The sequence below is a fragment of the Xenia sp. Carnegie-2017 genome, unplaced genomic scaffold (genome assembly GCF_021976095.1).
Source record: "Xenia sp. Carnegie-2017 unplaced genomic scaffold, XeniaSp_v1 HiC_scaffold_16, whole genome shotgun sequence".
Lineage (NCBI taxonomy): Eukaryota > Metazoa > Cnidaria > Anthozoa > Malacalcyonacea > Xeniidae > Xenia > Xenia sp. Carnegie-2017.
Genome location: NW_025813469.1, coordinates 10,112,226 through 10,183,692, shown reverse-complemented (window position 1 = coordinate 10,183,692; position 71,467 = coordinate 10,112,226). Strand labels below are relative to the sequence as shown.

The 71,467-nt window shown below is 34.5% G+C and overlaps 5 protein-coding genes and 2 long non-coding RNA genes across 9 annotated transcripts; 5 read left to right on the top strand and 2 right to left on the bottom strand.

Moving 5' to 3' along the window:
• Positions 1–1,501: 1,501 nt before the first annotated feature.
• LOC124436677 lies at positions 1,502–2,209 on the top strand. The gene is made up of 2 exons (XR_006945427.1): positions 1,502–1,701; positions 1,875–2,209. It is a non-coding gene; the product is annotated as an uncharacterized LOC124436677 (long non-coding RNA).
• Positions 2,210–11,669: 9,460 nt separating this feature from the next.
• Positions 11,670–22,751, top strand: LOC124436809 (NACHT, LRR and PYD domains-containing protein 3-like). Its single transcript, XM_046986782.1, has 6 exons — positions 11,670–11,898; positions 14,506–14,667; positions 18,444–18,504; positions 18,745–18,819; positions 18,951–20,512; positions 21,226–22,751. Exons 5-6 carry the CDS (start codon positions 19,155–19,157, stop codon positions 21,545–21,547), a joined length of 1,680 nt encoding a protein of 559 aa, XP_046842738.1. The 5' UTR covers positions 11,670–11,898; positions 14,506–14,667; positions 18,444–18,504; positions 18,745–18,819; positions 18,951–19,154; the 3' UTR covers positions 21,548–22,751.
• An 8,005-nt stretch (positions 22,752–30,756) lies between these two features.
• Positions 30,757–31,788, top strand: LOC124436692. Its single transcript, XR_006945435.1, has 3 exons — positions 30,757–30,871; positions 31,234–31,581; positions 31,666–31,788. It is a non-coding gene; the product is annotated as an uncharacterized LOC124436692 (long non-coding RNA).
• A 5,427-nt stretch (positions 31,789–37,215) lies between these two features.
• Positions 37,216–38,319, top strand: LOC124436029 (beta-scruin-like). Its single transcript, XM_046985954.1, has one exon. It carries the CDS (start codon positions 37,216–37,218, stop codon positions 38,317–38,319), a length of 1,104 nt encoding a protein of 367 aa, XP_046841910.1.
• A 4,509-nt stretch (positions 38,320–42,828) lies between these two features.
• LOC124436028 (deoxynucleoside triphosphate triphosphohydrolase SAMHD1-like) lies at positions 42,829–43,476 on the bottom strand. Its single transcript, XM_046985953.1, has one exon. The coding sequence runs from the start codon at positions 43,474–43,476 to the stop codon at positions 42,829–42,831; it is 648 nt and encodes a 215-aa protein (XP_046841909.1).
• Positions 43,477–46,050: 2,574 nt separating this feature from the next.
• On the bottom strand, positions 46,051–51,411 carry LOC124436415 (deoxynucleoside triphosphate triphosphohydrolase SAMHD1-like). The gene is made up of 5 exons (XM_046986339.1): positions 51,119–51,411; positions 50,037–50,065; positions 49,567–49,846; positions 48,507–48,838; positions 46,051–47,706 (listed from the first exon to the last, which is right to left on the bottom strand). The coding sequence occupies exons 3-5, from the start codon at positions 49,815–49,817 to the stop codon at positions 46,706–46,708; spliced, it is 1,584 nt and encodes a 527-aa protein (XP_046842295.1). The 5' UTR covers positions 49,818–49,846; positions 50,037–50,065; positions 51,119–51,411; the 3' UTR covers positions 46,051–46,705.
• LOC124436414 (DNA topoisomerase I, mitochondrial-like) lies at positions 50,211–65,125 on the top strand. Of its 3 annotated transcripts, XM_046986335.1 has the most exons (31): positions 50,211–50,378; positions 50,458–50,521; positions 50,668–50,712; positions 52,611–52,666; positions 52,764–52,786; positions 52,873–52,939; positions 53,236–53,295; positions 53,809–53,828; positions 54,344–55,007; positions 55,381–55,388; positions 55,462–55,555; positions 55,635–55,751; positions 55,818–55,855; positions 56,211–56,326; positions 56,445–56,479; positions 57,015–57,182; positions 57,647–57,876; positions 60,270–60,333; positions 60,512–60,592; positions 60,668–60,712; positions 60,951–61,021; positions 61,307–61,334; positions 61,413–61,494; positions 62,104–62,204; positions 62,529–62,597; positions 62,724–62,912; positions 63,083–63,133; positions 63,235–63,329; positions 63,557–63,635; positions 64,558–64,628; positions 64,735–65,125. In XM_046986335.1, exons 3-31 carry the CDS (start codon positions 50,673–50,675, stop codon positions 64,835–64,837), a joined length of 2,865 nt encoding a protein of 954 aa, XP_046842291.1. In that variant the 5' UTR covers positions 50,211–50,378; positions 50,458–50,521; positions 50,668–50,672; the 3' UTR covers positions 64,838–65,125. The 3 variants fall into 3 exon arrangements, with proteins under 3 accessions (XP_046842291.1, XP_046842292.1, XP_046842294.1); XM_046986336.1 differs by lacking the exon at positions 52,611–52,666 and having other exon boundaries at positions 50,214–50,378; XM_046986338.1 differs by lacking the exons at positions 52,611–52,666; positions 52,764–52,786 and having other exon boundaries at positions 50,230–50,378.
• Positions 65,126–71,467: the final 6,342 nt, after the last annotated feature.

The window sequence follows — 71,467 nt, the reverse complement described above, 5'->3', positions numbered from 1 at the left end:
AATATAGGTTAATGTGGAGTAAGACGTGAGCATTCCCGAGAAGGAAGATCGACGGTGCAAAATGTGAAATGATAAGAGAATAGTGGAAGACAAATAATTTTGTGCGACTGTTGTTAAGCTCATTAGGTCTCATCCATATGTTGTGATAACAAAAATTATCGTCGTTTTAACCCATATACTTTATATAAGTTACTTAATTGATATACTGGGTTTCTCAAAATGATCGACGTCTTACAAAGAACGTTGACGTTCTAATATTTCGTCAACAACTATCTTAAGAAGATACTTGTAAACAAAGGCATCAGAATCTTAGCTATGATTCATGTCGCACATGGGAGAAACTTTAAAGAAGAATTTTATTGGTTCTCAGTCTTAGCGTTGGCAAAACACGTGATCTCTGTTATGCCTAAAAGGAAGTGCAAGCATAATTATTCATTTATATTTTGCTTCGCTGCAAAGCGAAGAGTACAGAAAGCTTGTGTACATAATATCTAGTCTTAAGCGTTCGTCATCTTCAAACGAAAACGAAAATGCATTTGTCAAAGGTAAGTAGAATTACTTCTTATTCTTTATATAATGTTTGTGTCTTTATGAAAAAGCTGCATATCAGAATATGACCTCAAAAACCTTCCTTCAAGTATTCCCTAAATTCATAGTTAAAATATTTCTGCATATTTGTTAAGGTTCTTTACATTCAGATGGCTCTATCGAGGTACTAAAATAGTTAACTTTTATGGTAACAAATTTCGACTTTTTCTCAAAAGAAATGAAATTTTTTTGCGAAAAAGAGATGACGTATTTTACAGACAAGCAATAGCCATATGTCTATACACATAACTTTTAATAAAAAAATGCTACAGCACCATTAATATAGATATTCGTATGATGCAACAGATTAATTTTGCGCAAATTTCATTTTTGTGGTGACGCACAAACGCTTGGAAAGCAACTAATTCCAATTTTGATAATATTTCTTAACCAAAGACTTTGCTTTACTGCTTTATAATACAGTAGACGTTACGCAAAAAAGGAGGTTAGTGTTTGATCTGTAGTTTGATCTGATACTTTTGCATGTTTGGTTTTTTTAGCTCTGTCTCATTAGTCATTTTTCTAACAGATTAGAAAGTATCGTTGTGTGGCATAACGTCTGCAAACATTCACGTCAAAAACAGACTTTTTCATTTTTTTATTTTTCATACATTGTTCTGTCGTTCTTAAAGTGCTACTGAAGTGAAATTTTGGGTATCGATTTTTTTCTATAATCAAATAGTTCAATTATTCCTGCTCACTTTGGTATAACTTTTATAAAAATTAAAGGAGGAGATCATTAATAAATTCTTGCTCAAAGTTTGTGTTATAATTGCCAATTTTTACACCTGCAATATTTTACGGATGTGACGTTTAAAAGGACGGAAGTCGAATTATTAGCAGTGATTGATTAACTAGTATTTCGTTAGATGTATACACGTATTCACAATAAAATTTGAGTTTTTCAAGCAGTAAATGGGAACGCGGTTCGAATACTGAAAACTTTGATACAATGAATAAAAATTTACTTTCGAATTCCGGCGATAAGGATACAATAGTGGCTAACTCAATTGTTACTTCGTACGAAAATGAGCCTTTAGAGATTTTGGGTCGAAGAAGACGCAGATGGCTTAGAACCTCAAACATTTGAAGCGAAGTTTAATTAGATACTTGGTTAGTTGAAAAATGTTATTAGAACTCTAGTAGAAACTAAAATTGTTATTTTGTCCGTATGTCGTGGTGTGTAAATACAATAACAAACATGCAGTATATTTCATAAGTGTGCATGTAGCTTGTTTGTGTCTTACTCAACTGGTGACTGAAGCTATTGAGTTCCGTTGTTGTAGAGAGGCTGGGACTACTTTACATAAAGTGGTATTCGTTGGGAGCATTGAAAAAATTAGCTATGTTACTCTTCACGAAGAGTGCACCGTTATGACATTGACACATGCTGCTGTCTTGAAGAATGTTGGCCAACCTCAGCGAGATCAAGACGGAAGCGTCGTAGAATACAAGAAAATGAGCTAGTACATTTTATTTTCTAATTTTATTTTGTAAGGAAAGATCAAAATCTTGCCATGAATCCGCATCTTTATCTTGTGTTGTCTATTGTGATCCTTTACAATTTGGTTGTATTAAATCAAAATAAATAATTAACAAATATACATTTACAGCTTTGAAATTCTCATACGTAGATACTTGAAACATATTACACATCGCTGGGTCATTCGATGGCTGTGTAGATGTCTTGGTTGGGAAAACTCTAAACATTATAATCATTATAAAGTTTAGTTGATTACCAAACTACTCCTTTCGAGGGAAGTAAGTTTTCACCGTCACAACTATTAATAAATCGACGATTAAAGTCTGTTAAACACGTAAAGAAGTCGCTGTTGATGAACGAGAATGCTGATGAAGTTATAAAGGTGTTAGATAAAAGAAAGCTTATTCCGTAAGCCAGTTAGGCTAAAAGAAGTGGTGCTCAACTACCACTATTGGATATTGGGCAAAGAGTTCGTATTCAAAAGGGAAGAAAACTGGCTACCATCAACGGTGATTAGAAAACAAAATTTCGAGGTCTTATGTTTTTGAAGACGAAAATGGATCAGAGTACAGGAGAAATTGCAGTCATTTAAGAGTAAATAAAGCTCGATCTGACGCTTAACGACAAGAAAAATTGAATAATTTAAGTCAGGAATCAAATTCTAGAAATATGGAAAGGTTGAGCATAAAAAGCTTCAAATCTTCAGTAGCAGACAATGCTCAGAAAAATAAATCTGGAAGATTAATTATACCGCCAAAACGCTATGAAGCAAATGACTTTCGAAAGTAACGATTTAAATTCGTTTAGTCATGAATCAATTAAGTCGATTGTAGGACATATTATTTATTACTAACAATTTTTTAAAGATTGGATGATGTAATGTATGTTAATAAGTTATGTAAATGAGTATTCAAAATATATAAATATTCACTTGCTGAGAGTCAAGTCATCTTCTTTCTTACAATACCAATATGATGTTTTGACGTTACAATATCGTTCAGTTTTATAAATCATTTTGTGAAATAGGTGAATTTTTATTCAATCAGACATAGCATAAAGCCTTATACCTAATCATGATACTAAATCACTAAAAACATTGAGTCAGAATACTTTTGCAATATATAGCTACGAGATCACGAAAAGCATTCTCAAGCCATTCTTTGAGCACTATTTGTTGAAGAACTTCATATAAGTCTTGCTATAATGATCAACTATGTCATGTGATGATGATATATTCTGTTCTGTTCGTACTGCCTTTTTGCGCACACGCTGTTGTTGTTAACTACAATAAATATATCCAAATCAATCAATGGATGTTTTCATTCTTTACCTAAATATTCTTAACAGGTTATGGGCCCAGAACGCCTAAGTACGATTAGGTAAACCGAATGAATGTGTATGAAATATATTTAATGAAATTTTTGTGTTAAACATGGCTGATGTAAACACGTTGAAATTCGCGAAACTGAATGGGTCGAATTACCGCTCTTGGTCCTTCAACATGCGCTTATATTTGGAGAGTCATGATTTGTTTGAGCATACAGATGGAACGGCTGAAACTCCAACGGAAGATGCTGATGCAGAAGTGCGACGAAAATTCGTTTCAAGTGCGAAGAAAGCCTGGACATATATATGTTTAGCTATAGAACCCGAATACCAGATTCATGTTAGAGATACAAACACAGCCAAGGAAGCTTGGAATGCCCTGAAAAGGCTGTTTGCTCGTGAATCATTGCTGCAAAAAGTACGCTTAAGACAACAATACTACTCGCTTCGTTTTCATCCAGGTAATGATATGATGGAACATGTAAGTCAGTTAAAATCTTTGCACGATCAACTGAAAGAAATGAATGTGTCGATCGATGATAAGGAACTGGCCATGACATTGCTTGCCAGCTTGGCGGAAGAGTTTAAACCCCTGATTACGGCACTAGATGCAGTGGGTGATGAGAATCTATCATATGATAAGGTGAAAAATATGTTATTGAACGATGTTGAAAGGAGTGTGAATACAAAAGCTAAAGAGAATGCATATACAGTACGAGGAAAATATATGAAAGGCAAAAGCAACAATAATGAGAAAAATGATATGGTATTTCGTGGAAAATGTCATAATTGCAAAGAAGTTGGGCACTTCGCCCGTGATTGTCCAAAGCGGAATATGAAAAGTGGTGGGAACACCTTCCATCAAAAGGAAAAGAAGAATTCAGCTTGGTATGCACAGAAAGAAGATGCTTTGACTAATGAAGAGAAAGCATTGGTAGCTACTGATCTACTGAATAAATCAGTATGGATTATTGACTCGGGAGCAACACAACACATGACCAGTGAGAAGGATCGCTTAACAGAATACATAGCATTTGACAAACCAAGTATTGTTCATCTAGGAGATAATCGGTCAATATTGGCATTTGGTCAAGGTACTTATCATATTGTGTGTGATCTGGGAAATCGTAATCAAGCAATAGCTCTACATGATGTTCTATATCTACCTGATCTTGATAAAAACTTACTCTCTGTTCGAGCAATGATCAAATTAGGTGCAACAGTGGAATTCAAAGGCAAGAGATGTGAAATTGCTAGAAATGGGAAGTTGCTAGCTGTTGGAAATCTTCTAAGTAAACTTTATTTGCTACAAACAAAAGAAGAAGATCATCATGTATACATTTCACAAAAACATTCTATCCTTGAACTATGGCATTATCGATATGGTCATTTGGGTAATGACAATATAAAAGAATTGATGAAAGAGGAAATGGTTTATGGAATAAGTAATGAAGACAAAAGTAAGGAACGCTCAATTTGTGAAAGTTGCATTATGGGAAAGCAATATAGAACTGAATATCGTAAAGGAGGTGGAAAGCGTGCAACTAATCTCATGGAATTGGTACATAGTGATGTCTGTGGACCAATATTGGTTAACTCATTTGGTGACTCACGGTATTTCGTAACTTTCATTGATGACTTTTCTCGTTACACGTACGTCTATTTTATCAAGAGAAAAAGTGAAGTCTTAGAAAAATTCCAAGAGTTCGTTAATCATGTCACCAACCTCACTGGCAAACCAATTAAAGTGCTTCGTACCGACAATGGTGGTGAATATTGTTCAAAGGAATTCGAATCATATTTGAAACAAAAAGGAATTAGTCATCAGTTGACAGCTCCTTATAGTCCTGCACAAAACGGTGTCTCAGAAAGGATGAATAGGACACTTGTGGAATCTGCCACGTGTATGATGCATCATGCAAGTCTACCAAGAGAATTTTGGGCTGAATCTGTCAGCACTGCCGCCTATCTTCGAAACCGAAGTCCCAATAGCTCACTCAAAGGAATCACGCCTTATGAAGTCCTTTTAATCAGAAGCCTAATGTGTCGCACTTGAAAGTATTTGGCTGCTTAGCATTTCTCCATATTCCAACCGAGAATCGTAGAAAATTTGAAGAAAAGAGCCGACGAGTTATTTTTGTTGGTTATCCTGCTGGAACCAAAGGTTATAAACTCTATGATCCATTATCAAAAAGATTTATCCGTGGAAGAGATGTTATGTTCGCTGAAAAGAAATTTTACGAATTTAGTAAGGATTCTTCTGCACAACCCAAATCTTTCTACTATCCCGAAGAAGATAAATCAATCGAATTTCAAGAAAAACAACCTGAAAATGATGAAGGTGACCAAATTGTTGATGACATGAATGTCAATGAAATTGCGGTGCCTGGTCAACAAGTGGGAGAAAGTTATGAAGAACGTTTCTTGCGAGAGACTGAAAACTTGAATGCAAAAAGGATACGCAGACCTCCACGACGATTTGACGACGAGTGTTATATTACTGATAACCTCACGGAAGATATTGATGAGCCTTTAAACATAAAAGAAGCGTGGACAGGAGAACATGCAAATCAGTGGAAAAAGGCAACTGATTCTGAGTATGACTCTTTAATCAATAATGGAACATGGGAACTCGTTCCTCCACCAAACAACAAGAATATTGTGGGAAGTCGTTGGGTGTTCAAGGTGAAGCCCAATTCTGATGGAACTGTCAACAGATTTAAAGCTCGTTTGGTTGCTCAGGGATATTCTCAATCCGAAGGGATAGACTACCAAGAAGTATTCTCACCTGTAGTTCGTAACACAACTATAAGATCACTGTCGGCTGTCGCTAATATCTATAATTGGGAGATTCATCAAATGGATGTCCATACAGCGTTCTTGCAAGGAGAATTGCAAGATGAAATATACATGAAACAACCTAGTGGTTACGTTGACAAAGATAGACCTGAGTTCGTATGTAAGCTTAGGAAAGTATTTATGGCCTCAAGCAGGCAGCTAGGTGCTGGAATACCTCTATTGACACCTATCTTACATCAAACGGATACAAGAAATCAACTGCAGATCCATGCGTCTATGTTAAGTCAGTAAAACAAAAAAAGGAAAAGATTAACTTCGTGATAATGGCTATTTATGTTGACGACATGCTATGGTTTTCAAATAATTCAGAGATGCTAAAAAGGAAAAAGATATGATTGCTGAAAGATTTAAAGTGGACGACTTAGGAGAAGTGAAATATGTTCTTGGAATGGTGATTGAACGAAACCGCAAGACCAGAACACTATCCATTAGTCAGCCAAAATATCTGGAAGGGATACTTAAGAGATTTGGGATGGACCAATGCAAACCTGTCACAACACCGATGGAGACTGGAATGAAATTTGAGTCATTGTCAAAAGATGAGACACCAGTGGAGACTCAATGATATCAAATGGCAATTGGTTGTCTGACCTATGCAGCTACTGCTACTCGTCCCGATATTTCATCGGCAGTCGGAATTTTGTCGAAGTTTATGTCTCGACCGAGCGTAGTTCATTGGCAAGGTGTAAAGAGAATCCTCCGGTATTTAAAGGGAACGTTGGATTATGGTTTGTTATTCACGGCTACTAGTTCAGATTCTGTGTTATCCGGATATTCTGATGCAGACTGGGGAGGTGATATTGAGACCAGACGATCAACTTCCGGATATGTGTTTCAAATCCAAAATAATACTGTCAGTTGGAGAAGTAAGAGACACACCAAACATGTGGACATAGCTTTTCATTTTGTCCGTGAACAAGTCAATCGTGATGTGATGTCTGTGGTATACTGTTCGACAGATAATATGTTAGCAGATATTATGACAAAAGGTCTACCAAGAAAAACTTTTGAGAACTTTCGAGATATGTTGGGAGTCAAGAAAATTAAATAATTCCCAAGTTAGAGACATTAATTGGATTAGTTAAAAAAAAAAAAACTTTTTATAGTATGATCATTAAGTGGGAGAGTTGAAGAACTTCATATAAGTCTTGTTATAATGATCAACTATGTCATGTGATGATGATATATTCTGTTCTGTTCGTACTGCCCTTTTGCGCACACGCTTTTGTTGTTAACTATAATAAATATATCCAAATCAATCAATGGATGTTTTCATTCTTTACCTAAATATTCTTAACACTATTTTGTCACAAAAATCGTATAACTAGCAACAACATCTTATAGCAATAGATGTAAAACTAACATCCCTTTATAATTTTTTAACATTTTGTTAAAATAAATATTACTCAAAAAAATTTGTCCAAAATACAACATACAGAATGATCACATGCCTCTACACTTGTCGCAAAAAAATCAAAAATTTTGCTTCATTTGATAACGAAATCGTCTTTATGAGAGTGGCATATTCCATGTGTTTTTCTGCAAACGTCTAGCTAAGTCATTCATTAGCCTTTTTCAAACAAATTGTTCGTTGCACAAATTTGGTTCACTATATATTTAAATTCGAGCAATTTTAATAAGTTAGCGTGGTTAGTTAATTTTTTCTTTAGTTTTTTGATTTTTGTATAAAATCATATTATTACCACGAAAGCTATTGAATGAAATGCATGAATGCAGCCATTGCTTAAACTATACCTTGTCTCCTAAAACATCTTGAAAGATTACATTACATTTCCTAAATTCTAATAAACGATACTACCTATCTATGCTTACTTTGCTTTTCGTTTCTATAACGTTTAGCTGGCGCTTTAAATTCTTCACCACAAGTTTCACCAAAGGATGAGCCTATTAGCTACGACTTTTCACACTTCGACCAAATAAAGAAGTTTGAAGTGAAATGGAATCGGACTTTTTTCGTGTCAAGTAATACCAAATCTATATAACAATGAAATTCACCCCATGATAGCTTCTTAAGCCTGTACATCACATAGAAAATAAGATTTCCCAATTTCTTTATTTTACTTTGGGATATTTCTCAATGGCAATTGGTTGAATGCAGTACAATTACTCAAAAAAATCAAAAATTTTGCTTCATTTGATAACGAAGTCGTCTTTCTGTTATTAGCATATTCCATGTGTTTTTGTGCAAACGTCTAGCTAATATATACGTCAATATCAAATTTCAAAGCAATTTTAGTGTAAAACAATAAATTCCAAGTTGATGATTCTATTTTCTTTTACAGACGGACTTCTAGAAAGTGAAATATTAGGATTCTATTAATTCTATATATTAGTTAAAGTGGTACTATGACGAAAATTTTGCCTCTCGTTTTTTTTTTCATAGATTAATAGTGTATGTAAAAAAATCGCTTTTGGTGAAATTTTAGCGCAATGTATTTCATGCTGCTCGAGTTACGTAGCGATAAAACTTGAACTTTAAGAGCCGCCATTAAAATGCGTCATATTTCAATTTTCAAGAAGGAAGGTGCTTGTGACGTCATAGCCTTAACTCACGGCTGTTTACAATATAACACTATATGCAAATAGAGATTTAAAAGGTTGTATAACTCAATTTTTTAACATGCCTCCAACACGCTGTGTCGTGCAAGATTGCAGTAATTAGTCTGATAGACGTACAGGCATTTCATTACATAAAAGCCCAAACGACGAGTCTTTGAGAAGAATTTGGGTTAAATTTGTTCAGACGAAGCGCGTAAACTTTAATCCGAGTTCGCGCGAAATTCGATTTATGATTTGTTCGAATCACTTCTCGGATGATTATTTTGAGCGTTTATTCCATTTGGGTGGTATGATTAGACGGCTCAAACTTAGTGCCGTACCTACTATTTGGAAGAAATCGCAAACACCAACAACGTCAAGAGAGCGGCGTCAGGTTAGCACAAGTTGCAATTATTATGTACCTACACATATTGCAGATGATAAAATTTCACAATTTGAGAGAACCAATAATACATCCAGGCAAACTTTCAATATATAATATACATTTATACAAAGGTTTTAAAGGAAATACAAAATGAAGTGTCAATATCATGCAATGACCTTTGGTCTTTAAACCTAACGAAGCTGCTTGAAGAACAAATTCGTTCAGGCAAACTTCGTTAAAGCCAGGGTGATCCAAAATGCATTTCATTTCATCGATTTCGAACTGATACATTTTACCACGGCATTGCTCTTTTTCCATGCAGCATCGGCACTCTTGAGGGTTGACAACAAGATCCAACGAACAATGGCCACATTCACACCTTTATTATTGGCCAAATTGTATGTTTCCATAAAGTTATCATAGCTAACGGCAGACGATTCAGATCAAAGTAGCACACGAAGAATGACATCTTACCATGAAGTAATATCAACACGGGCATCAAAACGATCTTGCAGCATGTCTTCAACCCGCCGTTCTTCTGCGACTGTAGCTTCGTACTCAGCAATTTCATCGGGCGAAGCAAGCGGTTCAATATTATCGACAAATGGCAAAATTTCCGAATTAGATTCATTCGAATTTGCCGTCACAAATTACGATGAAGAAATCGATGCGTTTGTCTCGATCGAAGACTCAGATAGCGAGCTAGATCTCGATGAATTTGACATTTTTTTGCTCTATTTAAATATTACTTTGTATACTTTCCAATGTGCGCTTCTTGCCGTGTTAAGACTATGACGTCACAGACCTTTGCTGATTGCAAATATTCAAAGTGGCCGATTTTAATGGCGGACATGAAAATTAGACATTTCAAATGTTCATAACTCCCTCGTTATATTATTATTTTTGCTTACATTTTATGAAAGCAATAATTGATATGTGTTTAAACTATTGAATGCTAAAATCGATGATTTTTTAACGTTAAGTTTTCGTCATAGAACCACTTTAATTGATGTTGAAAGTTTGGATTTTCTTAATATGCATACATAAAGAAGTAAACGTTTATGCAAAGATTGACATTTTATTAGACCGACATAATGGATGTGGTATTTGTAGGGGGTAAGTTAAATTATTGCTGCCATCTTGGACCAAGATGGCAGCAATAATAAAACTTGGAATTTAATGTTTTACACTAAAAATGTTTTGAAATTTGATATTGACGTATATCAAGCTTTTTGTATACATGCGAATGTACCATTTTTTAATAAAATGTCGCGAATAAGCAAATACGAGTGTTAGTATAATCATATATTTGTTTATTATAGGCATAAATACCTCAAATATCTATGCATTACTTGAAAGATCATGAGAATAATCTGATTATGTAATACAAATTCTGCATCATAAGATGTCACATTAAAAGTCACATTGAGAGTCACGTTATTTAATAAATTTATGGCAAATATGACATAATTACATATTGACGGTTTATTTTGGTAAATGTCTGAATTCATCCGACGTTTAAGATTTTGCATGATTTAGCTGTAATTATTTCTCCGAGGATGGGTAACTGCAATGAAAGAAGTTTTAAAGTACTGTGATTTGGAATGTGCATTAGCTGCAAAATGTTTTGCATTAGTTTATTCATTTGCAATTTTACCTCCATGGGGTCAGTTAATGAGTCACGCAAATTCTATAAGTGTCGTTTGAAAATCGACATCCAAGGTTGCCCTTTTTTACATAGCCTGTTTATAAACGATATGTAGAGTTTCTTCCTTCAAAACTATACTTTATCGTAAATTGTATTCTACACAAGTTTACAATCATTTGATTTCTGCGCATGCCATTATCGTTTTAGAATCTTCTTTGTGCATTTCTTTAGTCTAAGAACAAAAGAGGAAATTACAGTTATTATCCCAGCAGTTGTCTCGATTTCAAAACATTGCTTTTTTATAAATAAATTAATTCTAGGGTATAAATGTCCAAATATATTTGCCAAACATTGGGCTTAGCTTTATCAATTATTTTTTAGGTATTTTATCTATATTAAAGAAATAGAAAAAAGTTTTTAAAAGATTAGCATTCAATTCAGCCAAAACCAGGGATTTGTTATTGCCAATATATTTAAATATAAGTCATAAAATAATTGAATTATTGGTTAAATGTGAGTTAATGTATAATAAGACAAGATCATCAGCAATAGGGAAGAGTGACGGTGCAAATGTGAAATGATGAAAGATTGTGAAAGACTAATAATTTTCTTCCATTGTTATTACACTCATAAAGCATCATCTATTATGTTTTAATAACAACAATCATCACCAGATCAATCCGTTTACAGTATAAGTTACATATTACACAAACTGGGTTTCTCAAAATGATCAACATTGTATGATGTTGATGTCTTCATATTTCGTTTACAAATATCTCAAGAAGATAATTGAAGACAGAGGCATCAGAGTCTTGGCAATGTTTTATGACGCACATGTGAAAAATCATTCCAGCGAAAATTTTATTGGTTCACAAACTTAGCGTTGGCGACCCACGTGATCTCTGCTATGCCAAAAAGAAAGTTCGAGCATGTTTATTCAGTAATATTTTGTTTAGTTACACAGCAAAGAGTACACAAAGCTTGAGTGCTTGTAGAATAGTCTTCAGCGTTAGCCATCTTCAAACAAAACCAAAAAGATATTTGTCGAAGGTGAGTACAGTTACTTCTCCCTCTTTACATAATGAATATGTCGTTATTTAGAAATTATCAGATGAAATGATTTAGCATTCATGTATTTAGATCGACGATTTGTATACGGACTACGGTCACACTAAATATCAACGCAAAATGTAATAAAAAAAGGCACGAATTTCAGAAAACAAGGAATTAATGAAATTAAGGCAATCATTCACTAAATTGTAACAGGAAGTTGACTTTATACTTAAACAATTACAGCAAAATTTTTTTCCCACTGATTTCGCATTGCATTTCTTCCTGGCGCGTTTTTTATGGCATTTCTTCATATCAAACCTTTTTATTTACATTTAACTGTGGATATAATTTAAGTCGAATGGTTGATTTCTCGAATACATAATCATTTTACATGCAAGTATTTTATGACATAATACACTGACAGACAAATTACAAAATCATTCAAGTATGCTAAAACTATTTGTGGTATGTTCTCGACAAATTAGCAAGAACAAAAACAATTTTATGATATTTATTATTGTATAACTACCCGGCGATAAGTTTTATATCAGAGTAAATTTACGTAATGTCGATAAAATTTTTTGAAAATTTCATCGTTTGAGTAATTAAGTTTTAAAATAAATAAAATTGTGATATTTGTTGTTTGATTTAAGCTTTAAGCCCAATCATCTTCCTCTTAGAATTGAAGCCCATGTTTGTTTAAGAGGATAAAATGGAAAAATGAACAGAAACTTTGTTTTTCTACAACTGTCTAACTTCAAAACCTTTTTTTAGAAATTCCTTGAATTCATGAATTCATGAGTTAAAGTATTTCTGCATATTTGTCAAGTATCTTTACATCTATGTGGCTCTATCTAGTTGACAAAACAGCTATCTTCAATGATAATCTATTCCGATTTTTATGTCAAAAACTAAGTAAAATCTTTTTTTAAAAGTTATGTGTATGCACATACCCAAAACGTTACAAAACTATTAATTTATGCATTATTATGACGCAACGGATATAGTTTTGCGCGATTTTTGTTTTATTTCATAACACACGCGCGAAAAGCCTCTAATCTCGTCAACACAAATATTTGATTCTCTTCGTGCTCTTAATGATATTTCTTAACTATAGACTTTGTATTATTGTTATATAATGCAATAAGCGTTGCACAAGTACAATAAATAAAGGTCATAGTTTGATCTCTTGAATACAAATCATTCATTATGTAAAGATTTTGTAACAAGTGTGGGATATAGAGATAGTCCATATTCATAGCCAGAGATTTCGATCACTTGAGTGGAAGGGTGTTAAGCAATCACACGCGACATTGCCTGTATTATATCATTTAAATTTAAAAGAAAATAATTAAGAATACAGTATTCAAAGTGATGTAGACAAAAAACAAATCATGGTTTTCAATTTGCTATTATTAATGATTTTTGCAAAATTTATATTGAAAATATTTACAAAAAAGTAAATGCAAAACAATTAAAACTTTTTTCCCCATCAATAGATTTCCAAAAGCAAACATTACACCAGTGGGTTAAAATTTTAAATACAAGGATGAAATAACTAAATTCAATCAACAAATTACAGATTCGGTGCAATCATTCAACGTTATGTATTCTATAGAGTAGATAATTTAAAAATCTGTGCTCTCTATATCTTTGCTCACTCTCTTCCACAAAGTAAAACACTACTAGAGTTTGGTTTCCGTTCATTACATGTGACTGTAATGGCTTGTGCTCTTTAGACCTCGATAGTTTCTTTTATCAGAGAGCAATAAAAAAGTAAAACGTTGCAACACAACAATTTTTAATCTCTATTTTTTGTCAAAAAGGAAGTGAGAATATATGTATATTTTTTGCAAAAAATAAATAGCGTATTTTACAAGCAAACGATAGCTATATGCATTTGGATAGAAAAACTGTTATGCAGTAAAATTATTTAACGAAGCACCAATGAAAGTGCAGACAGTAGCTACACTCCTTATTGTAACGCAAAAGTTATATTTTTCTTGTTTTAAGCTGTTTTAACTCTTAAATTCTTGCTTTGTATTTGTCTATCGCTTCAGAATTCTCGTTGCGCGGCCCAACATTCACTACAAAAACAGTATTTTCTGTTATTACTTTATTCTTAATTTGTTCTTATGTATTTCTTGAATTTTAGATTCTCCTTTTCAGGGCCGTAGCTAGAACGCTAATTGAGGTTTTTTCTATATGTTCAGTTGTGCCCAACGGACTTCTTTTGAAAGTGATTTAGCGTTCTAAAGAAATCAGTCTGGCACATCTGAATATATGAATATTCACCACCGCCTGCCCCAACCCCCCCCCCACACACACACACCAGCACAATTAGCTTTCTAACTACGGCCCTGCTTGTTTTTTTATGAACAGAAAAGAAGCCTGTTTTATGACGTTTATTGCTTTTCAGCAGAATCAGGCTACATAACTGCGCAATTACACTCTACCACAAAGCAATAAGAGTAATTGTACTGCATTCAACCAATTGCCATTGAGAAATATCCCAAAGTAAAATAAAGAAATTGGGAAATCTTATTTTCTATGTGATGTACAGGCTTAAGAAGCTATCATGGGGTGAATTTCATTGTTATATAGATTTGGTATTACTTGACACGAAAAAAGTCCGATTCCATTTCACTTCAAACTTCTTTATTTGGTCGAAGTGTGAAAAGTCGTAGCTAATAGGCTCATCCTTTGGTGCAACTTGTGGTGAAGAATTTAAAGCGCCAGCTAAACGTCATAGAAACGAAAAGCAAAGTAAGCATAGATAGGTAGTATCGTTTATTAGAATTTAGGAAATGCAATGTAATCTTTCAAGATGTTTTAGGAGACAAGGTATAGTTTAAGCAATGGCTGCTTTCATGCATTTCATTCAATAGCTTTCGTGGTAATAATATGATTTTATACAAAAATCAAAAAACTAATGAAAAAATTAACTAACCACGCTAACTTATTAAAATTGCTCGAATTTAAATATATAGTGAACCAAATTTGTGCAACGAACAATTTGTTTGAAAAAGGCTAATGAATGACTTAGCTAGACGTTTGCAGAAAAACACATGGAATATGCCACTTTCATAAAGACGACTTCGTTATCAAATGAAGCAAAATTTTTGATTTTTTTTGCGACATGTGTAGAGGCATGTGATCATTCTGTATGTTGTATTTTGGACAAATTTTGTTGAGTAATATTTAATTTAACAAAATGTTAAAAAATTAAGAAGCAATGTTAGTTTTACATCTATTGCTATAAGATGTTGTTGCTAGTTATACGATTTTTGTGACAAAATAGTGCTCAACAAATGGCTTGAGAATGCTTTTCATGATCTCGTAGCTATGTATTGCAAATGTATTCTGACTCAATGTTTTTAGTGATTTAGTATCATGATTAGGTATATATAAGGCTTTGTGCTATGTCAGATTTAATATAAATTCACTTATTTCAAAACATGTTCCATATGCATGACAAAATGATTTATAAAACTGAACGATATTGTAACGTCAAGAAAGTAATTGTAAGAAAGAAGATGACTTGACTCTCAGCAAGTGAATATTTATATATTTTGAATACTCATTTACATAACTTATTAACATACATTACACCATCTAATCTTTAAAAAAAAATTGTTAGTAATAAATAATATGTCTTACAATCGACTTAATTGATTCATGACTAAACGAACTTAAATCATTACTTTCGAAAGTCATTTGCATCATAGCGTTTTGGCGGTATAATTAATCTTCCAGATTTATTTTTCTGAGCATTGTCTGCTACTGAAGATTTGAAGCTTTTTATGCTCAACCTTTCCAAATTTCTAGAATTTGATTCCTGATTTAAATTATTCGATTTTTCTTGTCGTTTAGCGTCAGATCGAGCTTTATTTACTCTTAAATGACTGCGATTTCTCCTGTACTATGATGCATTTTCGTCTTCAAAATCATAAGACCAAGGAATTTTGTGTTTTCTAATCACCGTTGATGGTAGCCATTTTTCTTCCATTTTGAATACGAACACTTTGACCAAACTCTAATGGTGGTAGTTGAGGACCACTTCTTTTACTCTAACTTGCTTAAGGAATAAGCTTTCTTTTATCTAACACCTTCTTAACTTGATCAGCATTCTCGTTCATCAACAGTGACTTCCTTACCTGTATAACAGACTTTAACCGTTGATTCATTAATAGTTGTGACGGTGAAAACCTAGTTCCCTCCAAAGGGGTAGTTCGGTCATCAAGCAAAGCTTTATAAGGATCTTGAGCTTTCTGCAGAATATTTTTCACTATTCGAACCGCTCGCTCTGCCTCTCCATTACATTGCGGGTATCGAGGGATGGAAGTTTCATGCTAAAACACATAACTCTTCTGAAACTCTTCAATTTAATGACCTGATTGCTGAGGTCTGTTATCGGAAGGAACCACATCCGGGAGTCCAAACCACGCAAGCATGCTCTTTAAGTGTGTCACTGTAGCTCTAGTAAGTCTTTCTAATTTTGCTATTGCCACCACTTCAAATAATTATCCACACAAAGAAGATATTGTGAACTACGATACTCGAACAATACACATACGATGATGTCATCCATAATAGAGTCCACACCTGTTAAATTCTCCAACATTCTAGACATAGCACGGTGAAACCCTTCTTGTGCTGATGCTATTCCAAACGGAAGCCTCGTAAATCGATAGCATCCAAACGGCGTATTAAAAGTACATAACCTTGAGTTTGCTTTATCAATACAAATTTGCCAAAATACTGATTGAGCATCTAAAACAGAAAATACTTTGGCACCAACCATATGCGCCAATATCTCTTCAATCGTTCTCATTGGATAGTGTTCTATCTATATTAGTTTATTTAGATCTTTTGGGTCCATGCATATTCTTAATTTTCCATTAGGTTTGACTACACAGAACATACTATTGACCCATTCTTTTGGCTCTTGCACATTCTTAACTACTCCCTCTGCTTCCATGCAATCTAGTTCAGTTCGAACTAAGCCCTTTAATACTATGTCGACTTTTCGACGTGGTTGAATAACTGGTTTTGCATAAGATTGTAGTCTTATAAAATATTCTTTTTTCCGGGAAGGCAGCCTAATCCTTTACACAATTTTGGATAATCTTGTTCTAGATTAATTACATCGGTAATCCGTCCCTCTGATTTTTCTTTGGCAATTTTATAAACTGTTTTCACTAAATTGAGGTCTTGGCAGGTTTTAGCACTCAAAACTGGACATGCTTTTACATTTACTACATAGAACTTCACATTGTAATAGTTCTATCTGTGAAGCACTGGCTAAACTACTGTACCATGTACCACTATTGAGGGTATAACGAATAAGATTTAAGTGATGTATCTAATTTAGTCAATTGCTCGCTTAAACATAAGCTTTTGTTGATGGTCGTAGAAATTGTGTTACATTTTGCTCCAGTATTTAATTGAATTTTTTTAGTTTAACCTTTTAATTTTAGTGTCTCAAACCACTCATTGCTCTTACCTACGACATTTATCTCTGATTGTACGCATGTAATGAACTTGCCTTCATCACCACTGAATTCCTTTATAATGTTAACTCCATGTATTTTTCTTTTGTCCTTTATTAATCCAGTGCTTTAGCACATTTTTGCAAAGTGGTTATATGTGAGACTTATTGCACTGCTTACCTTTAGCAGGGCATTTACCTTATAAGTAAAGGTATCCACACTTTCCACATTGTTCACCTGATTGCTTCCGGCGACTGTCTGCAGTCTTGCCACCTTTTTGATTTTGTTTACGCTCTCTCAGTTGAATTCCACGACCAATATCGATTGCTTTTTCTAATGTCAGCGAAGATCCTCCCTGAATTAATCTTCTCTAACTTTAGACGATTTGACTACAAATACTATTTGGTCTCTTACCATTTCGCCAGCTTCTCGATATCCACAATCACGGGCTAACAGTTTAAGTTCAGTTACAAACTTTTCAAATAATTCTTCCTGGTCTTGTATTTTGGCATGAAACAAGTATTGAGCAAACACCTCTTTGGACTTTGGTTTTACGTAAATTTCAAATTGTCCATACAGTTTGTTTAGCTTATTCTTTTCTTCGTCTGTTAGTGCAAACGTTTTGTAGATTGCTCGTCCTTTCTTTCCTACCCAAATCATCAAATAACTTATCTGCTCAGCTTCAGAACAATCCTTTAATGGACCTTCAAACATAAATTGAGAATGTTCTTTGAACGAACTCCAAGAACTGGGTAAATCTTTCGATTGCCTGTCCATTTGAGGAGCTGAACCAATAATTCGCTCCATCTTTTCGTTTTTTTTAAGAAAAACACCAAGTTTTGCAACTACAAATGCTTAAATTCCCACGGATTCATAAGAATTGACTACTTACAGCGCCATATAACGTCAACACACTATATTGGTATTGTAAGAAAGAAGATCACTTGCCTCTTAACAAGTGCATATTTATATATTTTGAATGCTCATTTACATAGCTAATTAGCATACATTACAGATTTTATATGTATTCATTTAATTTTTTTTTGAAAGGATAACAAAATGCAATTACATTTTCTTGACATCATACCGTGGTACAGTTTTCACTGGTTTGGTAGGATATTCCTTGGTATCTTTGGTATCGTAGGATTCATCAGTCTTGGAATTTCATTAACATTACATGATGATGATTCATTTCATTGTTATAACAAGAACATATCAGCAACCAGAGAAGCTTCTCTTATAAAAAACATCGATTTAAGCTGTTTTATTCAATACAAAAATGAGATGAATTACAAAATTTCTAATTTGCTTATGGTATGTTTGAATTTCGGTATTGTTATAATTTTGGCAGTTATCTATGGATATTTGGTGAAAAATCGAGTTCAAGACCATGCTCGTTCTATAACAGAAAACTACAGAAATGAAAGTAATGAAACTTTACTTGCAACTACTAGTGAAAAGACTCCTTGTTTTCCTACGTTTTTTATTTACATCATTCATTTGGTTATTCGCCACATCACATTGACTACATTTGTTTGGTTACTTTTCTCCATAAAGATTCCCAATGACTACTCCTGTTCATGGCATCCAACAATGAAAGAAACATACCGGATAAGTCACACTGCTCCTGCCTCAAACGATGTAATATTTCTTGATTGTAAAACGCTAGAAGTGCCAAAAGTAAAGCCTTGATCGAAGTTGTAGCAATTATTGATGTTATTTTGATCATACTAACAATTCTAGAGTTTTTACTTGGTGAATATGGCACGCAAGGACAGATTTTTCATGAGAGAGAAAGAATTTTGTGTTGTTTATTTGCTACGAAAACATAAAAGAATCAGAAAATGGTCAAAGCAAATTAAAAAACAGTCTCGTGATTACAAAACCCCGAACGAATTTAATGATGAGAGCACTTGGAAAAATTTTAACATTTCTGTCAAGGTTATCATTAAAGCGGAAAATTTATTGGAAAAAGCTTACCCTAAAACTTGTAAACGACATGAAATCTTTCATTATCATCTTAAAACTGATGAATGTATCCAAAATGCGATAAAAGCAACTGAAATTTTTGGGGAAATACAGGAACGCTCCATTTTAGTCATAGGAAGAGCAGGTATTGGTAAAACTGTGTTGACTAGAAAACTTATGCATGAATGGAAACACAGTAAAGAAGAATTTTGGCAAGATAAACTCGTTGTTTTAATAAGATGTTGTGCGTTAAAAAAGGGTTACAATTCTGTCAAAGATATGTTGAGTGAATGCGATAAAGCTTCAAATCAAGATTTTGAACAAATTTATCAATTTATACAGGTCCATCCTGAAAAAACCCTCCTTCTCATTGACGGTGTTGATGAACTGGACAATGATGAGCTAGAGCAGCCCTATGTCAAAACGGTGTTCACATGGTTAAGTGACCTGGTTGGAGGTAAACTGTTGCCTGATGCCACTGTTCTGATAACATCACGACCCACAGCCGAAAATAGATATCGTATGTTACCTTTTGACCGGACTGTGGAGATCGTGGGCTTTTTTGATGACCAGATTAAAAAATGTGTCAACAAGATTTCTATTGAAAATAATGATTTCTCTCACCAGATTATCAACTGCATCGAGAGTTCTCTTGAGCTGATTTGCTTGTGTTATATCCCCGCTAACACTAAAATGATCTGTCAGATATTAAACGAAAACTTCCGAAAGGAATTAGAAGTTCCAAAGACTATAACTGAGGTCTATAAAAGAGCACTAATAGAATTCTATAATGATCCGTGTGAAAATGACATGAATGAAATAAAACATATTGCATACAATAGAATTGATGGAAGAAGTTTAATTTATGAAAAAGATGCCAGTGACCCTCGTATCTTAAAAACATCAAGTATTTTTCATGAAATACCACGTACTGGTGTACGCCTTCTTTTCTGTTTTGATCATTTAACTCTTCAAGAGTTTCTTGCTGCCAAGCATGTAGTTGAAGATGAGAAAAACATTGAAAAGTTTTTGGAGGATAATTGTAAAAATCCTAAATGGCATTTGGTAATACAGTTTGTAGCTGGTTTGGTTGGAGACATGAAGAGATCTGAAACAAATACGAAAAAATTAACAAAAGATATTGAACAAAGGTATTATCGTGGAGTTTACACTTCTTTTATAAACAAGCATGAACTGTATGTATTATTTTCTTTTAAAGATTTTGCTTCGATTTCAGACAGTTTTTTGCAGAGAATAGGATGGAAAAATAAAAATTTATAAGAAATGGTTTATAAAACATGAAATCAGTTGTTTCTATACATAGAATAGTGTTGCACAATTTACAATTTGTCATAAAGTTCATTAGTTTTCATTAACTAGTCTTCTAAGGAGCATTATTCCATTGCTTTATCATAGAAAAACACGTGCAACTTATACCCTGTACACACTAACGCTACGTTTTCATCGAAATAAAAACGCATCGTTTTCAATGCATCCACGCCAGTGTTTTCATGGCGTTTTCAGTTGTATACACTAAAACACTTGAAAACGATGAATGTATGATGTATCTAGTTTTGCATGCCTTTACATAAACCGCCCTCGTACGGTTGTTGTGACATCATGTGAAATTTGTGTAAGTGTAAGAGTGTAACTTGTCTGTCCGACGAAAAATAGTTCACAAAATTTGTGCATCAAAGATTTAAGGTAGCTCCGCCACTTCAGTTCTACAAGTACTTCTTCAAAATGCACTTGTTTAAAATTTTTAATGATTTATTCGGTAAATACTTCCAAACATCTCTTTAAAAACCACTATCATTCAAACAGACGGCCATGTGTGTAAATTACTATTTTTTTACTTTTCTAGATTTGAAAAATGGATCTCTCATCTATTTCGTGATGACGGCGATAAAGCACTTGGTTTTCTTGGCATGAAGTGTTTATACGAAATGCAAGACATTGATGTGATAAAGTCAGCTTGTACAAAATTAAACTCCACGGAAAGTAACATTGTAGAAATACGTAATGTTTCTTTTACGCCTTTGGATTCTTTTAACTTATGTAAATTTATATCCAAATGTGGGCACATAGAAAAAATTGTGCTTATTTCGTGTAAATTTGATAAGCAAAGCTGTTTGGAGTTGGAAAACAATTGTCCAAAGAGACACGGGATAATTGTAAAAGCTTAATCTCTTTGCAATTTGTATCGTGTATTCTTAATCATGATTATGAACTGAAGTGCAGATTATAAACGTAATGAATTGAATATTCGACTTAGCGAGCTAGGAGATAACAATTTCAGACATCTTAGTAAAGCGTTAGAAAGTAAAAGTTAAATATAGAGTTAATAGTCTAAGGTCTTAAACATTTTTGTGTAGCTTTGCAAAGTAATATTTGTAAACTACCGAATAATATACTGGTGTCAACGTGAATTATATAGCAGATCAAGGTGCTAAGTGTCTTAGTTAATTATTTCTCATCCGTCTATAACACGGGTTTTACATATTCATTCATTTCATCCTTAATACATCTATCTGTTAAATCATTTAAAAACTTCTTGAGATCCACTTGTAAACTTATTGTACAGATAACGATGCAATTCTTTTTAAATAGCTTTAAACAGCGAGACATGTGAACTCATAAAATTGAGCATTGATTTGTTATAACAAACTAAGTAATAATTTTATTACATCCTGTTAATGTCAATAAATATCTTGAACAAAGTTTACTTTTTAAGCAAGGTACTTAAATACTATGAAGTTTTAGACGTAAGCTTCACACAAGAGCACTGTGCATTTCGAAGACGGTTTAAGAGTGTTTCTTTCAAGTATAATATGATTTATGATTTTTTAAGATTTAGCCATATTAAGCAATGTATAGAGTGTATAAAAAACCCTGCACAAATATTGTGAATTGTAATTAGAGTGTATGTATCTAAAGCGTGGGAAAGACAAATACGAAACAATGTTTTTTATAAATTTTGTGATTAACTTTCCACATATTAAGTTTTTTTTGTAGATCACTTAAAAACTTTTGCACTTGAAACTGGCTTTCACACAAAATGTCTTTTTATATAAAAAACATTTTGTCATTAAAAAAATAACCATGATTATATTAAATTTTATGTGACTCAAAGATTATGAAAGTGCTTAATGGAAAATTTAGCTGCATTCTACCAAACATACTCGATGCAGTAGGTGAATGAGTTGTGTGCGAGCCAGTTTCAATTATACAAATTGAGTGATCATTTCCATCAATTATGTACTCTGTAAAAATAATTACTTTTATAGTATTTCATGAAAATTTGTTGATTTAACACCAATTTTTGTATTTTTTATACTTTTTCTCATTAAACTTCTGAAGTAAAACCATAATTACTCCAGCAAAATATAACTTTTCGATTTTATTATTTTGTCATTTCTCTTGCATAAGTCACTGCATATAGGCATATAGTAGAAAATGCAGAAAACAATGATGTGCTTAGAGTTTAGATATATAACTCTAAATATGTTATCAATTTGTGTGATTTGAGCAATAAACATGAGCACAAAACTGTTTTAAGCACAACACATGAAAATCTATTTTTATCTCTGATTAACTCAACGACTGCTATCAAATTTTATTTCCGATGATGTTTCTACAATCTATAACCACATTAGGAAAATTATTGTGGACAAAGGCATTAGAATCTTTGCAAAGTTATTTTGGAAAGTGGGGGAGAACCTATTATAGCAAGAATTTCATTGGTTTACAGATTTGGTTTTAGCGAATCAGGTGATCTTTATTAGGCTAGAAAAGAAGCGCTTACAAATTTAGACACTTTTAATTCTTCTTATTGCAATGTTAACTGAACAAGAAGTTTGTGTGTTCGGTGAAAATTTTTAAGCGTCAGTGATCATGAAGTAGAGACGAAAAGGTATATGTCAAAGGTAAGCGAAATTACTTCTTATTCTTTACACAAAGAATGTATAATTACGAACATCTAATAGATGTAGCATTTATGTATTTAGATCAAAGATTTATAGACTGATTTATCGTCATACTAAATATTGAAGCAACAATTATTCAAAGATAAACATTAATTTTATTAGGAAGTTCATTACTAAAATGTTAACAGGAAGTATACTTATTCTCAAACAATTACAGCATCAACTAATTTCACAGATTTTAGTATTTCTTCCTGGCACGTTTTGATAAGCTTTAGTAAACTTCGTTTTATAACATTTGTTCTATTTACTTAGAAATAAAACGTTGATCTCTGGAATAGCTACATGATTTGTTTCATACACAAGTTTCTCATGACATTGTACACTGACGGAATCCTTTCGAAATCATTCAAATATGGTATGACAATTTTTGGTATGTTATCCTTATATTAACAATAAAAAATTCATTTCTATCATCTACATTTTTGCATAAATACCCGAGAACAAATTGCATATGTAAAATGTTGATATAATGTTGATGAAAATGTTGAAAATTTTATCGTTTTTGCTGAGTTTCAAATTAATTTTATTGTGATATATTTATTGTGATATCACAATATGGTGAAACAGTAGCTTTGAGTGAAAAGATCTAATCAATAGTCCACACTTATAAATAGACAAGGCATTTTATGTACATTAGCACTGATTGTGAGCATAATATAGGAATGAGTTTATCCTACCTTTTTCTCTGTTTTTCGTCATACTTTTTACAAATACCGTATGATCAAGAACATATCTTTTCCAAGATTTCATATAATTTTCATGTTTGTTTGAAGGTACTTGGCAAAAATCAATGACGGATAGCAGTACCTCTGAAGCAAATTGATGAAAATGTGTATTGGGAAATCTTTGTTTACACTATCAGTATCTCAAATTCTCATATCTTTAAAAATCTCTTAACCTAACTGTCATTGAATTTATGGAAATTGATCGAATTATTGGATCAAAGACCATGATTGGATAAAGTCGTAAACATGACTCGTTTCTAGGTTCCGCAATGTTATAAGGTTGCAATTGTTGGGTGAAATGGCTGTGATTGAGGTGCTAATGTACCTTATTAAACTTCAAAAAATGGTGTGAATAAAAAAATACAATTAAAAACAACTTGAACGGTTTTTCAATGACAGTGGAAGGAGAACACTATCACATTGTGAAATTTGTCACCTCAAAGTTTAGAGGAACCACACAAACAAGTAGACAAAAAGATCGACAAAAAAGCTCAGCAAAATACAAACACAAACGTAGACCCAAAGATAAACAAAAATGTAGACATAAAGTTAGACACAATATTAGACACAACGGCAAAAAAATTGATTGACAAAGGTGAACATAAATCCATAAAAAAATGTTCACATAAAGGTAGACAAAAACGTAGACACAAAAGTAATCACAAAAGTAGACACAAAAGTAGACACAAAAGTAGGCTCAAAAGTAGGCACAAAAGTAGGCACAAACGTAGACACAAAGATGTAAATTTTCTTTCTTATTTACGCCCTCTGTGGAAATAGGCAGGATTACTGTGGGTAAATATAGTTTTTCAAACTATCTATCTATTTATCTTCACTCATGTTTAAAGGAGATACTGTCCATTAAAGATTAAACTTATGTCGTTACGACCGATGCAGTCCGGTAGCTGAAAATACTTTCTTTAAAAAAATCCTTTTTTTGTACTTTACTACACGCCAAGTACTCGAACAGTCACGAAATGAATGTTGCGTTGTCAAATTTAGTCGAATGAAATGTGGTTAATGCTATCATAAGAGACATTTGAAAAATTCGTTTTGTAATAGTAAAGTGCATAAGTTATTTCATAGGAGACGAAATTTGAAAATTCAGCAAAGGTTTAAGCTTGAAATGAAAGCATCGCCTCACAAAAAAAGAAAGTGAACGATTTTCCATCAAACGTCTTAATAAGTGCTTAAGCCCAAAAGTAAGTGCAAAAACATCAATAACAAAGTAAAAAAAGTCGTTACTGTTCCGCAGTAACTGCGTGTTTTTGTAGAAGCTATTACGATATTCTTATGTATGATAGTGGAAAATATGTTAGCTTAGTCCAAACAGTAAAACATACAACTAAATCCTTCAACGCCATTAAGATGACGACGAACATGCGCGTTATTGTTTTGATACACCACATGGCAAAACCGGACATTGGGCAAACTTTTTTTGTCTTCTTCTTTGCTGTTACAATTTAAATTGTCTAAAAATGTCTTATTTCTCTCTCAATGGCCAAGTAAATCCTGTTTTCAATATTTGTCAAATTATACCATATATTTTATGCCTGAATTATAATAAACTGAAGCATTGAATGTTATTTTGTTCCAATCACTTGACATTTTGTCATCAGATTTGCATGTCTCTTGTCTTGCTGAATGTTAAACCTGCTGGTGTGGCGGTCACGCAACGTCCCAGGTTCGAATCCTTGTTGATTTCTTTGCATAGCGAGTGGAACACTTGTGGTTGTCTGTCTAAAAGGCGATTGCACCATCTCGGATTCAAAACTGATCTGATCTTTTTCTTTCACTTTAAAGTTCAAAAAAATGATCAAATACGCCAGAAAATCATTAGTACTCGACGTTGAGAGCGAAGCTCGACTGCCTATCACTGTCCTCCTGTGCATAAGATCCTTGGTTTGCCCCTCTGACAACATACCTTGGTGTACGCAACAGGTGGGACTACAAAAAGTCGCCACGTAAGAATAAGAAAATGTAGGGGTATTCTGTTTGCTCTTAAATTTCCTGACTATTAAAATTTAAAAAAAAAGACTACCTGCTACTAGAGAGTCATAAAGAAATTTTATCAAAAGACTTCGTTTTTTAAGAGTGACTTTTAGCGTGAGACCTACATCCTTCTTATCGGAGAGCGTATGTTTTCTGATTTATACTGAGTGTCGCATTCCATTCAGTACAAAGTCAGTAATAGAAATGCCCTTTTGCATTATTAACCAGCTCTATTTTCTCATTTACATTTTAGTCCATCCTAGATCTAACTGTATCTCACTCCAGACAGGGTTCGTTGGAGGTAGAGGGTCAATTTTAAGTAACATTCCTTTTAATAAGCAATTAATGCAAAAAAATGACCATTAAAGTTCATTGACCATTAAATGACAATAACATAGAAAAGCTTCGAGCCAAAGAGAATGCATCAAACCAAAACATTATAATCGTAAAAATAAGTCGTACAAAGAGTGTGTGGTACAAAGAGTTAATGTGTGGAAGTATTTATAGTACGTTATATTGATAGTCATACACAAACATCCATTGTTTTTATAGCCGTGGATGTGTTCAATATATAAAGACATACTTAAAATCATGTCCGTACAGCTTTTGCACATACAGAAGCACGTTTTTTACTGTGATGCTATGAAGATTTGTTTTAGCGGCTATTGTCAATAGTATTTTTATTGTTCCATTTCTTTTGCATTTATGGATGAGGGATTTTAACTGCTGATAACTTGTTTGAAAGGATTCAAGAGCTAACTATAAATAACTTACAGGACTTCGTAAAGTACTGAATGCATCATGTTATCATTCAAATTTTGCAGAGTATTCTCTATGAATATCGTACATATTTCACGAGTCATATCCTCTAATTGAATAATATGGTTTGTCGCACCAAGAGCAAATCCACCATAGGTTTATACAGTTTTATAGTTTTATTTTGAATGTATATTTGACGACGTTGCAAAATGCATCTCTAAATACTTTGAACAAGAAACCAGCTGTATTAAGAAACCAGTGTGTATAGTTGTGTTTGCGTCTGTTCTTTATAAAATTTGATATGTTGTATTACGGCAGTTCTAGATGTCAAAACTTTCAAATAAAGAGTATGCTTATCAAATGCTTAGATATGGCGCAGAATATCCACTGACATATGATGTTTTTCGGGAAGACATCGTTTTAACTCCGTTTTGATAGTTTATAATTGTGTAATCCTCGTTGAGAATATCTTCCATTCATCCGCTAATTCTTACTCAATGTGAAGATTGACAAGATTTTGCCCTCCACGTGGTCTTTCAATTAAACTTCTTTCTTCGAATCGGTCTGTCTCCAAGTTATCGCTGTCCTAATCGAATTTGACTTCTCCCTTGCTCCGTCATTATGCTTGCTGTAGTTTTTTCTGCTCACATTTAATCTGGGTTCTTTCAGCTGTACTTTTATGTGCTCTCACGCCCATTATATACGGGGTGTCTAAAAAAACTGCAAATACCATACATTGTATGCACGACCTTATGGGTATTTAAAAATGCATCAAAGAGCCATTCGCAATCGAACTGGTTTTAATTTACTTTTTATGGTTATTGGGATGCTACTGCATGTGAAAACAAATTTTCAAATCCCAGAAGCGCAATTATTTGCATATCACTAAAATTTTGTATCTTCTTGTGTATACGATTATCATGTTTGCAGTTTTCAATGCGCCCTATCTGTGTGTATTCTTGACTTGCAATTCAGCCATGTTGGTGATCTGATACGAAAAAATATTTTATCAGAGTTATTGTTGGCATCAGCCGGCATGGGCGAGCAACATTGTTTGGCAAATCTCAAGAGAATGGTTGCAGGTCAAGAATAACTGAACACACCTAAATAATCTAGCTTTATGTGTACCTTTTGGTCTGTTTTTTCTATCTTCGTGCTTACTTTTGTTTTTACATTTCGTCTATCTTTTTATCTAACTTATGTCTACCATTAACTCTATTTGTTTGTGTACCTTGTTCATAGAAGTTGACGCTTAAAACTCATCATTCCATGGCGACATTATTCAAGAAAGTCGTCATTTCATAGGAGACGACATTTAAAAAAGTCGTCATTTCATTGAAGGCATTTTGTTTACCTTTATGTCGACATTTTTATCTTTTATTAAAATTTATGTTGATCTTCGCCTATTTTTATCATCGTTGTGTCTATGTTTGTGTCCATCTTTGTATCTACCTTTATATCGACCTTCGTGTCTACTTCTTTGGTCTACCTTTACGTCTACCTTTATATCTACCTTTGTGTCTACCTTTGTGTCTACCTTTGTGTCTAGATTTGTGCCTACCTTTTTGTTTATTTTTTTGTCAACTTTTTTGCCTAATTTTATTTTGTCCGTTTTTAGCTGGTTTGCTAAAGTCCGTTTTTAGCTGTTTAAAGCTTTGTGTCGATACTTTTGTCTACCATTATCTCACTACCTTTGAGTAATACATTTGTGCTTACTCCTAATTTTGTGTCTCCACTTTTGTCTACATTTTTATCTATATTTGTGAAAACACATTACATTGAATATTTTTTTCTTCACTCACGACCTCAAAAAAATTCAATTTAAAAAACACTTAAAATCAGATCTTTATATACAATTATAAATCACTGAAAGACTTAAAAAAATAGGTTACAGGATTTAGAGTGCATTTACACTTTCTACAGTCCGATTATTATTTATTACTTTTCTAGTACAGTGCAATTACAGCTTTTTAACAGTGCAATTGCACATTTTCAAAATGCAATTACAGATAAACTGCACTACAATCAACCAATCACAGTCGAGAAATATCTCAAGGTATATTATTAATCAAGTACTAGTAAATAATTTTTACTTTTTATCCAAATTTGTCCAAAAAATTTTGAACAGTCAATTACAGAAATCTCTGATAATGTGGAGTAGTGTCAGAGAAGGTAAACGATCAAATTTTGAAACTGTTTAGAAACATTGTGAATTTTTTGCAAAAATTTGTAAGTTGCGTGACGTATTTTGACTTAAAATAGATCTCACAGCGTACTTCAATAAATTATCATTTATGCAAAGTACAGTCAGTTTAAATGATGGATCAAATTCGATGTTCACATGTTTTGTTACTAATTATCAGCATTTCAAACCGGAGCAACTGATCCAAGGCAATAGATTATACTCGGTCAATGATCGTTTTGAACACGTGGTCGCTCATAAAATGTACTTTATAATCTATCCATGCTAAAGCTGTACAATGAACCGAAAAATCTGTCCTTCTTGCCTTTCTATGAACCGAAAACAATTTAAGCCAAAGAATCGATAGTTTCGGTTTTATCTTACTATTTAATTACTACAAATTGCCAAAGGTCAGCCGCGAGAAGAAAAAAGGTCCTATACATTCAAACCTTACAAAAAGAGACGAGTTTAGAAAAAACGAAAAACTTCAAAAATGACGACAATACAAGTTGGCAATGTGCCGTCACCGCCAGAAAGCAATTACCTTATTATATGGTACAGTCTAAACACGGACCATTAGGGCAACGATTTGGTGTCCACTTACGGGAGGTGCCCGCTTACGGGATGTGTCCGCTTAAGGGAGGTGTCCGCTTACGGGAGGTGTCTGCTTACGGGAGGTTCCGCTTACGGGAGGTGTCCGCTTACGAGAGATATAAAGTAAATGGTTTGAACCCGGGAGCATCGTTACATGTTTGTAAATGTCGATCGTTCAGGTTGGTAGAGTCCTGAGAAGGACTGTTTTTATTGTTGTTGACTGACGTTTATTGTAGTTTTGTTGTTGTTGACTGAGTCAAATGACTCTGAAGATGACTACCGCTAAGCTTGTCGAAACGTCAGTCAACAACAACAAAAAGAGTCCTTCTCAGGACTATACCAACCTGGACAATCGACATTTACAAACATGTTACATGTTGTTTTGGTGTCCGTGTTCGCTTAAAGGAGGTCTCCTCTTATGAGAAGTTGTGAATATTTAAAGTGTTTATATCACGAATTTTAGCCCCCCTTTTTTATTAGCTAAATTGAAAGACCTTGTTTCAGTGATTTTAAATCTGCAATTATAATTGAAATTGGATTGGTGAAAGTGATTTTACGGACGTTCAAAGTCACGAATTTCAGCATTTTTTTTGCGAACTTTTTGATCGGTATGCTAATGACTTGTGACGTAGAAAGTTGAACACATATATCAACATGGCGTATTCTACTAGTAATCTTAATAAGAAACGCGGAGGAAAACGTTGTGTTGCTGGCGGACCTAATCAAATTAGTTGCGCCAATGATTAAAAACCGAAGGAATGTCGATGCATCTGTTTCCTAAAAAAGAAACAGAGCCGCAAAGACATAGAAAATGGGTAAATTTTGTGCGTAAACATAGACCGGGTTTTGAGGCTTCCACTACCTCGTGTCTGTGTTCTGCGCATTTTGAAGATTCTTGTTTTGACCTTAATTTGAGCGTGCAAGTCAAGGTCAAAAGAAGGTTGAAGAAAGATGCTATCCCAAACATTGACGTGGCTGGGATTCCTGAACCATTACAGGACGAAATAACCGATCGAAAGCGAAGATAAGTAAGTTTACGCTTGTTTATGTTAATTTTTCTTTAGTCATATAAATTCGATATAAGTGTCGTAGATTATTCGACATACTCTCCATAAGCCATCGCTGAAGGAAACATGTTCACTCGATGAGGAAGTACCATCTACTAGTGATGGAGCTGAGCATGTTGAAGTATGCACTGGGGAAGCAAACGATTCGCCATTTGAAGAAGAACTACATGCAGTTGGTGAAGCTATTTGTGAATCCCAGTCTCAAGTGTCTGTGAAGCCATCTTATGGTATGCTAATTTTTAGAATGTTTTGTAGAATATGAGAATTGAAGCATCAGTAACAAATTATTTTTCATATCAATTTGTAGAATATGTTGAACAAGTAAAGAATGTTCTTTTCATGTCTAATAAACAAGATCTTTCAACTATAATGGAAAGATATAGAGGAAAAGCACCTGAAACTTTGTGCAGCCAGTTTCCCACCAAACGATCCAAGGCTGAGGCAATAAAAAAATATATTGCGAGGAACAAGCATGTCAAGTCATGCACTTTATCCGTGCTGTAAGTATGGGATAATTGTATTATTTCCAATTATTTTAGGATGTAATGATCTGCATTTTTTCCTTAGTGGAACAGCAAAGACAGCAGTTACAAGACCTAACAGATGATGCGGATCAAATATTAAATAGCATTGGGAATAAAAGTACTCGCAAATGTACTAAATGCAAAGCTCCAATGAAAGGACATCCTCGAGGTCAATGCTCCACTGAAAAAGAATAAATTGAAGTTGGTAGATGATAGGGTAGTGGTCAGACATTGCTTGGAGCCTGTCTGGAATGGAGAAGTAGGGCACCTCCTTCCCACCACCAGCCTGAGGATTCACCTTAGGCAAGTGATAGTACCCTCTAGCCTCCCTATCTGGGCACTGATATACACACTTTTCCTGATGATTACAGTATTAATATAACATTGAATGGTATGTATACTTGTCAGATTGAAGATGGCTATCTCACTCGATTGTGCAACTAATTAATTTTCATGAATAATTTTTTTATTGTAGTTTAATGCTCAACATGCCCTTTGCGGATGCAGTGCACTCAAGTGCGAAGACCTTATAAGATAAGTTCATGTGGCTTGCTATTTTCCATTTTTACATTTATGCTATGATTTAAATCCATATAATTTTTCTTTTGTCTTTTTTCCCAGACTGACATTAAATAAAAGATTTTCTTTACTATATAGTGCATCCATGTATCTCCTATTTGGTTTTCATCTAGGCATATTTCCCGACCATTCTAAACTCGGCAAAGAAGGTCAACAGTCTCTACATTGCACAAGTTAAAAGACCTTTCCATCATCGCCCCTCTGATGGTATGTAACCTTTTGTGTTACCACTTGGATATGCTTTCTGAACAAAGTGGTAAACACAAGCAGGTATAGGCTGAGTATTCTCCCATCCCATAGACCCACAAAACCATCGCATCAACCAACTGTATGCCACGGCTCTCAAGTACCTGAAGTAAATAAAAAGGTTGGACTAATTATTGTTGATGAAACAATGTTGATGATAACATTGTTTCTCATACAATTTACAATCTTACATATTTAATGATGCTTGATGCTTGGCGGCGATAAGCACGTCCATTCCTATCTCTCAATAGTGGCCCGACGTTTTCAGATGTCATGCTGGCCCAAATTTGGCATGCTGTGTTATGCATGATATTTTCTCAATGCTTCCATCGAATGTCATTTTCTGCAAAGCTGGTCCTATTTCGTTACAGCATCTGTACTCTAATGCGCCTTCTAACAAATCGGTATGACAGCATTGACAATTACACCTGAAACGTGGGAGCATTGTGGTTTATAAAGTAACTGTATGTAGATTACAAACAGGAGAAAACAACAAATTACCATTCACCGAGTGGAATTACGCCATCACTTCGTTGTTCTAATGTCGCAGGGAGAATTCCATCGGGATCATCTGGAGTATGCACTTCATCACCATCTCCTGCGAGCGGTTCATCGTCACATGCGAAGTCGTTTAAATGCTCGACATAACCCACGGATTCTGAGCTCGAATCAGATACGCATTCAGACATCGAATTCGAATTATCTGAGCACTGATTTGAGGCCATACTTTCCGGAAAACTTGTTTTTTAATATTTTATTGAAAATACTGTCATTATTTGTTTTTAACACAAGAAAAACGACAACAAAATCACCTCCTATAATATAATATTGTATTGACGGAAACAGACGTGTTCAACTATCTACGTCACAAGTGTCAATATGGCGTCGTAAAAAACTCGCAAAAAGTACCCGACTTTGGAGGCAAAATTAAGGAACTTATATTTATCTGTTTAAGTCCAGCGAAATGTCATAGTTCTTCAAATAATCCAAATTTTCAATTAAGCTCATAAAAAGGGGGGCTAAAATTCGTGATATAACCACTTTAAGAAAAAATGTTTACTGTGTTCGCAAAAGCTTGGCAAACCGAGAAGAGCTTTGGGAGAACTAGAGAACTGATCAGTCCAAGCCCAAGACCGAAGGTCAATGTTGCACCTGCTCGAGAGTTTTTACAAACGTCTCCGAGGTTTGCATAAGCCAGTCTTAACACGAAAAACATCTCTCAATTCTTTTATAAAATAGCATTGATGCAAAACGGACAAATTTAAAACAAAGTTTTAATTTTTCCTTTAAAATGTATTCATGATCGATTTGCAAATTCTCTTTGACTTATGGATTGTTGTAATTGATTTGATTGGTTGAGCTCAGATCTGTTTCGCACAAGTTAATGCAAACACGGCTGTAGACCAATGACTGCGCATGTATTATTGTGTTTATTTTATAAAGTAAGTTAATAGGGTATTGGTAGGGACCTAATAGCTGTGTCCGCTTCCCGGAGGTGTACACTTCCGGGAAGTGTCCGTTAGTAGAGGTTCGACCGTATTACCTCATATTAGAGAAAAACACATACCGAACAAACACATGTTGACAAAAAATGATCGTTAAGGGAGTGGTTGAATTTAGGTTTTAGCCTAAATGTAATATATCACATTTATTAATATATAATTTGTATGCAATACTTAACCATCTTCTCAAGGTCTTGATCAAATGGTCTGGGACATCAGCTGCTGCTGCCGAAGTTGCTGCTCCAATACCAAAGCTATGTCCGGAATAATTACCACGTAACCTAGCTCTCCGTTCTGCCAAACGAAACCAATCAGTTAATAAATCTCGTGTTAATGGAGGACCATCTCTCATGCGAAACAACGGGCCTTCTTTCCCTCCCGCATATGTATGTAACGAAAAAGTGCCCTAACAACGCAAATCGAACCATCAGCTGCCCTTATGCGAATGATACATTCCTGGCGAAATGGATCGGTCTTTGAGCATTTTAAACATAGGTACACCAATTTGGTTGCTTGAGGACGATCAATCCATATAGTTGTTAAAGCCAGGTGGACCCTAGCATCGAAGCAACTTGTGGTAGTGGTAAACTCCTCTGACCGCAAGAAGCCAAAAAAGCCTACACAGCACGCCGCCCATAGTAAAGCATCTTTATACTCTTGGAGATAGAGCACCAATCAAACCTTAGAAATTTAAAAAAAAATTTTTAGATTCAACGCATTTCCAAGCAGAGAGTCCAAAAAAAGTTTTGCTTGTGTGTTCATTGTTGTTTTCGGCTTTATCATGGCTTCGTCTTATGAAAATTGTTCAAAAGAATCATCGAAAGGGTCGTCAATCGATTGGACTACTGCGTTCCAGTCGGAAGAAGTTCGCGCTGGCTTACAATCAGCCGTGGCTGAAGCGCTTTCTTCTGCAATGGCAGCACGAGGCACAACCAACGCTCAAGTTTTGTCGCTGGAGCAATCGGGGGACTCTACTCCCGCAGCGATCACTACGGTAGGGAGTTCACAAGACAGCGAAGGATTGTTGACTGCCCCATCTTTTGTTGCCATTTCTGATGCAATGCCTACAATAGTGTGATAATCCGACACTTTTTTTTGAGTTGGCTTACCATCGCTCCCTACAGGGTCCTCGGTTTTACTTGGGTTTTCGAGACCGCTGAGTAAGGAAAGGGCTACCGCTCCCTACAGTGTCCTCAGTTTTACTTGGGTTTTCGAGACCGCTGGGAAATGAAAGGACTACCTCTCCCTACAGTGTCCTCGGTTTTACTTGGGTTTTCGAGACCGCTGGGTAATGAAAGGGCTACCGCTCCCTACAGTGTCCTCAGTTTTACTTGGGTTTTGAGACCGCTGGGTAATGAAAGGGCTACTGCTCCCTACAGTGTCCTCGGTTTTACTTGGGTTTTCGAGACCGCTGGGTAATGAGAGGGCTACCGCTCCCTACAGTGTCCTCGGTTTTACTTGGTTTTCGAGACCGCTGGGTAATGAAAGGGCTACCACTCCCTACAGTGTCCTCGGTTTTACTTGGGTTTTCGAGACCGCTGGGTAATGAAAGGGCTACCGCTCCCTACAGTGTCCTCAGTTTTACTTGGGTTTTCGAGACCGCTGGGTAATGAAAGGGCTACCGCTCCCTAAGCCATCAATCAATGTAAAGTTAGCACCACAATGGGCACCACAATTAACAACATACTCGATATAAAACTCAACATAATATTTAACACAATATTCAACTAAATGTTATCGCTTAAAATAACAACTACAGGTGTGTTGTCTCATGTTGTATTAGCCAGCAGTAAATTCAATTTAAACAACTTTAGTTAATTTTACAATAAAACTTAGTACTTTTTGACAATTGCATTACATTTGTGTCAACAACATATCAAAAAGCTGGCGATGGCACAAACTTACAAATTGCAGAAGAAAAATTGACCTTAAATATATGTGATACTATATGCATCAGTCAATTATATAAAAATCAATCAATGATAAAATGTAAAAAATTAGTTATAACACTTTAAATATTCTCTTAGATTTTTTGAAACTTCATTATTATTAACCATTTTAGCATGTATACCCTCTTTACTCTCTACTATATACATACGTTTTTAAGTTATTTATCTATAATTATATGGATGTGCACAGTATCATATATCTTTATTGCAACATTTTCATACTTTATAGGTTCATGCCAACTCCAGATCTTTCAGTCTTTGACATATAGCTGATGACACAATAGTGATGTTTATTTTACTGGCTTAAGTGTAGCAGATATTGTGTAAAAATGTACTACATGTGATGCTTACAAAAAGACTAAATTTAATGGTACAATTAACTGTATTTTCACAAGAAGCAACACACATGTAACTGTCATTTTTAGTAATAGGATTTTGTTAAATGTGGTGATGACTATGGTGTTGAATGTGGTGATGACTATGGTGTTGAATGTGGTGATGACTATGGTGTTGAATGTGGTGATGATTGTGGTGTTGAATGTGGTGTTGAATGTGGTGTTGAATGTGGTGTTGCATGTGGTGTTGAATGTGGTATTGTGGCGTTCAGTAGGTGCCAATGTGGTGCAAACTTCACTATAACAAGCCAATGCCCAACGTGAAAAAGTATCGCATTTACTAATAGAATAAAAGAAAAAAAAATCTTTTACGATATTGCACTTGGTTATGCGAGCCTCAAAAACGTTTATGAAAACTCTCCAGCTCTCACAAACGTTCCTTGGTTTGCTACGTCAGTGCTAGCACAGTAAACATCTTATTTCCAGATAGGAGCGTCACAAATGATCAAACTAATAAACCACGTCATTAATCCATGCAATGCCAAAGTAATAAGTAAATTGCACAAATAGTACTGTTTATAATAATTGAAGGTTTCACCTACTTTAAGTTTCTTCTAACGCTGCTTTTCCAGCTCAAAGCTTCTTTGTTCAGTAACATGTATTAAAGCGCTTTAAAGACTCATTTATTAAAGACTATATAGTGACTTCCGTTCAATCTCATTCAAAGAAACATGACATCATCAAAATACTGTCAAATACTCTAGAAACAATTTGCTATCAACTTCCGCGTTCATCAAACGTCGACTGCAAATTCATCGCATCTTCTAGCCTAAACAAGTAGCAATAAACAAATAACTGTATCAGTTCTTACCGTACTTTTGACACTGGAATATATTGGATCTATAGATTGGCTTCCCCTAATAAAAAATACGCGAAAAGACATCAAAAATCGAGATTTAAGAGTAACAGTTCGAACATACAGAATGAATCAATTGACTCAAGCAAAGAAAAGACAGGTGTTCAACAAAATCTTTCTTCGGTCACCAAAATTAAGATGGTTGAATCAGAGAATGAAATAAAAGATGCTCCACAAAATCTTTCTTCAAAGAGCCAAAAACTGATGGAACCAATGACAGAATTAAAAGGAAATGGACAAAATTATTCTGCAGACCTGATGGAATCAATTAAAGAAATCAAAGATGTTCAACAAAATCTTTTTACAGACATGACGAAATTAAGGGAACAAATCAAAGATGTTCAAGAAAGTCTTTCTTCAGTGACCAAAGACATGGGGGAATCAAGGAAAGAAATAAAAGATGTTCAACAAAATCTTTCCTTAGTGACCAAAGAAATGAGGGAATCAAAGACAAAAATAAAAAATGTTCAACAAAATCTTACTACAATAACCAAAAAAATGACAGAATCAAGGACAGAAATAAAAGATGTTCAACAAAATCTTTCTGCATACCAGAGGAAATCAAAGAAAGAAATCGAAGATGTTCAACAAAATCTTACCAAAGTAAGCAAGGAAATAGAACAATGGAATGCCACGACGCTTCAAATGCTTGAAAAAATGAAAAGAATTGAACAACGTGTTCTAGCATTACCATCACCTGTTGAAATAGTGTGGAACTCAGTAAGAAAAGATATTTTTGTTGCTGGAGGTTACCCATCAAGTTCCTTAAAGAGTGCTGAAATATTTAACTGGAAGGAGAAGAAATGGATTAAGTTTGCATCCATGGAAAATGGACATGGCGGTGCTTCCTCATTTATTAAAAATAACACATTATTTGTTGCTGGAGGATATGGCTGCAAGTCAGTTGACAAAATGAATCTTAATCAGTTACCTTTGACATTTCAGACATTTCCTGGAAAGCTTCCTTGTGAGTGGTATGCTCATCAAACTGTTGTGTATAAGCAAAAAGTCCTTTACATTGGAGGGTTTATTGTTGGTAAAGAAACATCTGATATAATCTATGAAGTACAGATTAGTGGTAACAAACATTTGGAAGAGTTTTGTCATATGCCTGAACCCCGACAAGACCATAAAGCTGTTGTAGTCGATGACAAAGTTTTTATTTTTGGAGGATGTGCAAAAGGAAGCCAACCTCTGTCCAGTGTTTTAGAGTTTGATCCAAAGATTCCTGAACTTAAGGAAATGACCCCATTACCTCATCCATTGATTGGAATGGCAACAGTTCAATGGAGAGATCAAGTTGTTCTTCTTGGAGGTTATGATGGAAGTGAAACATTGAACAATGTAATCATGTATGATAGTAAAACTGGGAAATCCATGCCCATACCATCCATGTTGGAAAAAAGATCTGAATGTTGTGCAGTTATAATAGGAGACACAATTGTTGTCATGGGCGGTAAGAATGATAAAGGTGAAGTTCTTAAATCAGTGGAGTATTTTACAATGGGAAGCAGTTCTTCATGGGATAAACTTCCTTTAATGAATGAACCAAGAAAAGAAGCCATTGCTGAAGTTTTACCTTTTGAACAAAAGTATGTCTAAAATGGACGGAAAAGATAAGCATGCATATTTTGTGTATCTACTTTGTTCATCTGAAAAAGATGTTGTATGTAATTTCATATTTTAAGCTACTTTTGTCTTTTCTATTTTAAATTGATGCACTTTGAAAAAACTACGTGTAAATTAAATTCGCACAGTTTACAAAATACTCAAACGCAGGTGATTTAACAAACTATTTCCGATGACAATTTTTGACTACCTGCATCTTTTAATGTTATTGTTTTTGTATAAGTTTATCCCGTGGCGACGTGGTATTATTGGTAATGTTTTATTTTTTTAAAATTTATAGCCATTGTCAATGCTATTACTGGAATTTGTATTTAAAACTTCTATGGTATGCTAAAAGGGTGTATCAAAAAAACTGCTTCTATTTGAAAAACTCTACATTTAGAATTTGCATGATTCAGCATTAATTTACCATAAACAATCATTGTACGAAACGCAGCTACAGCTCAATGCAATTTCCAAAAACGACATTTCAAATTCGTTTGCGTATTCTCGGGGGTCTGTTGCAAAATGGAAACCTCTGCTGGTTTTAAAAAGGTTGCATTTTTTTTTTATCAACCCTGTACAGGATCATCTCTTTGTCAATTGACCTTTCTTAACCATACTAGGGGATCTAATAGAATGAAATAGTTACAAACGGTGGTTTAATAACAAATGAGATGATTTGAATAGTGTCGCTTTTTAGAGAGAGAGCCAAAAAGTGTTTGTCTAACTCTGGATCACTAATGGTTGTATCACTGTATCTTCAATATATCTTTAAAATACAGAGTATATTCTGCATACGTAGTTTTGTTTATTTTGATACATATCAGTTTTAAATGACAGTTTGCATTTGACAAAATTTCATGTGAAGCAGTTTTATTTGGGTAAACTACATAAATGAGTTAGACTTTTACCTTTTTTTAATTGGCAGATTTTTTAATGCTTTATACAACACCAGCAACATTACCTAACCTATCTTGGGTTAAATCTGCCTGCGAAATACGTAAATAATCTTTCTCATCTATAAACCTAGTTAAAGTTTCATATTTTCCACAGCATATAATGATGTTTCAACTACATGTTTTTAAAACTTATCATCATTTTTTGAAAACTGATGACATATTTATGACATCTATAAAATTTTATTATGAATACCACCCTATAAATAAATTTGAGATTCTGAATTTGTGGAATTCTGGCTACAAATCTTTGGAGTCAGAGAAGCACCAGCGTGCATTTGGAGAAATTTGATAAATGTAAGAAATCCATGGTGAAACGGTGTTAGAAATATTTATATACATCATATAAAGTGCTCTAACTAACCATGCAGAATAATAAAGTACACAGCTCTTCTTACAATAACTAGCCTGGAAATTCCTTACTGTTTATTAAAACTAAATTGATTTATTTTAATATTGCAGAGCAATGAGAGCAGGTTTTCATTAAGCACGATATTAATTTACATGATGTAAACAGTGGTTACATTAGTACAGTTGCAAACCACCAGTATTGCACATTCGAATTATTTAATGACGGTGAAAACCTTAACACATGCATGTTACTTCCCAGCTGGGAGGTCTGCACTGCAAATATATTTTCACAAAAACTCAAGAGCAGCCAAAAGCCGAAGGTTGCGTGAGACACTTCTAAGGCCGAGGAGAATATTTTTCAGTTACCTCCAACCTGAACGGTATAGAACGTTTTTCTTTTTTTTTCTTTACATAGAAGCACTTGACGCTGTAAAATGGGCAATTTGGCCTGATTGAAATTAGATTGCTTGTACCAGGGATAGTAAAAAATCAATGTTGATTTTAATGCCTTCATATGGTTTCCTTTTATCAAATGATGAAACGTCTTTAATTTTTATGTTGAGACAAATAGTTCCCAAAGATGTAAAGCACTACAGCATGAAAATAAGGGTCGTATTTGATGACGTTATTGTCTTTAATAAAAGTTTTGTTATAATATATGGACGTATATTAAGGGTATAATATCCTTTCTGAGGGTATTGATTGAATTGTAGTTTTATTGATGGATATAGATAAATCTAACTGGGACATCGGTTTCCAAATTTCCAATAGTTTCCAAATTTATTACTGCTCATCAATGTGTAGTTCATAATGATTATTACGTGACATAGTTGGTGTGTTGGATCGAGAAGGCCTACGAAAGTTATTAGTGTTTTATGTATTTAACGTAGCAAGATCCAAATTGATACAGTAGTTTTTTGAATTTTGATGAATTTTTAAAAACTGTATTTTTACTCTTTAAACCACACTAAAGCTAAAATCGCAAGCAGAAGTTACTTTTTGTAAATCAATTATAGTTTCCCCATCCCCAAAAGAGACTGAAATAAGCTTTTTACTCTCCCTAGCAACGGGTTTTTCACGAGGTTGACATACAAAGTACATCAATTTCTTCTATGAAAAATTGCGAGAAGCGTCACTTATCGTGCTTTGAGTAAACTGCTTTTTATTAGCTTTAAAAACATTATGTGGGGGAAGCAGTTGTACAACAAAGAAAGGATTTATTCCAAAATTTGCATGAGACCATTCATTGAGAGATACTATCGCAAAGGAATGCTTCTAGTTCTAGCTTCACGTTGAATGATTTCATCGGGTTTACTTGTACAATGTGAATCAAAATTTAATTCTATCGTGGTTCTTATGAAGGCTTCTAAAGAAAATAATGAAATTCAGTAAAAAGGCAACTTGTGATGACATAGTTCACTCTTAACTATTATTTATTCCAAGTTTTTACGTGGAAATTATTAATTTTATGGATACCAAAATTCACGACAGCGATAATCAAACCAGTGTCTAGTGGTTGACATGTGCAGCACAACAGGTTGATTCATGCGCAGTGCTATCTCCTACAACTTTGCGACGATTATAGCTAATGATGTAACAGAACAAATGAATCTTACACAGAGTCTACGGAACATCAAAGAAAACTGACTCTACCGTATCATAAAGAAACATACATGTGCCCATCTTAACTTGGGTATCAAGATTCAAGGTGAGGGCTTGGTTTCCCTGCCATTAATATGTGTTAAAATTCTATAAAATTTTGGTAGTGAAATGACTGAAGAATGTGTGTCAACCAAGATGCATTACGCGTTGATCACGGTGTGGCGGCCATTTTCTGAGTCGCGAAAATGGCGGCTTGTGTTACTATTTGTTGTCTATGGAACTTTGAGGGACGAGGCTGGTGGCTGAATGGTTAATTGCGTGAGTTGCAAGCCAGACGGCGCGGGTTCAATCCCGGCTCGTGGCACATCTGGCAATGTGTCTGTAAACCTAGCCCGGGTTGACCAAAGCCATGTGAGGGAAATTTGGTAGAGGAAACTATGTCCTCGGATGGACTGTATCTGCATCTGCAATGTTGCAGCTTTGTCACAATGTGTCACGCTGATATCAGCGTTGTAGTTGCGTGAAAGGTACGAGTGATTGTAGTCTGGTCAGCTGCCTTCACTATAATTTAAGTAACCAGGATGTTCCACTTCGTGGAACCCTCATATGTCGAAATCGACAGAGTCCATTATTATGGAACTTTGACCAACCAACAACTTTAAAATATAAGTTTTAAGTAATTTTAAAAGTCTTGATTTGAAATGGTTTCCTAAGCGTGGAAGGCCAAAACGAAAAGTTGCACAACACTGGATTCGCCTACAGATTGAATTATACCACGAGTAGATAAGACAAAAAGAGTTATAGTCCTACGTCTATGATTTACAACTACAATTAGATGATTTACGGCTAAATTAGATGACGTATAGTGGCAAACTAGGATTCAGTTTAACGATGGCTCAACTAACGATGCAAGCATAAACATGCGAAATGCATCGTGGTTGACACACATTCTTTAACGCACAATATTGGGTTGTGGGGAGTTGTAACGCTAGAACTATGTAAAGTTGGTCCAGAAACTGATGAAAGACGAAAAAAGTGGGTACAGCTAAAACTGTGGGCTTCCATGCAGACACTTCAATAGTCAGTGTTAGAACGCAAAATATGTCTTAGATTTTTTTGACTTTGCAACCCAGATCTATTAGCTAAGATTTCGTCAAAAAAATTTTTGAAGTATAGTAAAATAAATTTTAAACGGAAAGCATAATACAAAGTATTAAAAGTCACCTCTAAACCTTTACAGGACTTCTTTAACTCATTTTGTCGGTAGCCCAAAATTTTCTGCGATCTAACACAAAACACGACCAGAAAAAATCTGTTTATCCAATATTTTGAATACTGACATATGCAATTAGAATTATTGGTGTTTTAAATTCTTCTTATTTTGTTCTTATTAAGTTATTAATAAACGTTATTGAAGTGCGTTTTTACAAAAGTGAGACATAGCCATAACAGCGTCATTAATTTCTTAAGCGTTCAAGAGGTTTCTAAAATAACCTTGTTTCAAAAAAATCTCAAAAAAATATGCTATGTTTAATGGTTTTGAATTTGAGTTTATATTGCTGTGAATACAAAAATAATCAAAAAAAAAATATTAGGAGAAGAATTTCTTCACACATTGTTCGATAAGGTGTCTTTGTTCTGGTTGTTTTGCATAAACTCTAACGTAGATTTCATGGAAATTTTGTGGCAGCAAGTCTGTAAGTTCTTCAACTTTTATTTCTACTGGTTTGTGAGATTTATTGAAAAACGTCACGGCATCAACAGGATTTTTACCTTTAATGCCAAAGTCGAACCACACTATGGAAACAAATATGTCCTCCATTTTCAATTGTCCTTTTGATAGTTCAACCAATGCGGAAGCGACCTCATCTTTACTGGGGAAGTTCTCCTTCGATTGTGGCGGACTTTGGCAGCAAAACTTGTAAATTTTCCGTTCTTGTATGCATTTTATCAACTCCTGCGCTTTCTTGACTGCATTTTTCCAGTGTTTTTTCCTCAAAATATCATAAAAAATACTATCTGTTAGGACCGTGTATCGTTTCATATCGTTTACAGCTTCTGAAATTCTCATAATTTTGTCGACGACTTGAAACGCCTTTGCTAGCAAATCTTCTATCGGTGCTCTTGTTTTGTGCTTGTAAACTCTGTGATGGAGGGACCAACGAGTGCGAAAGAACTCGTACAAGTTAAACACCTCTTTGTCACGTACGCAAATCTGGCGTTGGTCGTCAATAGTCATTATGCGAACATTTTGAAAGTAGCGTCGATGGTCAAAAGTACTTTTCACTCCAACATTAACGCAGTCCCGGGAAAAATAATCAAACTTGTCACAGTCGATACCATTTCGTTTGTTTGACACGATTTCATAAAGAAAGCATTTAGGTTGGTTATTAAACATTCTGGTCACGAGATCGGGGTCTTTACCTGCAAAACACCCGCCATCAAAGTTAAATGGGCACGAAATCACGAAATTGTGGCTTGTCTCAACAAACCCAAATATAGCATTATCCATATAATTTTTTTTTAGATATGGAAGTGTGAAGCGGGGAGTCGGGGGGAGGAAGCAGGCTCCAAGAAGTCAAATAAATATGCGTATAGACATTGAGAATTTAACGACCCCCCAAAAAATTATCAACCTGTAAGGTCATGGTTTGAGAATTTTTTTAAAAGACAGAAGGCTTTGCTTTGAACTGGTTCATCGGCAGAACAAAATCTTAACTCGAACATCCGAAGGTTTTTATGTTCGACCGAAGAGTAGCGACCATTATGATAACTTTGGAAATGAAACAGACAATACTTCGTGCATTTTACTTCCAGTGTGTACATCAGGATCAAAGTATAATGTAGAAAAAATCGAGTGATTTCTGCACTCTAGTGATATGACTTATTTGCAATATCTATAATAATTTCCTTGATGAAAGACTCGTCGTCCTCGTAAAGACCGAAATCCCTAAAACCTTCCCTAAGTTCGGGATTTTCATCAAGCATGAAATCAAAGAGTTGACAAGAAGTTTCTTCGTGCTTCCACTCAAAATCAGGTCGGATCAATTTCATGTAAACCTCTTCGAAGAAAAAAGAGAAAGGTCTATGGCCAAGATCACGACAAAGTCCAGCTATTCTGATACATAAGCATTCTTTATCCGTGATCTCAATTTCTCCACGATGAAGCTCTTGCAAAGTATCGATCAACTTCCCACTCAAATAAGAGGTTCCAAGAGCATGTTCAAACCTGTTTAAAGATTAATTGTTAAAGTGAACTTATATACAAAATGGAGAAATTCTTTATATTATTACATCACCTATTATGAATAGCTGCAGGGTAAACACACTCAGATGTTCCAACTGCTTGATATCTTTTAAGCGCTGAAACTGTGTTGTGTTGATAATCTTAACAAACAAAGGATGAAGTTCGATGAAGCCATGAATTGGATCGTTGAATATTTGAAGCTCCAGCGTTTCCGTCAAGTAACTGGCTTCTCTTGCTGCCCTACGTTCTACCATTTCGAAAAATCTCAAACAAAGTATCGAGCTGTTTATTGGCTATGTAGAATTTTCTTTTATTAAAAGACAAAAGGGCTCTTTGCTTTCTTCTGTTATCTCACATTTTTGTGAATTATGGCGTAACACACGTCCTACTACAAAACATTAGCCTACTACATACATATACAAACAACCAGTTATTGATTTATTAATGAGTAAATATTTACCTTTAAAGAGAATTAAAATTAAATGAGCAAAACCATTCGCGAATATTGACCTATCAAAGTCGCGTTATAAACGGGGCGCGTATCTTCATCATTTGTTTACAAAAATTCAGATATGGTACATAAGGCTCTCACGCTAGCAATATCGTGATTAACCTCACATAAGGGGTTTTATGTGTCTGTTAGCCATGAATGGTGCAATAAAAGCCTAATTTATATAAGACGCCACTTTGATTAATATCGTATCTTGCACAATACTTCATCAGCAAATTCATCATGCGCAGACTGAAGTGCCGATATGTTCTCTTCCTCGCAGACATGGTTGGTTTTGAAAATTTATTTATCGGAGTGAAGTTCGAAACACGTTCGAAGTAAAAAATGTCTCAATTTAATATTCAGAAATTCGTACGTGACAGCGAATGAAAATCATTCTCGAAATTCTTGGAGTTTCGCAAGGACCATTTTTCTTTGGACGTGGATGACATTATAGGGTTTTTACATGAATTCTGAATGACTTTCGATCCCAATCGAAACGTGATGTCATACCGTGTTTACATTGGAAATCAACACAAGGATTGACATTTCGCGGGAATTTTGAAATTTGAAGATGACGAACATTAACATTATAGCAACCCTTTTTTTCTGTTGCTCCTGTGTCAATACAGCTTAACACTCGCATGAAACTAATTGTTGTTTTTCTTCGCACTTATTTTAGCCCATTTAGCCGCCTTATTTGCTTATGAGCTTCAACTTCCCAGAAGACACTACGCATGGCGCATGCGTGCTTCGTCATTAATCACAATCTCATTCCAGAATGAAACTCAATTTGCGTTTACATGAGATTAAAACTAAATTTCGATCCGGAATGAAACTTCGATCCGGAATGAAAATAGGAATGAACTCGATCCCGATCGAGTTGTGACTCATTCCGGATTCATGTAAACATTCAATAGAATTTCTTTTGAAATGGAATGAGTTTATTCCGGATCGAAAGTCATTCCGGACTCATGTAAACACCCCCTAAAATATTGAATATTATGTGAGAAAAATTGTATAACTATAAAAGGAGACAGTTTGAATGACTTAATTTAATGTTTTTAATTCATGAATTCATAGAGTAGTATTGGATAAGAATTTGTGACAATTTAGGCAGAAATATCAAGGCATAAGTATCGTTTTAGATGAGGTATCACTTGCTAAGACCTTGATAATTTTGCTTCCTTATCACTTTATTTATTTCTTCGGAAATCTATTGTTTTTACAGTGAAAGAACGATAAAATATTTACATAACATGAGCAAACTTGCAATGTGGCTTTGTCGCAGAAATGAAGTTTTTCTTCGATTTTGTATTTCTTGCAGTCAGAAACTTGACTAAGAAACTGTTCGAGTCGTTCGTCTTGAAGTTCTATCGATTTTAGCAAGAAATATATTCCGCTGTAGTAATCGATCGAGGGCTCAAACATACAGATAATCAGCTATCTGCATAAAGATAATTTAATTATCCGCGCGTTGCGTGTTAAATGTATTAAAGTATAAGCTAAGCAGAATGTGTTCCTTCCTAAAAACATGCACTAAAAACGATTAACTACTAAGATTGTAAGAAGTTCTTTTCAGTCCACGCACAGTAGAACCATTTCACTTTATCAACAAAACAATGTCCGTTTTTCGTACTTTTTATAAAAAACTTCAGTCTATTTCCTATTAAATATATTCAAACCATGACAATTTACCGTAATTCATATTAATTTTTATGTTCCGCATTCTTATGAATAAATACTTTCACATTTATCAAACATACTCTTCAAAGACCGAGGTGGCAACAGCGCACTGCCATCACGAGAAGAAGGATTTGATTTGAACGCAGGAGAAAAATACCCGTTACTTGTCCCTTCCAGGCCAAGGGGCACCGGGTACTTCCTCCGGCTACACCAAGCCTTAAAGCATCGCTGTAAAAGCTGGGCATTCTCGGGTTGTTTGGCGTAAACTCTGACGAAGCGTTCGTGAAAATTTTGCGGGAGCATTTGACTCACATGCTCTTTCCCAACTCGCACGGGTTTATGGGATTTGTTGTAAAACGTCACAGCATCGATTGGATCTTTATCCTTCATACCAAAATTGAAATCAACTATAGAAACAAATATGCCTTCCATTCGTAACTCTTCATCTGATATTTTAATCAATTCTAAGGCGATTTCATGTTTGCTGGGGCATTCCGAACCTGATGGTGGCTGAGTCTGACCGCAAAATTTGTAAATTTTTCGTTCTTGTATACATCTTATCAACTCCTGCGCTTCTCTGAAACCCGGCTCTTCGCTGTCGTTTCGTAAGATATCATACAGAATGCTGTCTGTTAGGACGGTGTATCGTTTCATATCGTTCACAGATTCTGAAATTTTCATGATTTTATCCACTTTGTAAAACGCCCTAGCCAGCAAATCTTCTATTGGTGCATGAGTTTTGTGTTGATAAACTCTGTGATGGAGGGACCAACGTGTGTGGAACAACTCGTACAAGTTAAACACCTCTTTGTCACGTACGCAAATCTGAAGTTGGTCGTCAATAGACATGATGCGAACATTTTGAAAGTAGCGTCGATGGTCAAAATTACTTTTCACTCCAACATTAGCGCAGTCCCGGGAAAAATAATCAAACTTGTCACAGTCGATACCATTTCGTTTGTTCGACACAATTTCATAAAGAAACCATTTCGGTTTGCGAGTCAAGTCACATATTCTTGTCACGTCTTCCTTATCCGGGTCTTTGCCTGAAGGGAATTACATTTTACCGATATTTTTAATATTGTCCAGCTGAAAGACATTGATCAATGATCATTTAAGAGTCGTGGATAAAGAGTGGGAAGGGTGGGAGCTTCCCGTTTTCATAGGCTGAAGGTCTTCCTTCACGGAAAAGTACAATTGGGGATGAAATGAAATAAAGATGGAAAGGGAAGGGGGAGGGAGTGATAGATAGTTGATTATTTATGATACTACCTAATTTTACAAAATAAAAACAATAAAACTGATTGCGCTGATTGTTCTGTAGAAGTGATCGTATTTGTCTGACCTTACCATCTGAGCTCAACCAATCAAATAAATTAAATCAATCAATCAATCAATCAATCAATCAAAGAGAGAATTTGCAAATCGATCATGACTACATTTTTGAGGAAAAATTAAAAAATTTTTTAAAAAAAAAAAATAATTTTTTTTTCCCGTTTGCACTGGCTTATGAAAACCTCTGAGACGTTGAGAATTCTTGAGCAGGTGCAACCCTTGACCATCGTTCTCGAGTTCTCTTCATACGCTGTAAACATCTCTTAGTTCTTAAATGCAAAACCTCACCAAAGAAAGAGAGAAAGGCACTATTAAGAGACTCTAGATTTAAAATTTTTTTCAAAGGAAGTAGGCATCTGGACACCTCCCTTAGAAAGGCTTTCAACATTCAAAACCATTCCCCTGAAAAACTTTATGTCATGCTATACTGAATACTGAATACTGAAATGTTGAAATTAACAATTATGAAATTGAATTGAAATGAAATAAATCAAACTTTTTAAAGAATTACCCATTATAAGTTCTTTGATGAAATTTATATCCTCTTCATAAAGACTGTATTTCATAAAACAATCACTAAGGTCAGGATTCGAATGCAGCATGTGATCAAGAAGGTCACATGATGCCGACTCATGTTCCCATTTTAAATAAGGTTTTACTTGTGGTAGATATACACCATCAAAGAAATGGGAAAATGGTCCATGGCCAAGATCATGACAGAGACCTGCCACTTTAATGCACAAGCATTCTTTATCTGTGATCTCAATCTCTCCACGATGAAGCTCTTGTAGTGTATCAATCAACTTCCCACATAAATAAGAAGTTCCAAGACAATGTTCAAACCTGTGTAACATGAAGTACAGTATGGTAAAGACTAATATATCATCAACCTGCAGCCGGCTTTACGAAGCCTGGATAGCGTTATCCATTGGATAGCTTTTTTTGAAACTTTCGTAGAACTTTTAAAAAGCAAAAAATATAAGATTCCAAATGAGCAATCAATGAATTAAAATATTTTTTCAAAAATCATGAAATTTCTTCTTTATAAGAAAAACATATACACCTTTTTTACAAGTTTGAAAATTTTTGCTATCTAATGGATAACACTATCTGGGGCTTTGTGCAACGGGCCCCAGTATTCTAAATAACTCGCAACCACATTCACTGAATGGTGCTTCAAATTCCACTTGATTTGAACTAATTTACAAAAATTGTCATTGATAGAGAATTGAGTTTGTTGTTGATCAGTGAGAGCAGAGTCACACTTGATGAGTATTAGTCAGTGAGCTTTAAGTTTACAAGCATAAGAAAGGAGCAACAATGTCATAAAAGTTGGGTGAGAAAACCTCAAAAAATGACACTTCTTAAGTATTTCAAAAAAATATTATCCCACTAATAATTTTCAATTGTAAAAATTAAGGCCATAGTCTGGAAAATATCGGCGGTAAATGAACAAATCCTCCCTCCCCTTCCCCATGAAAAATCTTATCATGTAAAATATCAAAATATATAAGTACAATTCCATTTTTTAATTATGCAATGCTACCAGTATTAATAATCAATTACCTCACCTATTATGGGATGCCCCAGGGAAAACCCAGTAACAGATTCCCAACTGTTTGATATCTTTTAAGCGTTGAAACTGTGCAGTGTGAATAATGTTGACCAACAAGGGATGAAATTCGACGAAGCCATGTATGGGATCATTGAACAACTGAAACCTCGGAGATTCATCTGTTTGCGCAATCGGTGATTCGTATCTTGGCCGGTGTGTGTATATGTTACGTGATTGAGAATCTGGTGTTTGCATTTTCTCTAACATATGTCTGAAGAGGATTGCTTTGATTTAACCTTGGAGCAAAAAATTAATAGACAATTTTCACATGTATTATGAGTCACGCTGTGATTTAAATACCATACTCCATCCATTACAATTCATTTCTAGTCTTATACAGATAGACCTTGATTACAGCAAATGAGTATTGTAAATTTCACACGTAAATTGTGTTGTTCATGGACATTTATCAGCAAAAGCACTTACCTTATTCACAAAAAATATTCCTTCCAGCCCTAGCAATTCAATTTCGACCATAAATTTTCGAAAAGACGAAGTTTGCGGCTTGATTTGCGCCAAATGTTTTTACATTCTTATAAGCGCTTGCTAAGTATGCGTTTCCGTTCAACGAGATGACGCATGCGCAGTTTATACGAATAGAGACTTAATATTTTTGAGGCGAAGCTTTCTTTGTGAAGGCAAAGTCGGTCGATTTGTGGCACTTAGAAAAATTTCGACGAATTTTTCGGTCCAAGGCTATACCTATAAACGTCGTTCGTCTTTTGTTGTCATTATTTTAAAGATCGTGTTGAGGAATCGCCATTCCTTGTGAGTAAATCGTGTGAGTTTTGAAACCTAGAGAAATTTGTGGTGTTTTGAATTCGCAAATTTTGTCTTCATTCATTAGAGCAGCAGTGTATGAAACGAGGGTCAAGTCTGTTGATAATTTTCTCAAAGTTTACTGAGGAAAGGTAAGCTATTTCGTTTAATACTGACACCATAGTTGAATTAATATACAAAGTATTTGAAAGTATATTATCTTTAAAATGTCGACAATGGCCGGCACTACATGTAATTTTGTGATATAGAGCGAGACTATAATTTTACATTTCTACAGGCGATATGGACGTGACCGACGCGGTTAACAAGGGCAGCGAGAAAGGTACGAAACTTTTAGCGTATACATAAAATATACCATGTCAATTTCATTGCAAGGATTTTTCCAAAACATTAAGTCTTTGTACGGCTGCGAGAGGCATAGATTATAGCCAGATATGAAGCCATTGAAGAGTAGAATACTTCACAACTCGAGTGCATTGTCTGACTACCTAGTCTACTGTTTGAGAATAACGGCTATACAAAGCAAAAACGAAGCTGTTTTATTTACTTAGCCATAAAATCATAGTGTTCGCACGTTTATTCGTCCTCAGTCGTGATTGCGGAAGATTTTATTCCTGTTTAATGTAAATAAATCACGACTCTAGCCCATGTTTGACCCGCGCCTCATCGCCTTGTTGTCTTGTGTTTACATAAAGAAAACAATTATCTTCTCATTTAACGGGTATTACCGTTGAAAGAACAATGGACGTCTTTAGGTTATTGCATGTTGAAGTGAAGTCTGTAGATGATGCGAGCTCTTTGCTTTAAACTTTAGTCGAGAAATGTCGTCAAGTGAAAAAAGACTTCGCGTTCTCTGCCTGCCGTCAGCCATATTTTTATCTTTAATTTCCGGAATCTCGAGAATTCATAAATTAGGGCAATTTTTTTTTGTCCCCCTCCCCTTAGGTGGTTTAAAACCTACTTAGTAGGATTAGTGGGGAAAGTGTTTTGGTAGATACTAGATTTTCCGAATTAGTTTGTTCATTTCTCTTTTCATTTTCAAGATATTTAAGTTTTTGGAGTGTCCAAGTTTGTACAACCAGTTATGCCATATTACATAGTTCAGTTTCTTGCCAATATTTGCTTAGGATGTTTTTAATATGATGAATTTAACTATTTAATGAAGGGATCGCTGCCTGCCTGACATAAAATATCATTAAATATAGCCCTGTAATAACTCAAAATTTCATTGCGTGATATGATTATACTGGTTGTACAAAATAGTAAGTCACATACAAAACTTTTATATTTTGAGAATGAAAAAAGACTGTTTTACAAAGTCTACAGTCAATTTAAATGCTCTGTTCGATGTAAATACACTTTAAAGTAAATGGTTTGAACCCGGGAGTATCGTTACATGTTTGTAAATGTAGATCGTCCAAGTTGGTATAGTCCTGAGAAGGACTGTTTTTGTTGTTGTTGACTGACGTTTCGACAACCTTAGCGGTAGTCATCTTCAGAGTGAAAAAGTCTGACTACAGAGTCTACAGAGCCTGAAGATGACTACCGCTAAGGTTGTCGAAAGGTCAGTCAACAATTACAAAAACAGTCCTTCACAGGACTATACCAACCTGGAAGATCTACATTTACAAACATGTAAATACACTTTGAAATATAAAATAGAATTAAAATATAAATAAAGGTTTTTGATTGATTCCATGAAAATGATTCTGCATTGATACAATTCAAAATTACTTCTATAATGTGTTATAAAATTCTGATAAGTCAATTTTAGTTTTAATTAGAATTATTGGATGTGGATATTTATGTATTTTTTATTACTTTGCCGTATAAAAGCTCTAGGTAATTGGTACTTGTCAGAAGGACTTAAATAGACAAATTAGCTAATATTCAATTTGTAGGTCACATGTGACATAGCGCATTTGCTACTGTATCTTTGTGAAAGATGGCAAAAAACTGTACTTACATACGTAGACTACTATACTTATCATAAGACACCATACTTTGTAAGGTGTAAGTGAATATACCATACTTTGTAAGGTGTAAATGAATATACCATACTTTGTAAGGTCTTTATTAATTATCAATGCTTGGGGAGCCAGAAATAACAAAATAATTACATTGTGAATATCACATACATAATGGGAGAATGTTTCTGCTTGATTTTGACCATAATCCAAACACAGCCCTATCTAATTTATTTATACCATCCTCAATCAGCAAAAGCTCCAGAGACAAAGAAAATAAAACTGGATAGGTCGCACCTGGGTTTGTCTGTATGTTATTTAAACAATTTTTACTGATGCATGTACAATGTTGTTGCGGTTGTCAAAATATTCATGTTTTTCTCTACTTTTTCATTTTCAAACAAAGTCGGCGAAGAGTGGATCTGTTAAGTGAGTTTTCTAAATTGGCTTTTTATGGATGGCTTTTCATTACTTTAGCATTTAAACTCTTCATTAATTTTCTTAATTTTTTATAGCAATGGCGTAAAGAAAGAGAAAGTCACAGAGAAGAAAGAACGAAAGGCAGAGAAGACGGAGAATAAGGTTCAGAAAAACAAAAAAATAATACAAACGAGTTTGTCTTACCTTTAGTAGCTCAAAAATCTAATGCTCGTATTCTAAAAGCACATTCTCGCGCTCGTTGTGGGCAACTTAAAAATTGCGCTTTTTTTAATCAATGGCTAAATTTTGGTAATAATATTTCAAAGTGAGCAATAAGTAGCACGGAAATTCCATCTTTGATTAATTATAAGGTAATTTTAAAGTCGCATTTAGTGTGTGGTTGTGTGTGAGTGAAATTTTAGAATACAGGCGTAAGATTTGTTTTTTTTCTTTGGTAGTCATGTTTAATAAATCCTGATGCTAACATGAGCGACAGCGACTATGATGACGTTCCACTGGTGAGTTATTGTTATTACATCATTGGTATTGTTTCCAAAGTGCGTACGAAAGGAAAATTTTGTTATTTGTCATTCCCACGCTTTCTGGATAAGGGACAAGTCACTGAGCTTTATAAATTGATTGTGATTTCGAGAAACTCGTGATCTGGTGAGAGAGAAAACCTTTGGGAGAATCTGAGAGTAGGCGCAACCCTCCACCTTCGGTCTTGGGCTTGCACTGATCTGCTCTCGAGTTATTTCAAAGGCCTCCCCGGTTTGCATAAGCCTACGTAAACACAGTAAACATCTTTTGTTTCGAGTGATTTCAGCGCGGTTGACCTGGCCGAAACGTCAGACCAGACCTGTTATCAAATCCTAACAAAGTAGCCTTTGCGGATTACATAAAGAAAAATTTTCGTTTCGTAAGCCCTTTAGTGTAGTACCCTTTTATCATAAATTTGTGTTGGTCTTTTGTTTTATACACTCTTTTTTATCGTCTCGCTTTTTTTATTTACATCATTTTTTATTTTGTAGTTTTCTCGAGCCAAACAGACGTAAGTTTTTATGCCATTAGGCTCATTCTTCATTAGGTGTAGATATACTTGAGGGGGAGGGGAAAGGTGCAGGGTATGGATAATTTGTTTATGATGTATAAATATAACAGAAATACTGGGGGGAGAGGGTGAAGGTTCGGGAGGTGGATAATTTCTTTATGATACATACATAAATATTACAAGCAGTTAAGCATAATGAATTTTGATTTGTTTTCCAAGAAATGAGTTTTCACAGGACAATTCCCATTTATGATATGCGAGGAACAAAATTCAACAATCAAAATAGCTGCAAATCTTAACCAAACTAGACCACCACCTCCAAAATCATTCTGAATCCATTCCAGTACTTCAAGTATCTTGTGTTCCTCATCAGTAAAATTTGCCCCTCTTCTCTTACAATTAAAATGTCTCGCACCACGCTGCTGCTCACTTGACATGCGTGCTAAAGTTTTTTTATGAATCAGCATTGTATACTTTCCTTCTTGTGTTTATTTCTGTGACTTTTCTTTGATTAGGAACGGCAACGATCAAGTAAATTTACCAATGAAAAATGCAGATGGTGAATTCGTGAAAAAACTCAAAAAAATAAAAAGAGAAAACCCGTCAAACATCTCCCCGAAATCCGAGAAGATTCCGAAATTGAACCGAGAGGAACCGACGAAGAATGCAAACTCGGGAACCGTTAAGAAATTGAAACTTAAATCGAGTAAAACTGATTTAGGCGTGAAAAAAACAAAAACAGAACCTGGAATTCATAATTCTGAACACAAGTCCGACAACTTAAAAAGTTCCAAAACATCTGTAGTTAAAAAATCTTCTTCAAACTCCTCGGTTGAAATAAAGAGGGAAAAACAGAGTACGCCTAGTCCTGCCAAAGCAGAGAAATTAACCTCCGCAAAGTCGAACACAAACTTAAAAAATGAAAATAGCGGGAACGTCAAGAAGGATGGTTCCTCAAAAGGAAATGTTACAAAGAAATCCTCCTCAAATAGCTCCTTGAAACTTAAAATTAATAAAAAAGTGAAGAAGGAAGATGCCGTGGAGACTGGAAATGGCGAGGAAGATGACCGGGGGACAAAAGAAGGAATGAAAAAAATCGATAAAAACAAGGAGGAAACGTTAAAGAAAGTGAAGAAGGAAAGAAGTTATTCAGATTCAGATGAAGATGATGTGCCATTGGTATTTTTTTTACTTTTGTTGTTTAACGTTTGAAATCACATTATTATTTTATTCGTATGTCAAACATTCACACGAGAATCGATTGTTTTGCATTCCGAAACAAAGTTTAAAAATCCAACCGAAATTTTAAACTTGCGAATTTGACGCGTTTGCAAGTTTTCATGTCATGTGACTTCGGTGTATGAATAAAGCATTGATTTGAATATAAATGTCATGTAAGCTCAGCAATGTCTAAATAAAGCTTGCCGTCCAGTTATGTTGTCAGTTCAATGGCATGAAGTTTCCGGGGGGAGGGGCACTTTAAGTTTTGATTGGTTTTTATGCCGTTTCTCATTTCGTTTTGTTTTCTTTTTTTTTATTTATGTCGAAAAAGGCTTCAAGGTTTGTATAACGAAAGTTTTTTCCAATGTTTTTTGTCCATACCGTTTAGTCTTGAGTATTTTTTGGTATTCAGGACGAAGATTGGTTTGCAAAAAAAGCAATCTGTCAACCAAAGAAAACGAAAAGGCTCAAATGACGAAGAAGATGAAGATGATTACCAGCCAGCGGTATTAGATCAGCGATTATGTTTTTCCTTTCTCTCGTAATGTTTATCAATTGGTTGCAATTTTGAACCATTCGCTGCAGAAAAAAACAAAGAAGAAATTTGATGTTGGTGTTAAAGATGGTGTAGACAAGAAGAAGCAGAAGACGACCAAGACAAGTAAAGAAACGACGAAGAAAGGAACAGAAACTGTGAAAACGGTATAACTATGTTTAGGACTATCTTTTGTGGTAAGGAGTTGTAACTCATGCGTGTTTCCATTATAGGAGAAAAAAGAAAAGAAGGCTGAGGAAGTTTGGAAATGGTAAGTCAAAGTTTCCAAAATGCGTGAGAATCCTGGGCACGACTCTTACCCAGTGAACTGTAATATTAACTGGAACGCTAATTGCTCCGCCATCTTTGAAGCCAATACTGATGCTAGTTTTTCTGCGTTTTTAGAAGTTCCATGATACTATTTTCAAAAATAAACAACGATATTCATAAAATACAGTGGCACAAATGGCCATAATAAGTTTTATCTCACGAGATTAGGTAATTTGCCTATAAACGCAGATAAAAAGATGGCTTCAAAATGGCCTTTAGCCCAAGTATTGAAGTCAGAGTTCCAGTTAATCTTACAGTTCACTGTTCTCACCTTAACTCGTGTTTTTGTGCTGCAGGTGGGAGGAGGAAAAACACCCGGAAGGTATAAAATGGCTCACACTAGAACACAAGGGGCCATACTTCCCACCGGAGTATGAACCTCTTCCTCATGATGTCAACTTTTACTACGACGGTAAGAGCTTATGATCATATTTTTATAACATAGTATTCATATTTATGATAAATATTTAATTTGAAAATGAATAAATTAATTTTATAGCATTCGTTTATTTTCGGTTGTCATTCTTTAGGTGTAAAAATAGAACTTTCTCCCAAAAGTGAAGAGGTTAGAATATATTGTTGCTATATTACTTAAAGAGTGTAGTTGCCATGGTAAATGGCGACTATAAGTCGAGTTACTCAGTAGTTAAAAAATGTGTCAAAGGTCATGCTTTACGCACTTTTTCGGCTGTTTTATGGGACCCTGTGCATCAGGAGTAGAAATAAAATGAACTAAATAAACTCCACGTTCTTTTCTCATATCCGAAAGCAATGCTGTTGAATTCTTGATGCATCTTAAATATGGATTTAGAAGAGAGTTGTGTACTTCTCAAGTACAGTTCGGCTACTAATTACTTATGCACAAAATACCAATTTACCAAACAACTAAGCAAAAGCATTACTGGTTAGTGTTCAATTGAGCACACTTTAAAAAATATCCCTACGATAATATGTAACATAATTGGACAAAAAACTCTTGAATGCTGCATTAACAAGTAGCCATTGAAATCCAACCAAGAGCACTCTTCCCCAAACCTACAAAACCATCGTGGATACATCTTCGATGTATCTCTTTATTATTTCGAGTTTTTTTTCATCAGGTGGCAGGATTTTACGCAAAGATGTTGGACCATGAATACACGTCGAAGAAGATTTTTAACGACAACTTCTTTCAAGATTGGAGAAAAGAAATGACGGATGGAGAGCGAGGGACGATTAAAGACCTCAGTAAATGTAATTTCAAAGAAATTAATGCTTATTATGTTCAGGTAATGATAGTTTTTCTTTGTGTTGGAACTAAGGAACTTTTGTGACCAAATTATTTTGAGCGGTGAACTGACATTTTTGATAAGTTGTAAGAAAGTTGACTGGAAAAGTGTCAACATGTGTTGGATATTTGTCTACCATCCAAAATAAGGTTCTTTTTAATTTAGACGATGAAAGAAGCAGCGCTTTTTATTTTATTGTTTTTGCTTGTTTCTTTTACTTCATCCATATCTTGATTGTGAAGGTTTTCGTGCTCTCTAATTTATTAGATAACTTTGACTTTAAAACTCGCTGATTTAAATACATTTCCTACCCAGATAAACTTGTGTTTTGTGAAGTGTAGCGTCCTCTCCCCCAACTAAATTAACAAACGGGTTACTGTTCATTAGTTCGTGTTTTGTAAAACACGGCCCCAACCCCACTGATGATATTTAACTCCTATTGATTTCCTGGTGTTTGTGTTTAGAAAAACGAAGAAAGGAAAAACATGACTAAAGAGGAGAAACAAGTTATCAAAGCAAAGAATGAAGAAATTTTACAGGAGTATGGCTACTGCATGATGGATAATCATCGAGAAAGAGTGGGGAATTTTAAGATCGAACCTCCCGGGCTTTTCCGAGGAAGAGGCGACCATCCGAAGCAGGGGAAACTGAAGAAAAGACTCCAGGCTAAAGATATCATCATTAATATTGGCAAGTTAGTGATTTAGATCATATTTCGCGTTTGTTCGCGCAAAAGTATTCGAGTTTTTCAACTCCTCCACGAAAAATCTAGATTGTCTTCTTAATTGGTAAACAGGAAAATTAGTATTTCGAAATTAATTTCGTAAAAGCACTATTGCTAATGCGCATTTAATATACACGACGACTTTTTTTAAAATAGACATGTTTCGACATTTTATGATGCCATCTTCAGTATGAGTGAGATATTAAATGATACAAGGTTTATATAAAAGTAATATGATACAGAAATTACAGCAATAAAAAGGAAATAAGATAAATTAATGGAGAGCGTCCGAGCGTATTATAAACTAAATATTGTATTAATTTTAAAACCTTGAACATTGAGGTCTGGGTTAGTTTTGTTAATGTGGAGTGCTTCTTCGATTTTAAGGGAGAATGAGGTGTCGGCAGTGTCGATGATTTTGAAGCAAGAGAGTGAATAGTTGGTTTTACATAGTGAGATTTAAGAAGGTGTCGGTAGATATGAGAGTTTTTGTCTGTTGTGGTATGTTCCCTGATTCTGGTGGATAAATGGCGCAAAGTTTCGCCAATGTATCGGGAATTACATCCCGCGCAATTGAACTCATATACCACCATAGATTTAATCGAATCAGGGATTGGGTCTTTGAATGAGAAAAGGTCTTGATTTTGAATAATTTGAAAATTAGTCGAATGTCAATACCTGTACAGAAGCGTTTCTTAATGTTTTTAAGTCTGCGTTGTGTGTGTCGTGAGTAATGTCCGATATATGGTAGTTTGAAATATAGAGTTGTTATTTTGGAATTTTCATTTGTGTTGGTTGTGATCGTCGTGTCTGGAGTTTTGGTGTCTAAGTTGAGATTGTTGCTTTGTTTGTTGTCGAGATATCGTTTTACGGTTCTGTTAGTAAAGTGAAGTGGGACTGAGTTTCGTAAATGTGATGTTTTTTATGTCTCGTTGAAAGCCATTGTTCGTATTGTTAAGTTTGTATGCTCTGTCGATTAGTGTGCGTATAAGTCCGGTTTTGTATGAAAGTGGTGTGAAACTAAAATAGTTCGTCAGAAGTCCTGTGTACGTTGGTTTGTGGTATGTAGATGTTGTACAGCTGTCGTGAGATTTTGTTAGTAACATGTCAAGAAATGGCAGTTGATCTTGTTGTTCAGTTTCAAAAGAAAATCTATTGTTTGCGTGCTGTGTGTTAATGTAATTATAAAACTTCATGGCCTCAGTTTCGTTAGTAAAAACACAAAAAATATCGTCAACGTATCTGCGGAAAGATAGTGGTTTAGTGTCGTTGTAGTTGTTTAGCCAGTTTCGTTCATGTGAGCCCATGAAAATGTTAGCAAGTATGGGTGCTAAGGGAGAGCCCATCGCAATAACATTCGTCTGGTCATAAAATTTACCATTAAATAAAAAATGCGTCTGTGCTGTTGCTATTAAAACAGTTGTGTGAGGTCTGTCCTGTTTATACTGAACCTGGGGTTGTGAGTGAATATTAAGTCAATTGCTAGATTGATGGTTTCAGTAAGTGGTATGTTAGTAAATAGGCTTGCAGCGTCGTAGGAGATGAAGAATTTGTGACAAGAAGTTGATGAGTTGAAAGATGAGAAATCGTCGAGGAAAGTGAAAGAATCTTTAGTGAAGTGGTCATCTGGTATGAGTGGTGTTAGTAGAGAACTAAGATACTTGTATGCGTTGATTGATGAAACTATCGGTCGTAGTGGAGGCGATTGTTCTGGTTCTCGTTTCTTGTGAGGTTTCGGTAAGCCATAGAAGCGTGAGGGTTGAGAACCTCTGGAGAAGATATCGTTATACGGTCTGATACACCCTGATTCGATTTAATCTATGGTGGTATATCAATTCAATTGCGCGGGATGTAATTCCCGATACATTGGCGAAACTTCGCGCCATATATCCACCAGAATCAGGGAACATACCACAACAGATAAAAACTCTCATATCTACAGACACCTTCTTAAATCTCACTATGTAAAACCAACTATTCACCCTCTTGCTTCAAAATCATCGACACTGCCGACACCTCATTCTCCCTTAAAATCGAAGAAGCACTCCACATTAACAAAACTAGCCCTTACCTCAATGTTCAAGTTCTTAAATTCAATGCAATATTTAGTTTATAATGCGCTCGGACGCTCTCCATTAATTTATCTTATTTCCTTTTTATTGCTGTAATTTCTGTATCATATTACTTTTATATAAACTTTGTATCATTTATTATCTCACTCATACTGAAGACGGCATGATGAGATGTCGAAACATGTCTATTCTAAAAAAGTCGTCGTGTATATTAAATGCGCATCTTAAAAATAACTATGCAAATGTTTTCTACACTGTAAAACTAACGCCGTCACGTCTCTTTTTACGTAGAGATGCGAAAGTTCCCCATCCTCCTAACGGGCAAAGATGGAAAGCAGTTCAGCATGATAATAAGGTGTGATAGTTGTTGATGACTGTGTACATTTCCTTACAAATTATGTTCGTTGAATATGAACATTGAGGGATATGTATAGACTTTGATTGACATGCAGTGTTGTTGATGGATATATATGGATCTACTTTAAATCTTGGTAATAATTTTCGCAATATGAGATTTCTCATCCATTTATTAGGTTACGTGGTTAGCATGTTGGATCGAGAATATCCAGGGAAGTTACAAGTACGTCATGTTAAATCCAACATCAAGGATCAAGGTAAGTAATATGTGATAGTTGATTTGTGATGTGCAGAATGATGTTGTTTTCAAAGTATGAGTTTTGATAATGTAGGGAGAAAAAGATTGGCAGAAGTATGAAACCGCGCGTAAATTAAAGGTATGTGCAACCATTTTTATTATTTTATGTGATTTGTCTCTCCATATTGTTGTGTGCATAAAACTGTTAAATGAATCCAATTATGATAATCTGAAATGCGACTTTGCTCAGCAATCCGCAAATCTTTGTCTGAAGTCCAAATTCAGAATCCCAAATCTAAACATTCTCTTTATCCAAGACTCCGAAGTATGTATTGGGATGCAAGAGATGTCGTGTTGATTGATAATGTTTTTGGTAGGGTTTAATTGGTCAAATCCGTCAAGGATATAGGAATGATTGGAAATCTAAGGAAATGCGTATAAGACAAAGGTATATTCATTGTCAGCTGATGATTTCAACTCATACGATACAAACGATGTTCCGAAATATTTATTGTGCCAATTAAAAATTTTGATTAACTGTAAAAAGTAGCTATATTTCGATTGAAGTATCATTAAACATATTTAATTTGCACAATTAAAATAGTGGAATATATTTTGTACTTAGAAGTCACGTTGAAATATGTGGCCTTTGACGGTTAGGGGTTGATTTATTTAACTAGGTGCTGGTGTTGTTTTTGAACAAGTTAACAGCATTTTTATTTCTTTATTCCAGAGGTGTAGCGTTGTATTTCATTGATAAGGTAATGGTTTTATTTGAACATTTTGTTCTGCTTTTGAACATTCTTTTACCATCTAGGTGTTTTATATTCCTCCATTAGCTTGCTCTTCGTGCTGGTCACGAGAAGGACGAAGATACCGCTGACACAGTGGGTTGCTGTTCACTAAGATATGAGCACATAAGTATGTTTATTTACTGTACATAATAAGTTTCTCCTTGTTCGATCAGAATAGCTATTATAGCAAACAATCAAATTTGAGGCAAACCCAGTCTTTTTCCCACACACCTTCTGCATTTCAGCTTCTCGTGATGAGGTCAACTTGTTAAAATAATCTTTTTATCTATTCATACATATTGGTTTCTTTGACACAGAAAAAAATATGCCGGAAGTTTTTTTATGGCATTTAAAACGAAAATGCTGACACTTATTCTTCCTGTTTGTTGTTTGTTTACAAAATATAAATGTTTACTTTATCTTATAACAAATACGAGAAAAAAAGTTGTGGAACAACTATAGTAAATGGTTTGAAACTGATACTGTCTATGGCTTGTCGATGTTAGTGAAGTTCCGAGAAGAACTGTTGATGATGATTTTAGTAAAAATCGTTTTGATCGCGTTAACTAGCAATTTTTATTTTAACGTATGACCATCTCTAACAGTCACTATTTTATCAATCTGGCGTATCAACTTTCGAAAACTTGAGCCATTTTTAACAAAAAGACATGTTTTAGTTACCCTACCAAAAGCATCCATCTTTTTTTTGTTGATATTTTTATTTTCTATTTTTAAGAACTTCATAAACAACTCGAGGACAAAGAATACGTAGTTGAGTTTGATTTTCTGGGTAAAGATTCCATTCATTATCACAACTTTGTACCTGTTGAAAAAAAGGTAAAATTTAGTTGTGATGTAAGTTTAATGTTGTAAGCATTTCTTATTTTGAGAAAAATGAAGAATGCGTTTGTGAGCCTTGATCATGCATATAGTTGGAAGTGTTAAGATAAGAATGTAGACATCAGAAACTGTTTGTAGCCTTTTCAGTTTACTTATTTTTGTGTTCAGTGATTCTAATATATAATTTCTCATGGGATTTCAGCATTTTAATTTACTTTCTAATGGTGTTTAGTCATTATAATTTACTTCATTTAAGTGTTTTGCGATTCTAATTTATTTCTTATTAGTGTTCAGCAATTCTATTTTACTTTATATACGTAGGTGTTCAAGAATTTAGAATTGTTTCAGCAAGGGAAAACTGACGGAGACGACCTGTTTGATAGGCTGACTGTGAGTTGAGAACTTTAAAACTATTGCTTCAATTATCTGCTGTCGATTTACATTCAACATTCCCTAATTTATTATTAATATATATCTATTGAATGGATCTAACTCATAGTCTGTGTTCTTCCTCAGACAACATCATTAAACAAACATCTCTCAGATCTAATGGAAGGCCTCAGTGCCAAGGTCTTCCGTACATACAATGCATCAATGACTTTACAAGAACAGCTGGATAAACTTGAGTTAGAAGATAATGTTGCAGCAAGAGTCTTGGGTTATAATCGCGCAAACAGAGCTGTCGCCATCTTATGTAACCATCAGGTGTAGTCTTGTGAACATGGACTGCATGAAAAAATTTGTGTTAAGACTTAAGAAAAAAATTTTATGGTTGTGAAAAGTAAAATGCGGCGACAGTTAATTTTAGTTATGATCGTGTGTTAACTATGTTTGCAATTTACTTTAAAGCTTTATGTTCGTTCTCTCTTGTGTAGCGATCCGTTCCAAAGACGTTTGAACAATCTATGTCAAATCTTCAGCAAAAGGTAAAGTCTGCTTATGGATATTCCACCTTCACGTGATAAACACGTGATATCATACGTGAACAAGTAAGATTATGTAGTTCAAATAATGTTTGTTGAAATAGATTGACGACAAGAAAAAAGCCATAAAGGATGGGAATGTTGAACTAAAGGATCTTAGACGTGAAGCTAAAGGAAGCGATTCAGTAACACTTGCAAAGTATGTGTCTTCAAAATACGACGCTAAAGAAATCAGTAAACTTTAATATTTTTTAAGATTCTCAAAATTAAACTCACCTTATGAGAATTCTGCAAATGGGACGAAGGTATATTTTGTAATGTACCATATGTCCTACAAGATGATAAAACTTGTATTTCTATGCATTAGTATTGGAAATGAGATGTTTGATGTCGTCATGAAGGATTTTAAACAACTGTTTTTTTAAGGAAAATCGAAAGGAAAAAGGTCGCCATAGAACGTTTAAAGGAACAATTGTTTAAACTGGAAGTCTCACAAACAGATAAGGTATGTACGTTTTCGCTGTTACATGCTACAGAATTGGTTGAATTTGTTCTTTAAGTCAATTTGTTCTCTGATTTGCTACATGTAAATGCATGCTTGGTGTGGTCAGATTCCGTGATTTTTATTACCCCATCCGTTCTGGTAAACTTAGACAGCCACACCTGTTCAGCTTTACATAATTTTATATGATCTTATCAGCACAATACTAACTAAACATTACAACTAAATGATAGTATTTTAGAAACTTTCATTTGCAAACATGTTTGAACTTAACTATAAGTTATCTTCAGTGCTAATGGATAAATTATTTACATTGTGGAATATGTGTGTAATACCTTACTGTATCATATTTTATGTATTCCACGCTGTAATTAAATTAATTATCCATTCGCGCAGAAGATGATATGTAGTTAAGTTGAAACATGCTTGCGAATAAAAGTTTTGAAAATACTGTCGTTTTTTCGTACTAAAGTGGCGTCAAAATATTTTTTTATCAAAACATGCAGACATTACATAATGCTCATAATCATCCTTACATTATTATAAAGTCATAAAGGAATTGTCAACGGCAAAAAAAAGTTCAATGTAGGTAACATCATGGGACAAAGTAGTAAAACAATAGATATAAGTTACACAACAAAAATAAATAGTTTATTTATTAACTAGTGTATCCTTCTCTTGCTTTAGTTAGCACGCACATTTTAAATCACTTAGACATCCCGTCTTTTTAGTATATCAATCTTTCTTGTGGATGTTAGTCATTACTGTTGCATTATAAAACAACGTCTGAGAAGCCCTTTGTATTGACTTTGTATTACCAAATGAAATATCATATTTCTATAAAAATCCAAAAACCACTTTAAAAATATTTTTTGGCCATTCATATTTATTGTTGTCTTCACAATGTTCTGCTGTTGTTGATTAGAATGAAAATAAGGAAATTGCTCTTGGGACATCCAAGTTAAATTATCTTGATCCGAGAATATCGATTGCTTGGTAAGATCCAAATATCTTCATATCCATCATTTTTAAATTAAAAGTCGTAGTTTATTGATTGATCTGATGTTAACTTGAATTCTTGAACTGTAAATGTATGATTTAGGTGTCTAAAGAACGATGTCCCTATTGAGAAAATTTACAATAAGACGCAACGTCAAAAGTTCGCTTGGGCTATTGATATGACCGAGAAAGACTTTGTTTTTTGAAAATTTAGTCTCTAGTTAGTGAAAATTTTAACTCTTTGTGAATTTACCATTTTAACATATTCTAATTGGACAATTTTAACCTATTTATGTCATTCCTAATTTTGTTTGAAAGCAGACAATTAAGGTTATTCTTTCGACGTAAAATCAAGACCATTTGTTCAGCTGACAATCGTGTGGTAAATACCTACATCAGAATTACAGTTCTCTTTCTATCTCTGCCATTGGCTGAATTCAATTTTATTCTATTTTTCCCAAATTAAATATGAACATTCTTTTTGTCGTCCTAAATCACCACGTAGCAATGCCTGACATTGTATATTGTTTATTTGTTTTTGTCTCTCGTTATAGTTTGGTCATAGATACATGCATGACCTAACCTAGATTACATAAAAAAATTTTTAAAACGCTTAAATTCTATGTACGCCTTATTTTTACTATTATGATTTTCCGACAACTTTTCCAAAAGACGGCATGAACGACATTTTGAAAAGAAGACATGAACGACATTTCAAAAAGTTGTTGCCATACAACTGTAACATGCACAAAATCTTGTTAAGGCTCACAGCCTTAACAAGACTTGGTGACGTCAAGTTTACGTCACTACACGACTTGTTTTTCTACATAGAACATGACTTGTCTAACAATGTTATAGCTCGACATGAACCTCAAGTGAATCCCTTTCTTCAACTTGGCAATGATGGTTTCATGGTTACTAAGCATAAGTCAAAGTAAATTATAAAACACATCATCTTGTAAACTCAAGATTCGATTTAAAAAAGCAAGAGACAATATTTAAAGCAATATTTCGACTTTATTTCAAAGACATTATGAAGCTAAATCAAAGAAACTATGTAATGTGAGTGCGAGGCAATAGACGGCAATAAATGTTATTCTATCTCAAGCTCTAGACATGTTGTAATCTGCTTGGCATGTTTCTTTTATTGCCGAGTGGAACAGTAGTTGGTGCAGTGGCTTAGCTTTTCCACGCTCAAAACGCGTCGTTTTGTGTAACTGATCACTATTTTGAATTCCAGGTGCATTTGTTTTTCAAATTTGTTGTTAGAAGTCATGTTAAACTCTCAGTAGCAGAGCGTTTTTATGTTTGTCACAAAGATATGTAATACATGCACGTAGCTGACAATATTTTGCGCACTGGAGGGCTTTACAAAACGAGGGGTAAATCAATAATAGATACACATTTATGTCTATTTCGTTGGCCAAAGTAAAGACGGGTTCTTCTATATAAACATTTTGGAGAGTTCCTTTTCTTCAGTGGATGCTTTTCATCCGACTTTCTAACTACAAAAGTTTGATTAAGTTTTTCTAGCGTAACGTTTGATTCCCGATGTGCTGAGTTTCAGCGATAAACAACGAAACTCGTGAAGATATGTGAATTTTAGTGCACAAGGTATTCTTTTGATCGCGACCCTTTTTATTCAAGCAAGCTTTTCTGCTCATAACCAGCAGCCAAAATCATTTGTTATTCTTGAGGTTATCTTTGATTACAAACCATCAGAGGGAAGTCGTAAAAGTGTAAATAACTGAAGAGATCGAAAGCTGTTGGTTTGGTGTTGGCTATCAAAAAGACCTAATGTAGCATTATACGTTAAATTTGTTGGACTTATCTAGTACTAAGAGGCGTCATTGTCACTCAAGTCGAGTTGAACAAAATTACAGAAAAGTGACAAGTGTATATCGTCACCATATATACTTCAAAGATTTGTTGTTCAACAAAGAAAACTTGCGTACTGAGGTAAACGTATATACCGTTTAACTCTTGCTCATTACTAACAACATTTGAATTTGATTGCTGATTTGTTCATTGTATCTCACGTATAAATAATCAAAGTCGACAACATTTGTGAATTTAATTTGCACAAGAAATGGAACTTTGATCAAAACCACTAGCTATAAAGTCAATGGTTATTATAGTGATTTGTTCAAGCACGAACAACGAATGTTAAACAAAATAAAAAATCATGTGGATTAAATACATAATGAAAAACGTAAAACCATCAATATAGAGATATTTTTCCCTTCAGGTTTTTGAGATTTATAAATTACGATGCAAACATAACAAAAATGCAAATACATAAAAATAAATCTGAAACAATCCAGTTTAGAAACGAGCAGGAAATAACAGCATGTAAATGCAAGGGTAAAACAATGGAATAATTCAAGTCGATGAAGAAGCAAATTCAAGAGCAAACAGAACGCCCTTATATTCCTTTCTTATAACCTGGCACTCAAACCCCTGTTCGACTTTTTGTATTCCCACCTGCAGCGTACAAGATGTATTGTCAGAGGAGTGAAACATAGTTCTTATGCACAGGAGGACAGTAATGGCCAGTCAAGTTATGCGCTCAACATCGAATGCTTATTTGCTTATTTTTTTTGGCGTATTTGCTCATTTTTTTAAACTTTGAAGTGGAAGAAAACGATCAGATCAGTTTTGAACTCAAGATGTTGCAATCGCCCTATAGACAACCACAAGAGTTCCTCACGCTATACAAAGAAAATAACAAGGATTTCAACCTGGGATGGTGTGATCACCGCACCAGCAACTATACCACTCAGCCAGACGAGAAACATACCATCCCGTTGACAGTATGTCAAGTGAATGCGACAAAACAATACTGCCTTGTTTTTCAACTGAGGTTAAAAATTTATAGAGTATACTTTGACTAATGCTTCTTCGCCATCATTGTACGGTTGAAGACATCATTGTACGGTTGAACTTACTTGGCCATTGACAGGCAAAAATGACATAGTTAGACAATTTAAATTGTAACTATAAGGAAGGAGAGCAATAAAGTATGTAAAATGTCTGGCATTGCCATATGGTGTATCAAAAAAGTAACGCGCATGTTTGTAGTAGCTAAATCATAATGGCGTTTATATTTTGTGAGCTAGGATTATATAATTTGTCTGCTTAGACATAGCTCACATACTTTGTACTATCAAACATAACAGAATTGTAATGGCTTTTACAAATCACACAATTCCGTAGAAACTGTTGCCATATTTTTTACTTTGTAATCGTTATTTTAGCACCAACTTATGCACGTTTACCAAGGCGTACGACGTTGGATAAAAAATCCTCCACTTTTCATGCGTCAAGTAATCATACTCATGTTTCAAGGCAATGTTGTCCTTTAATAATTAAACTTACAATGATATTTTAAATGCCGTCTCCTAGCAATAATTTACGACCTTTTCAAATGTACTTCACTACTACATAACGAATTTTTAAATGTCGTCTCTTATGACTGTATTAAACTACATCCGATTACATTTGACTACATTTGACGACGCAGCATGCATTTCGTGATTGTTGAAGAAACAAGTACCTGACGTGTGCTCAAGTACCAAGCACCAAAGCACTTTGTAGCTAACAATATAAGTTTTATCTAGAGTAGGCAATTAACATAGTCTTTAACAATGAGATGAGATTAATAGATAGACAGAACATTATTTATCGACGCTACCCTCATTTCCACAGAGGGATGTGAAAATGGCAAAAAAAATTACAAAAAAATTAAGAATATAGTCAGTTTTTTTTTGCATATTCATTCAAGGTTTATCGTAATACAAGTTATATTATAACCCAAATACAGCAATTAATAAATTACTCAAAGAAATGAAAATAAAAGATATGTCGAAGCGCAATTTTCTTTTGAATATATGGCAGTGTTCTGCTTTCCTAATTGCATTTAGAGTTGAGTTCCATATTTAAGCACAGTAATACTTAAAATTGTTATCATTCTATTAGTTTGCGGTAGTGGCAGGGCATAGCTTACTCGAACTATTTCAAAGTTTTGTATGTGGTTTTTTATAAGTAAATAGTTTTGTGAGAAACTTTGTGCCATTTTATTTCAAATTTTGTACAGCATAATTTCTAAGCACGAGAAACGTGAACAATTTTTCATCAGTCATACGCCCATACTCAATTCCTTGTTGTTTTCTTTGCATAGCGAGAGGAACACTTGTGATTGTCCATAGGGTGATCGCATCATCTTGGGTTCAAATTTGATCTGAACGTTTATATAAATGAGTAAATATGCCAGAAAACCAAGAGTCTTCGATGTGGAGCGAGTAGCTTGTCTGGCCATTACAGCCTCCTGTGCGTAAGGTCAGTAGTTCGCGTCTCTGAAAACACACCTTGGTGTACGCGGCAGGTGGGAATACAAAAAGTCGAGTTGGAGAGTGAGTGCTATGTGGTAAGAAGAGATTCTAAGGGCGTTCCGTTTGCTTTTGAATTTCCAGACTATTAAAATTTTAGGAAAATGATTCTTTGCTCCTAGGGATTCATAAAGAAATGTTATCTAAACACTTAGTTTTCTCGAGAGTGGCCTTTTGCGTTAGAACCTATCTCTTTTTTTATTTTCTCTCCTCCTCATTCCTCCTTCCTCCTACTTATCGAAGAGCATGTTTTTTCTGAAATTATATAAAGTGCCGCATTCCATTGAGCAAAACTCAGTAATAGAAATGCTCCTTATGCAATGTTGACCAGCGCTATTGTCTGATTTACTTTTTCGCTCACCCTAGATCTACATATACTTTACGGCAGACGGGGTTTGAACCTCGACCTTGAATCCTCGGAAGGTTGTGTCTTACAGTAGACCATAGAGTTCGTTGGAAACTAATGATCAATGTAATGTACCGTTCCTACTTTTGTAGTAATTATTAAAAAAAATGTTTAAAGGCAATAAACCAAGATTACTGAAGAGTTTCAAGCTAAAGAGAATGAAGAAAACTAAAAATTGTAATCGTAAAAATAAGGTGTACAAAGAGTGTAAGCGTTGTATAAATGACATATATTAATTTGAATTTTGTCTTACACGAGGAATACATACAAGAGTTAAAAGCCAAGGATAAGTTCTATCTAAAAAACAGAGACAAATACAATGTCTGTATAAAAATGTTCACATATGTAGCACGCTTCCCTATTGTCATGCAATAACGAATTCTCCAGCAAATACTGTCAGTGTTAGTTTCATTAATCCAAGGACACTTGTTGCAGTCAAAGATGAGGATGACACATTCGTAAATCGACGCTTAAGCATCACTTATTAGCAAAACTGACAACTTCTTCGAAAGGTTTCAAGAACGGGCTACAAAGAGCTTATGGACATTTAAAACATATCTGACGACTCAGCTACATTCATCTCTTAGTACTATGTAGAGAAAGTTAGCAGTTAGAACAATCCACTGGGTATAATCCTGAAGGCGTTCACCATTATCTCCTCTGTAGCGTTACGCTGGCATTTGATGTAATGTTTTCTTTATCAGCTTTATGCTTGTTAAAATGCTTAGATATGATGGGATTACACAATTGTCGACAGATTTTTCCGATAGACGTCGTTGTAGTATTTCTTTGAAAGTTTTTTTATATATTGCGTGCAATCTATGTCGAGAGTTCCTTTCAATCATTAGCTATTTCTCCCTCAACATTAATGTTAATGTAGTTTTGCCTTCCTTGTATTGTTTTAGCTATACATCTTGCCGTCTTTCGCAATTGGCAAAAAATTGACGATTATCGTTGTCTTTTCCTTAAAGTTAGTTTCTTTTGCACAAACACAAATCTTTTGATTACATTATCCTTGTTGCTTTTTTGCCGTCTTGTCCAATTTTATTCAAACGACAAGTTTTTACCACGACGCCTCATAGTTCAATAGTGCAAAAATTTTGTGTGAATAATATCATTAAATGTTGTGTTACTTACGTCATTATAAATTTGTTCCACATCAATTGTTTAACATTCATTGTTCGTACTTGAATAAATTACAGCAAATCCTTCCACTTCAATTTTGAAAACAATAGGTATAGAAGAGCTATATATGTTCTTTCTCCGTAGCAACGTAAATTTATTGTCATTTGTAAAACACGTTTGTGTTTGAATGCCTGAATCACACGAGCAAAATTACAGCGTCAATGACATGACTTTCTACCTTTACTCAGTAGGATTACAAAGACAAAACGATCGGAATTTCATTTAAATCTTTTGTAGGTTTTGGGTTAAAAGCACCAAACTTGGCCATTTGCAAATTTTGACATGCTTAGTAAAACTAGCTATGGACCTCAGCGTGATTGTGCCCGTAAACAGCATAAAACGCTTTCTAAATTATGACGTCATATGATGTTACTAAATAATTTTCAAAATCGTTGTTTTTAAGGTTTGAAAGCATTAAATTTTGCACAGTTGCGATTTCGACAATCTAAACAAAACTATCGTTGTGATTGTAATTTACAGTTTTGACAACAGTGAAAATCGCTACCTTTATTGCGTGCATTACATGACGTCATAATGGGAACAAAGTAATAGTGAGTAATACTAACGCAAAAAATATTATAAATTAATTAAAACTTTTTTCGCATTGCTTTAATCTCGATAGAGTCTAACACATAAACATATTGCTGTGCATAGCATGTTGGCTCGTACACACTTACACCGTCCTGTGCAGCTCTTTTCATTTTTGCAGGCCCATTTTAAAAGCTCGTAAAAACATTCGGAACCTTTAGAGAGAGTGGTCCACATAGGTTCCCAATTGCAAGATGAATCTTGTTTCCAGCCCCATGATTTGCACATTATAAAGGTGGTGAATGTTCCGTTAACGTAAACCAAACATA

Bases quoted from the DNA above. Each gene is read 5' to 3' on its own strand.
- LOC124436809 (XM_046986782.1), top strand. From the start codon at position 19,155: ATGGCACGCAAGGACAGATTTTTCATGAGAGAGAAAGAATTTTGTGTT. The intron at 20,513-21,225 runs GTATTATCGTGG...TTACTTTTCTAG, and splicing joins ACAAAAGATATTGAACAAAG to ATTTGAAAAATGGATCTCTC.
- LOC124436415 (XM_046986339.1), bottom strand. From the start codon at position 49,817: ATGTTAGAGAAAATGCAAACACCAGATTCTCAATCACGTAACATATAC. The intron at 48,839-49,566 runs GTGAGGTAATTG...CATGTTACACAG, and splicing joins CCTGGGGCATCCCATAATAG to GTTTGAACATTGTCTTGGAA. The intron at 47,707-48,506 runs GTAATTCTTTAA...AATTCCCTTCAG, and splicing joins CATCAAAGAACTTATAATGG to GCAAAGACCCGGATAAGGAA.
- LOC124436414 (XM_046986335.1), top strand. From the start codon at position 50,673: ATGGACGTGACCGACGCGGTTAACAAGGGCAGCGAGAAAG. The intron at 60,593-60,667 runs GTAAGTAATATG...TTGATAATGTAG, and splicing joins ATCCAACATCAAGGATCAAG to GGAGAAAAAGATTGGCAGAA. The intron at 63,636-64,557 runs GTATGTACGTTT...GTTGTTGATTAG, and splicing joins AAGTCTCACAAACAGATAAG to AATGAAAATAAGGAAATTGC.
- LOC124436028 (XM_046985953.1), bottom strand. From the start codon at position 43,476: ATGACTATTGACGACCAACGCCAGATTTGCGTACGTGACAAAGAGGTG.
- LOC124436029 (XM_046985954.1), top strand. From the start codon at position 37,216: ATGACAGAATCAAGGACAGAAATAAAAGATGTTCAACAAAATCTTTCT.